Raw genomic sequence first — 61767 nt, 5'->3', positions numbered from 1 at the left:
AGTGCTCACACTACATGCCAGTTAGTATATTCTTATTTTTCCAGTAAATATTCTGTCTCCACACCAGAGTATTTTCTCTGACTCTCAGCTGCTGTCCTGGTGTAAGTGGAAACAATTACATTTAGAATCTATAACCTATGTTTGTGCTGCCTGTGGAAGACGAACCGGAAATTTAGAATATGTGGCTGCTGTTCCAAAAGTTTTCTTTCCTAACTATAGGTGGCGCTCTTCTGTGATTTCTTGCACCTTGGTGTTTATGGACTGCCTTCTGGGTTTTTATTTCTTGGTAATGGGGAGATGGGATTACAAAACACAATTTACACTGCCTATACTGATGCACACATTTTAGGCAACACTTGATCGATTTTGTGCAAATTTTAAAATAAATAAATAATGATTTTTGCCCCTGGACTTGATTTTTGTCCCCAGTCAGAGGGAAACTGCTATAAAAGCACTGGGCTTTCTATTATTGCAGGTGATTATAGATGACATGAGTAGCACTTGCACAAGCAACATCTAGTTGTGGCTAGCACTTTATGTGCTCCCCATTTAACCCCTTTTGGACAAAGGAGTATGGCTGCCTAAGAAGGGTCTAGCTGTACTCTGGTAGAGAAGGGGTGATTGAGTAGAACGATCAAGCAGCATAGATGGAACAATGGGAAACTCTTCCCAGCCAGCGTAGCTAAGTTCCTGGGAGCTCCATAGCCCCTCACATTTATCAAACCAAACTACAAGAGAGACACTCTGATTTAAAGAAAAAAGGCCTTCTGCTTCAGTCATTCAGCACATGCAATTAAAAAAAAAATGTATATCGCCTCCACATTTACAAATTTACTGGAACGAATTTCTAAAGTAAATTAGGAATAATTCAAAGAGATAAAAACATATAATTATTGTCTTTGCAATTATTATTTTTTTGTTTTGTAACAAACCCCTGTAATATGCAGATACAGGATAATGGCTATTATAAATAAAAAAAAACAATGAAATTAATTTAAAAAAAATGCTACACATTAATGGATGAAATCTGCATTATCTAGCAGAATGATATAGGGTCAACAAAGAAGGGATATATGTTACTAATATATATATATATATATATATATATATATATATATATATATATATATATATATATATATATATATATATATATATATATATATATATATCAATATATCATATTCAATTGGCTGATTATGTAATACCAAAAATAACCATTCCTATTCACACGACTCCAAAGTGAATGTATTCATTTAAATGCACCTTTTATTTTTATTGGGACTGAAAAAAGGTCATTGCAACTATATGGAATTTATTTCCGAAATGTTGATAATAAATACTTGTTAGGCTATAGCGGTGATCCGTTCATTTTTCATGTTTATATTACTGCAATAAATAATAATGCAATATCCGAGAAAGAACTTAAAACTTCGCTTAAGTTCCTAAAAGATTGCCATCCCTGAATAAGGATTCCGCTAACCATTCGTGAGATTTGTTTTTCAGAATCTTTAATAACGTACGAAATGTTACGAAACAGCTTCAGTTTTACATACGAATTTTTTTTTATTTTCTATCCATAAATATTGAATATCTGTTAACATGTAGAGCCGGCCTTTTTTTTTACATGCGGATAAATATGAAAAATGATGGACTATATACACATTAGGATGTGGTATTTGTTTAAAAGCAATGGACAGATATATAGAGTTGTTGTTTTAGCTTTTAATAATATCACTTTACATAAACAAAGTGTAACAGTTTGACAAGGATTTCCAGGCTTTGCACTATACGAATTATTGACAGGACTTGAAAAAAAAACAACATTTTACTGCACTAACCAGACTGGACTTTGGGACGTAGATTTTGCACTTTATACATTAAGCACACTTATATCATTAATAGTCTGTTAGGTGGACGCTGAGACTGGAATAATACAAGGTATTTCACATTTTGGTACATATTCACTAGTACATTCTTTCCATCCAAATAAATGTCGTCCTCCCTGTTACCCCTCCCTCTCCCAACACAAATATGCAGTGACCACAATTCCACAGATCCCTTTTCGGTTGTAATATAACTATTTACAAAATCAACAGTACATTTGTTTTTTAACTAATAATTCTGTATTTACAAAAAAAAAAAGGCCATGGCTGCCCGATGAGACATGCAGATTGAGACCTTTAATTAGTGGTTCATCAGAAACCTACACAGTTGGCATTTGGCCTGGTCTTTTCATAATTTTTATTTTTTTTAAAAAAATCCTTGGGTGGTTTTTTTTTTTTTCTCTCTTACCAAGCCTGCAGGAATTTAAAAAAAAAGGTCTCATTCTTCATTTTATTCGGTCCCGGTTCTATTGGCAGCTTTAGGATATTACCTTGGAAGTGTTCATTTATTTGAAGTCTTTTTTGTTTTAAATATGTGTTTAAACGTACCATTCGTTAAAATTTGACGAGAGCGTGCTGTGATTGGACGTGTGATGTACTGCTGAGGAGCTGGGGGATAAGGAACTTGTGCTCTGGTTTTCTGCAGAAGGAGAAACGATTGTTGGGGGCGTTGAAGATTCATAGCCTGAACTTGCTGCTGGGGAAGGCTGAGACCCTTGGGAAGATGCTTCGTGGACCTGTAGACGAAAACAGCAGCATTTAACAAAAAGAAATTGATCTACCAGACCTATAACCAATCGACACAATCAGATCCCCCACAAACCCCAATGTAAGGGCTACTCAGAGATCATGGACACAGCCTATATATAATACACAAAAGCCATGAATATCTTGTAAATTATATCCTTATAAACGGTCGGTTCTGAGGTCATCAGTTATAAATGGTGAGTTCTGATGTCATTTCTGTCACATGACTCACTGAAACGTGTGCATTATAATAAATAATGGATAGCCTTATATGAGGATATTAGAAGTTACCTCGCAGTTCCATGAGCTGAATGGTCATGAAACTCCTCGGTACTTATAATATCCTTATATTTTACAAGAGGGGGTACTTTATTCACTATATATATATATATATCTATAGTGAGGCTGCTTTTAAGCACTCTCAGAAAAATACATGAAAGTCGAGGCGTTGGGGTACAATTATTAAATAGGTTCTCTTATTGAATGCAGTGGGCATAGGAAGTAGTATTATTTTTCAAAATTACAATTTTTTTTTTAATATCTCTTGAGTGCCTGAAGAGTTTGGAGATTATTTATGTATTTATTTTCTCTCTATTTGTTGTGTTTTTCCAACAAATACATATATTGTATCTTTATATACTTCTCTAAGGAGTAAATTAACTATAAATGTAACAAACAAATAACCATACAATAAATAAATAAATAAATATTTTATATCTCCCAGGGCAGTTGCTACTAAAGATAGTCCTAGACAGGGTAGCCTTTATATGTTGGTCTTAGATAGCTAAAGTTTATATGCTTGAGTTTGGGGATTATTTTAATTGAGAAGAGTTATTTTTCCTTTTTTTTTCAATACTCTTTACTCCTTACACAAAAGGGGAAGAGGGGCTGTAATTTGGATTTGATTCAAATGTTTGCACATTGGCGAGATCGAATGTATCAAATCGTTACACCACAAAGGCAATATAAATAGGGAAGCATCAACAGAGAGAGAATATCGCTCCTTGCTTAGCTTTTCCACTTCAAGGCCAGCACAATAAACACAGACCAACAGCATGGGGACATAAGCAGAGTCCTCTCTCTCTCTCCCACCTCCACCCCAAAAACACATTCTCATAGAAGATTAAAAAGGATGGCAATACAATGAGAAGGTCCTGGGCTACCTTGGGTTCTGTTTTCCCCAGTTTTATGAATAGATAGTTACAACAATAACATGAATTTACAATAACAACAGAAAGTGCATGCAAAGCATTCTAATAAAATATACATTTTAAATACCAAATATATAAATATCAAATCTCTAGTCTTATACTATAATGAGATTAGATATTGTCTAATATATAGTCCTGATTTAAAGTTTTGGGTCATTCATGCACAAGGGAGAGCTTTGCCAAACAAAAGCCAGTGATTGATCCTTCCTCTATTTACCTTCATGTGCTTCCTGAGGGAGCTGGGGTGGGTGTACGACTTGTCGCACATTTTACACAGATACGGCTTGTCCGATGTATGAACGTGCATGTGCTTTTTACGATCACTGCTATTGGCAAATCGTCTGTCACAGCCTTCAAACTCGCACTTAAAGGGTTTTTCACCTATTAGAAAGGTAGAATTAAAAATAAATACATTGCAGACATGCACAAGAACACAATTAGCATTATTTAGTATCAAGGTTTCACTTTTAGAGACATTATTATTTGATTTAGATTTATTTTTACAAAAAAAAAACACACAGATGCCTCCTACCAAACTATACTGGTTGTGTAATACCTTTGTATAGTCTAATTTAAATGTAAGCGTATGATATAGTACAGAGTATATATTTTTTGGCTACAAAGCAGTACTGATGGGCTGTGTTTCTTTACAATCCCCAATTATTGCAAGTGAGGGCAAAATCGCCCGGTTGATTGATGTCGTGTGACTTCAAGTCGCTCAATTTTTTTGTGTAATACCTTTGTATAGTTTAAAATGTATCTGTATTTGAATGTAAGCGTTTGATATAGTATAGAGTATATATTTGTGGCTACAAAGCAGTACTGATGGGCTGTGTTTCTTAACAACCCCTAAATGATTGCAAGTGAGGGCAAAATCGCCCGGTTGATTGATGTCGTGTGACTTTGCGTAACTCAATTTTTACAAATATTTGTCAAATCAAAGTGCAAATGGGCTAATTGAATATTTAGCGCAGCCTCTTTACATCTGCTATTGACAGTAACATTATTACAGGACCCGCAACACTTTCAACAAAAGGAAAGAAATGTTTCTGTAAGAAGAGGAAAGCGTTTTAGCCGCACCGTTGGTTTATATAGTCGGATCGAGTGGAATCAAAACAACAGGAATAGGAAGGCGTTACCGTGAAAGAATGGAATAAGAAGGGTTAGAAAGAAGGTTTGTACCTGTGTGAGTTCTTTTGTGGATCTTGAGATTTTCTGATCGCGCAAAGACTTTGCCACATCCAGGGAAGGGGCAAGGGAAAGGCTTTTCGCCTGTGTGCACTCTGATGTGGTTGATCAGTTTGTATTTGGCCTTGAAAGGTTTCCCTTCTCTTGGACATTCTTCCCAGACACAGATGTGGTTGGACTGCTCTGGGCCCCCAACGTGCTCCACAGTAACATGGGTGACCAGCTCGTGCATGGTACTGAAAGTTTTGTTGCACGACTTTTTGGGGTTGGCCAACTGCTCGGGCTCAATCCATTTGCAGATGAGCTCTTGCTTGATGGGCTGCCTCATGTAACGGAAGAAAGCCCCTGCTCCATGGTGGGCAGCCATGTTCATGTTCATAGGGCCGTAGCCGTGCAGTTGGCTGGAGGCATAATGCTCAGACCTGGGGCTAGTCACCTGTCCGTACTGGTCGGGCCTGCCATACATGTCCCCCGAGAAGCCCAGCCTCATCTGTCCGTTCACCACATTGGGAGAAGCGTGGCTGGCTGCTTGCTCGTGGAGTCCAGGGAAAATCAAGTGGCCCGTGGTATCAGCGTGGGGCCCATGGGGTCCGGGGAAGCCCCCCGCGGCGGAGGCGAATAGACTGTGCTGGGCGCTGGCGGCCTCCCCGAAGCCCCGGTTGCGGAAGAGAAAGTCCCGGGTGGAGTTAAAGGCAGCGCTGGAGTAAGAGCTGACATGTCCCGGGTGATGATGGTGCCCCAGAGCGGCCGCAGCGTAGCCCGGAGCCTGCGAAGTGAAAGCGGTCTGACCTGAGGCGAGATCGTGGCTACTCGGGTTGAGTTTGAAAGCTCCCATGCCGTCTGCGAAGGGATTGATGCCCAGGGCCACCTCTCGATCCGTCACATCGCCAGCCGAGTGGTGCCTGGAGGAACCGAAAGTCGTCACTCCGATCGCTGGGTATTGGGCTCCGGCGTCCAGCAGCATGGTGGCAAGTCTTCCAACAATGGGCAGCGAATGAGCGGCCACACGGGCAGCAGGGGGGGTCGTACACTTGTGCACGTGCAGATGGCACAATCGCACCGACTTCAGGACAGTCGCATCTACTGCTGCATGGCGCGCCTCTGAGCTACAACACACCGACCACTGACACTGGGCTGACTAGGAAATGCCAATTTGTTCCACTTCTCACCCGACACCGCTCTTGTTATTATTATTATTGTTGTTGTTGTTTCTTTTCCCTCTCTCCCTGCGAAGCGCAAATCACGCACAATATTGTCTTTTGCGGTTTATGTTCCTGGGGAGAAACTTTCACCTCCTCAGCCGGCCGTTGAGCTGGAGACTGATAGCGGCAATCATTCCTGCAGATAAATGAATTGAAGCGACTGCTCAGTCCCCCCTTGATGAATGGGAGCAGGGGGCGGAGTCACGTGCGGATGGACGCCAGAGCCCATTGGTCGTCGCCCTCTCCCCCAGCAGCCTCACCTCCCCTACTAAGGGCTGGCAAAGCTCCAGGCGCGTTCTGATTGGCTGCCCAGACCCATCCATCCCAGGTATTGGAAAGGCGCTTGACACCGCTTCTGACAAACAATTTTTTTAGGACTTGAAACTTCCCCCCCCCCTCCTGTCGAAATTCTACAGGAAAAAAAATATCCCACCATGGGCAGTTTCTTCAGTTCTTATTGCTGCTTCTTTCTCCCCATACCGCCAGTTATTGGGTTGTGGGAATGTAGGGGGATTGTTGTGATGAAGATGCAGAGCCCAGTGGCCTCTTCCCCAATTCTCTGCCTTTAAACCCCTTCATCCCAGTCAGACATTTGTATGGATAAGACTGTGGCTCTCATTTGTCAGAAATAGTTGTGTACCCATCGCAGCACAGGTGGGTAACAAAGCTCTTCACTTCTTTGCTATTTTTATTTTTGTAATGTCTGTTTATTTGATTGGCTGCTGTCATTGTGTGTCCCCATCCTTTGTGTCCCAACCAGTGGAACCCAATTCTAATGTTACAGTGGAACCTCTGGGTGCCAAAAAATCTGTCACATAAATAGTTTGACACTGATTTTTTTATTTTGTTTATTTTTTTAGTCTTCCTTGTCTCGGTTACAGAATCCCTCCACTGGCCACACCAGGCGGTGCTTTTTGTTGCAGAGCAAAACTTTTGATCAGCAGAGAAACTAGAATTCCTTTTAGATGAGTGAGCAGAAAAAATAACCAACATTTCTTTTGAGTTGCTCAGGAAAATGGCCACATTTGGGTTCAGTGCCAGCATACAGCACTTGTTGGCACCATAAAACCGTCGATTAACCTATGCCCCCCCCAATTCCCACCTCTAATGTGGTCCCTCTAAGACTAGTGGTTAAGTTCTCCATAGACACTGCACATCATTATTTACCTTTGTGTCTTCTGCCAAAGGAGATCTCATCCTGTAGGAAACCTGGGTTTGTGCGTAAAAACGCAGCGTGGTTCGTCTTACTGTATACCTTCTCATTAAAATTGGGCTTATTTATTGCTAGCATTCATTCGCCTACATTTTCCATACCTAAGTTTGGTTGCAGTGAACTTGGAAATACAATGTACATATACAGCCACAGAGCCAGGCCTTTATTCATCAGCTTTAGTAATATAAATGGATCAGAACCATTCACTCGCCTGCACTCCTTGTCATTCATTGGCTCAGTATTTCAGCAATATGAAAAACCCTTTTCTTAAAACAAAGAAAGCTCGATTGATTCTATTGAAGGGCTGTTTTGCATACAGCCCAGTCCAGGTAGGGTCTCATTCATACAGAAATTGAATTTTGCACAAAAGCCTGGGGAGTGGGACCTGCTCTGGATGTCTATGCAGTGCAAATACACATTCCTTCTCAATTCATTTGCACCTACCAAGCTTTATATTGCTTTCTTCCAGCCCACTGTAGCCTTGGCTGCCACATTACCGAGGCATCTGTTTAGCCAACGTTTTAAGCTAGATATTAGGTAAAGTTGCTGTACCTTGTTAAAAATGTTACAGGGCAACCCTTTTGAAGGTAATCAGCTTGGCAATTGAACTAAAATGTTCTGAAAGCTTGCCATGATTATATTAGTTAGCCATTAAAGGTATCACCTATATACCACTTTTGTTATTTTTTATTTCAAAAGGGTTGCCCTGTTACTAGATATTGGGGGAATAATATATTCTAAAAAAAAGGTGGTGCATTGATAGAGAAAATATTGAAAAACAGACAGTGGAGAATACATAGCTGGATGAGTGTGAGCTGCACTGGAAAGATGTAGAATTGTACAACTGTATAAGAATGATCAGTATGAGGCACCCACACCTTATGCCTATTTTCCTGTTGCCCAGATAACGAAAGTAATATGCTGGGGTGTATATTGTATTTTATTTATGTATTTATGTATTTAGTTATTTAGCATCTGGATAAGGAGACAGGCCATGTGGTGTGTCCATTGGAAAAGTTGACAAAGGGATAGCTTAGGGAATGTGACTGTAAAAAAAAAAAAAGGAAAAAAAAAAGTTGTGGGTAGTAGAAGTTATCAAGTGGGATTTGCGGCGCTCTCTGCAGGAATTGAAAGCTGTTCTAGTTCAAAGCCACATGAACCGACGTGACAATATAAGCCATTAAAATATCATCCTGACGGCTCATTTCTGCTTCATCCTACTTTCCCTAACTGCTTTTCAGAAGGGCACCAAAGAAAGAAAATGAGTGATGATCGAGCAAGAGCAGCCCTCGAGTCCTAGGAAGATGTGAAGCTGAGGGTGCAACAGGTAAGGCAGCAATGTATTGGGGGGAGAGGGGGGCTTTGCATACATACCATTACCAGGCAAATACTATATAGATGGTGCTGTTTCTTTCACACGGTTTGTTTGTTCACAAAACCTTTTGTGCTCCCCTTAAGTAGCTATCAGAAAGCAAAAGAAAAGCTTAGGTGGGCTACAAAGGTCCATTTCCATGCCAAAAGGGCTGTGCAACAGGGGAAGATTCACTTTATTTTCCCTCTCTCTTTACATTGCCCCAGGATGGGAAGGGAAGACAGAGGAGGCAATCAATTCATTGGGCTTTATATTTAATTACCAGCTTTATTGTCCTCTCTGATTAATACATTTTCCTCATGTTGACTTAATACAAAACAGCCTTTCTGATGTATTGACATTGTGTTTCCTCGTTGCTGTTACCATTTCAATGGACACAAAAAAAAAAAAATATGATTTCTGGCTTGAGGGGATATATATATAGGTCAGTGTAAGATACACCATTTATACATTCTGGGCGGGCGTTTCATTTACAAGTTTCCAATGTACTAATCAGATCTAATTAAGTATGCTATTTGTTTCAATGCATTTGTTGCTAGGGAAAACTATTTTAAAAAATAAATAAATGCCTGTAATTCGCTTTCCAATGCATTAGAATTATTATTATTATTATTATTATTATTATTATTTTATTTATTTATTTATTTATTTATTTATTTATTTATTTATTTATTTTTAGCCACGTTGCAGTGGATTTGCTCTAGATCGTAATGGGCCAGTTCAATGTCTTATTATTACATCTTTCTCCTACTGGAAATGTAGTTAATCGGTCTGAATGAGTGCTGAAAGATAAATCTCTTGAAGTGGCCGACTTTTGAAATACCATAGAGCCTGACCTCTGACCTTAAGACCAACCACATGTGCTTATACAGAAGCCTTGCATTTCTCCCAAATAATGTGCATGTTCTTTGATTGTGTGTCTGTGTGCTTCTGGTGGTGTATGATTGGGGGATTGCTATGTTTTTCTATTAATTAGATACTATTAAACTCAACCACACCAACAGCTCTGCAAACACAGCAATAAATAATTCAGTCTATTTACACAGGACATGGGATACTTACTTGGCCATTGCAACAACTGCTGTAATTAAATCATTTATATATCCTGAAGTCGCATTTATTAGTATCTTAATATTATATAAATAAATCAACACAAAGAAAACATTTTCCACGGAATTAGACGGCGGTGCGCTTGGGTTCCTTTCCTCCCTAATGCACGTTGTTAACAGAATCTGCATCGATTCACGCTAAATACGTGCTTTGTACTGCATTGATTTAATCATAAATCAAGCGCAAAGTCAGCCATGAACCTCAGAAATGAAATAGCTCTTCAGATCTGCGCAAGAGCAAGTGCCAGGGCCACGGTCTGTTTTGCTAAAAACTTGATTTTACTGTTTATATTGCATAAAAAGAATGCAATTTAAAGATGGACGCTGGGATTATAAGCACATTTATTTCTTTATCTATTTTTTAAGTATTTCCTCTTTATTTATTGTGTTTTTCCAAAAATACATACATTGCACCTTCACATACTTCTTTAAAGAGTAAGATCTAGCATTAACTATAAATCTAAAAAGAAAAAAATATGTATATCTCCCAGGGTAGTTACTACTAAAGATAGTCCTAGACAAAGTAGGCTTTATATGTTGGTCTTAGATCAAAGTCACAGTTTATATGCTTCCTGCATTATTTTTTTCTCTCTCAGTCCTCTTGGCACTGCTTTTTCATATTCTTTCATATTCAAGTTATTGGTTTCTTCTTTTTGTACTTGGTCCTTTTTTCCAAGTATTTTTCTATTTCGTTAGAACTAATACCTTTCAGAGATGGGGGGACAGAGTAAGAAGAATCTGAGAAGAAGCAACCGTGCACTGTAAAGTATCAGCATCCTTCTCCATATTCAGTATTTTCTCATCCAAGGCTTGCCTCACCTGTACTGCCTACAAGCAGGGAGACTTTTAACCTTTTAAGCAGTTATCACACTTATCCATGTGGCCCTGGCTAGTAGTATGAGCACATGTGCCTACCAAATGTTCCATAGTTTAGTTCTGCACCGATTATTTGCTTTACTATGCTTTACAAACGGAAATGTTACTGACAATTATCTCTGTACATTTGCATTGACACAAAGGGTGCTCTTTAGAAGCTACAGAGGATGAAATAATATAATTATTTTTGTGTATAACTGTATATTCCACTTCCTGTAATAAAAAAAATATAATTGATAAGATTTGTACATCTAATCCTAGAATATTCTACATTCACCTCCCTTTTTTACTGCATACATAAACAGTCAAACCACTCCTCTTTGCTTCTTTCTTTCTTTCTTTCTTTCTTTCTTTCTTTCTTTCTTTCTTTCTTTCTTTCTTTCTTTCTTTCTTTCTTTCTTTCTATCTCTTATAAGTATGTAAGTCCATATTGATCACTGGAAGCACAGACCTCAACATATTTCTTTTATGGTCACTTCTGTAGATAAACAGGTTAACAAACAAAATAGCTGTTGGGTATTGTGCTGGGTGTGCAAAAAAAAAAAGAAAAACCAAAAGAATGCTAACAAGGATCCCAAGCTGTACGCCTTCAATAAGTGAAACATGACCAGCACATTTCATAGTCTTCAAAATCATACTTAGAAATCCTTAAGGGAAATCTGCATGCAGAGCCTGGTCATGCTTCAAATGTATGCCATACCATTTAGATTTGGCAAAGTAGCTCAGAATCCAATAAAACGTGCATTATTTAACAGACGTAGGAAAATGGGGCTTATGTCCTAGTTATTTAAACAAAAATGTTTCAATTTTCTAGCTGAGAATGTGAGCCAAGTGAACCCTGACTCATATAGGAGACGCCTGCAGAATGGGCTACTGGACTTGTATGTAATAAGGAAGGACAACAGTGGGGCTGAGTAAAAACACCATGAATAAAGCAAGTAAGTTTAAAATATGTCTCAACCTATTTGCCTAGATCATATGGATTTTTTTTTTTGTCGTTGATTCTACAAACACAAACAAGTGACAGCTCAAGCCACCAGCATCTGCTTAATCCTGCACTCTGGCCATTCATTTGGACGCTCTAGAATTAATATTTGACGACTTTCTCATTGTAACAACCACCCCTGACCCTAGTTGACTGCATTGTCACATTATTCTATGACATATTCATCTTGAATTCATTTACGGACGATTTGACTGGAATGAGGTTTGACACCTATTGGATCCCATTAAAAAAGAAGACTTTGATCTTCCTGATGGGGTTTACATGATATGTATCATCCTTACCAGGGATACCATGCTTTCACAATGTGGTGACTACCAGATCTCCACAAAAAGAGGTTTGAGTAGTTAGTGACTGACGCCTTATTTGACAGAGATACTTTAATCACAGACCCCGGGCGAGGAAAATATCGCTTTACCTAGAGCCTATGGAATTATAAAGGCGCGCTTTTGCGCACGTTCCTTCTGCTGAGGTCTGGATCATCTAGAACAGAAAAAGAGAATATGATTCAGCCAAGAATAATCTTTTCATAATGCTGGGTGCATATATAACTACTTACCTGTCTGTGGTTACCATTAATAAATTCCTGATCGCAATAAAAAGAAAAGGGATGGTCGTTTTTGGCTTCATCCAAGATTATTTTTTTTTCCCAAAGAAGTAATTATTTAATATTCTGGAGATTGTTAAGCACATGCACCCAAAGTGTGTTTTTTTATTGCAGGCAGAACTGCTGTTGTATGTGTGTAGAAAGTCAATGTTCGATTCAGATCTATTTATTGAAAAAGGCTGGCAATAGATTTCACCATAAACTTAATTTTTGGCTGCATCTAATGGATAGTTTTGCTGTCTAATATGTATATGTCTTCAACATGCCCCTATAAAGAATGACTGAATAAATGACAGAGGGAGTTTATTATATTATTATATAAACCTAAACACAAAGAGACACAAACACACATATAGACCTTGGGGCCTTTGCTTTAGCATTAGAAGGCACTTGTAGCTATATAGTTTAATAAGGCAATGTAATAACTTCAACATATACAGTATACACAATAACAAAAATGAAGTGCTTGTGCATTGCGATCAGTAGGAAGGAGATGCCTCCCCTACAGAGCTTACAATCTAAGTGCTCGTGCTGCAGTTTTAGTGAGGATGTTATTAATGTGAGCGTAGAAAGAGGTTTAATGCGCTACACATGTGCGCCTGTACTTTATGTAGTGCTGAAAGTGTTCTGAGCCACCAGATCAATCACAGATGTTTTGCAACTGATTTTACATCAATGTACAAGATTAGAAATATTACTGTTCCAGATATAAGGGAGATGGGGTTGGAAAAGCATAACATTGCCTGTGGATCACTGCTATGATTTATATGTAAGCTCTGTGATCATGTAAACTCAGTAGATTGATACCAGAAAGGTAGGCATGCAAAATAAGACAATGGACAGTCAAATTAAGAGTGATCATTGTATGAATATTAGGGGAAGGGATGGGGAGGGGGGTTCAGTCATCCAGGACGATCAGCTGTTCTGTTGAACTGTTCAACTAGTTCTAACTGCACTTTCTTTGGGGGGTTATAGGAGTTTTACAAGAGCTTCAGAATTTTTTATCCCTGGTCCGAATACTAAATTTCTGAAATTCATTGTGGAGTGTGAAGACTCTGGGCTCTCTGCCCTACCCCTAAAATCCACGCTGCTAGAAAAATAAATAAATAGCCATAATGTACAGTCAGTGTGTATTCTTGGAAAGTACTCACACAATGGGCATTCTCCTAGTACACACTTTCTCTTACATGGGAGGCAGCTGATATATGTATGGTAGCTCCCACAGAAGGATTCTAATGCAGGTGTGTGCTCTTGCTTGCCCTTAGCTAGACTGCAGGGGGACACGGAGCAAGCAGGAGTCACGATCACATCATGACAAGCTGATCAGGTAAGTGCTGCCTCTTCACTTGCTCACATAAATTGCTCATAGGGCACAATAAATGGCTGCACTGCTGGTTCGGGCTTGGTACTGAATCTCTGGAATTAGAATATTCCATGGTTGGGGTGTTGTGATAGGATACAGATTAATACAACAAACCCACATAAAAATATATTTTTTATTCACTTAACAGTAAGCTCTCCTATATATGGCAGCACATTCAACCGAGACATTAAAACTCATAAATTATCATTTCTGGTGTTAAGATCTCAAGGTAATAACTCTAAGCAATAACGTGGTATTAGTGGCCAAGTAGTACTGATAGCATGAGGCAAGGCCAGATTAGGCTGTGGGATATGGATTCGATTAAATGAATGTAAAGCATCATACAAATAAGTCAGTCCTTGTAATGCAGTACAAAAATACCCACAATGCACTTTTTATCCACTTGCTTTTTAATTCATGTGGTTATTGTTCAATTTAGGTTTCAGCAGTAATAATATTTCAAAACCTGGAAGACAACTGAAATGTGCTTAGTAACTTTTTATGTACCCAAATTTGCTTAGTAACTTTTTATTTACCCAAATTTGCTTAGTAACTTTTTATGTACCCAAATTTGCTTAGTAACCTTTTATTCACCCAAATTTGCTTAGTAACTTTTTATTTACCCAAATTTGCTTAGTAACTTTTTATTTACCCAAATTTGCTTAGTAACTTTTTATTTACCCAAATTTGCTTAGTAACTTTTTATTTACCCAAATTTGCTTAGTAACTTTTTATTTACCCAAATTTGCTTAGTAACTTTTTATTTACCCAAATTTGCTTAGTAACTTTTTATTCACCCAATTTGCTTAGTAACTATTTATTTACCCAAATTTGCTTAGTAACTTTTTATTTACCCAAATTTGCTTAGTAACTTTTTATTTACCCAAATTTGCTTAGTAACTTTTTATTTACCCAAATTTGCTTAGTAACTTTTTATTTACCCAAATTTGCTTAGTAACTTTTTATTCACCCAAATTTGCTTAGTAACTATTTATTTACCCAAATTTGCTTAGTAACTTTTTATTTACCCAAATTTGCTTAGTAACTTTTTATTTACCCAAATTTGCTTAGTAACTTTTTATTTACCCAAATTTGCTTAGTAACTTTTTATTTACCCAAATTTGCTTAGTAACTTTTTATTTACCCAAATTTGCTTAGTAACTTTTTATTTACCCAAATTTGCTTAGTAACTTTTTATTTATCCAGATTTGCTTAGTAACTTTTTATTTGTCCAAATTTGCTTAGTAACTTTTTATTTACCCAAATTATTTTGCTTCCTGCAAATGAGTAGAAATCCTAGCAAAAAACAAAAACAAAAAAAACAAAACAGCAATGCTGGGATTTTTAAAATGAATATAGGGTTAATATTTTTGCTCCTCTGTCTAAATTCACTCCCTGTGTTCAGCAAGGTTTGTTGTTTTTGTAAAATCAGGTAACAGTTGAAATGCAACATGTGAGCAAAAAAAAAATAATAATTATAAACTCACCTTTACGTGCGTATTTAGGCATTTGCTTCTATTTCATTTTTATTGCACTTCTATGTAGTTTTGATCGCTCATCTTATTAAATATATCCAGTTTAAAAAAAACAGAATATTTTTTTCCTCTTTATTAATTGTGTTTTTCCAACAAATACATACATTGTACCTTCATATACTTCTCTAAGGATGAAGATTTAGTATTAACTATAAAAAATAGAATATAAGTAGGTTTTTCCCTGTTTTCATTTTCCATCTACATAAAACTCTCAACTTTTTAATTAAAAAGAAAAGACTGGGGCTGGACTTTCTGTTAGAACTATAGAATCTCTCTATTGGTTTGTTAAGGAGAGGAAAAGGATGATCAGATAGTTTGCCTTTCATCATTTAGTTGCACGTCATTGGCACAAAACGTTACCAAACGTTAAACCCACTCACCAAAAAAAATAAATAAATAAAAAGGATAAAAAACGATTTCTATAAAAGTAAAAGAGAGAAATGAAAGAAAAACATAACAGAACCCCAAGTCGTCTCAGAGCTGCTAAATGTTTCACAGTAAACATTAATTTTATGGCGAATTTTCCCTTTAACTATTTTAAGCAGATCCATGTGAAACACCAAACAGAGGGAGACTAGGATGGCCTCCACTGTGCAAAGATATTTCTCTTTTTAAAATGTACATTAACTTGCCCAGAGCACCCAGTGCCTTTGATCATACAATGTGGACAAGTTATTTAAAGGCTACGCAGGTGTCTGGCTCTTGCTCCACTTTGAAGAGGAACATGTGCTCAGACAAATGACAGCCACAGATTTGCTCTTTTCTCGCCCTTATATTTTAGTGCAAATGTTTCAGATTTGGGAGACGATTGCATCCTGAACTCATTCTGTTGGCTTTAGTGTAATGTAAAAATTAGAGCGAGCTGATCTCTTGAGTTAATATCTTCTCACCATAAAATGGTCACGTTTCTGCTCATGATTTAGTGTTACCAGTTTATATTTAGTGATACACTCAGATATCTGTAATGTGGGGAAACCAAGGCAGAACTTGTATTTTGAGCCTGGCCTAGTTGTCCCTCTGCTTGGTGAGAAATAGCAGCAAAGTTGTACTTGGGCATTAAACAGCCAAAAATCTTGTTAGTCACAACATATCAAGAAATATTTTTCTGTCGAATTGCAAGGCACAATGTCGCTTAAGTGTGCAGTGGCAGTTTACTTTGCTATATATATAATCAATTCTGGAAATTATTCTTTTTTCAGAATTCTTTTCTAAAAAAATGGTAATATTCCTATCTGTCTGCCCCTAAAGGTCCATATCATTGCTGTTTTTTTCTATTTTTATAAATGGCTCTTTCTTTGTGTCCAGCTGTTTTCTTATTGCTCACAATCTGTTGTATATACAATCTAAATAGCAATAGTGAGAGTGTGATAGTGCCAAGTGACTCTGTCTCCTGTCTCATTTGCTTGCCTGTCTGTCTTTTCACAGAGTCAGTTTTTGTTTCATTCTTATGTAGCTCTGGGTTTTATGACCTTTTTTAATGTCTCATACATACACTTGTAATAATTAGATTATTCAATAGGACAAATACAGTAAACCAATCTAACTCTCTTACACACACTCCTCATTCACTACACTACTCACTGCAGCACATACACCCACCTCTCATTCACTACACTACTCACTACAGCACATACACCCACCTCCCATTCACTACACTACTCACTACAGCACATACACCCACCTCTCATTCACTACACTACTCACTACAGCACATACACCCACCTCTCATTCACTACACTACTCACTACAGCACATACACCCACCTCCCATTCACTACACTACTCACTGCAGCACATACACCCACCTCCCATTCACTACACTACTCACTACAGCACATACACCCACCTCTCATTCACTACACTACTCACTACAGCACATGCAGCCACCTCTCATTCACTACACTACTCACTGCAACACATACACCCACCTCTCATTCACTACACTACTCACTGCAGCACATACACCCACCTCACATTCACTACACTACTCAATACAGCACATACACCCACCTCTCATTCACTACACTACTCACTACAACACATACACCCACCTCTCATTCACTACACTACTCACTGCAACACATACACCCACCTCTCATTCACTACACTACTCACTACAGCACATACACCCACCTCTCATTCACTACACTACTCACTGCAACACATACACCCACCTCTCATTCACTACACTACTCACTACAGCACATACACCCACCTCTCATTCACTACACTACTCACTGCAACAAATACACCCACCTCTCATTCACTACACTACTCACTACAGCACATACACCCACCTCTCATTCACTACACTACTCACTACAGCACATACACCCACCTCTCATTCACTACACTACTCACTGCAGCACATACACCCACCTCCCATTTACTATACAACTCACTGCACTCAACCCATTATCAATATATTCAAGACAGAGACATCTTGTGCATACTGCTACTGAAAAATGCTACTGAAAAACAAAACAGAATTCTATTCCTTCATTATACATTTTACAAAGGGACTAAGTGTCTAATAAAAGGGCAGCCAAGTTTGGGAGTTTTACTTTGAAAGCAGCTAGTAAGTTGCAGGTAAAACTTAGTCCCTTTGTAAAATGTATAATGAAGCAATAGAATTCTTAATGAATCAGATAAAATTGAGCATAGGACTGGCCAGATATGGGATGACTTTGACGTAGTTAGCCAGCTTAAATATATTGCAATATATGGACAAACAATCCCTGTTTTGTTTAAAGGGTAAGGCATTTTTCAGTAGCAGTATGCACAAAATGTCTCTGTCTTAAATATATTGATAATGGGTTGTATTTGTCTATATGTATTTTGGGGTCACAGCCTCGTTGCACCCCTGCCTAATGGTTTTAAAAACTAGTGGTGAGCACAACTTTCGCTTGTTTGTTATAGTTATACTACTCACTGCAGCACATATACCCACCTCTCATTCACTACACTACTCACTACAGTACATACACTGTGTAAGTGCTGCAGTGAGTAGTGTAGTGAATGAGAGGTTTGTGTATGATACACTCACTACAGCACATACACACACCCCTCATTCTCTACACTACTCACTGCAGCATCACTGTCTCAGGTGGAGGCCCAGGTGCAAACATTACACCCAACCCATGGGGAGAAACACTTACTAACAACCCCCCCATCACACGCATAAATACAACACTGTTTCTCAGACACACATCACCTTTAGACCTGCTAATCTAGGGGAAAAATAAGCAACAAATTATAAAGTGAGTTGTGTATGTAATTGCTACCATCACCTTTTCTACATACCTGCACAGTGAGATGCCTAATTGTAACTCACACAGCTTGACTCAAAGTTTAGGAGAAAAATAAAAGACACGAGAAGAATGCACAATCTATCCTAGAGGTACAAAATGCCACATGGAATGGTACTCAGCACAATGTGCCCAAATAAAGTGCATCTAGGAGCGAGACACACTAAATCCTGGTGTGGGGGGGGGGGGTGCTTAACCCATTTATTAGTAGCTACAGTATGCGAATGAACTGCAAAGATCCGGAAGGTTAGAACCCCTTTTCTGCATATTAAACTCTCCTATTTAGCCACAGAATGGTCAATTCAAAGCAACTTTTCAATTGGTCTTCATTATTTATTTTTTATACTTTTTGAATTATTTGCCTTCTTCTTCTGACTCTTTCCAGCTTTCAAATGGGGGTCACTGACCTCATCTACAAATGTATTGTTATTGTTACTTTTTATTACTCATCTTTCTATACAGGCCTCTCCTATTCATATTGTAATCTCGTATTCAAATCCCTGTATGGTTGCTAGGGTAATTTGGACCCTAGCAACCAGATGGCTGAAATTGCAAACCGAAGAGCTGCTGAATAAAAAGCTAAATAACTCAAAAATCACAAATGATAAAAAAAAAAATTGAAAACCAATTGCAAAATTGTCTCAGAATATCCCTCGACATCATACTAACAGTTAATATAAAGGTGAACAGTTTGTAAAATGAAAGCAACCAATGAATGTCACGTCCATAGTAGTTGGCATAACTGATATGGAATTCTATCCTTGCTCACCCACCTTTTTATTATTCATTATGGGCTAGTCAGCAGCTCACACCTGCCTCACCGGACCAGTAATGTTCCACAGGATAAACATATAATTCTGGCTATGCAGTCACCAAGCAAATCCTTTTAATTGATCTTACGCACATTTCTGTAACATTTCTGAACTTCCACCGATAATAAACGGCCTGTCTGTCGCAGTGTGAAAGAATCACCCTAGAGACAAAAACAATGTGGTCTCACTGTGTAAACCAGCGCTGCCTTTATTCCATTACACACACTTGCATCAACAATTACGCAGTCACACTACACACCTGTATATGTTTGTCTCTCTCTCTGTCTCTCTCATTGTTTGAAAAGTGCCAGTGACATCACCAATAAAATTATAAAATTAACCCTTGTGTGGCTGGCATTCAACCAACATATTTAGTATTAGCATATCATCTTGTATAGATTGATCCCATACCTACTTATAAAATGCACACAGAGTATAATTATAGTGCTAAAATCTCTTATACCTGTGTTAATAAAGTTCCAGAAAATTCTAAAAAATGTTTTTTAAAAACAATCTCAGACATACAATATTACTTATATATTACTTATATTTATACAATGTTTCTTTGTTTTTATATCTATCTATCTATTATCTATCTATTATCTATCTATTTATCTATTATCTATCTATCTATCTATCTATCTATCTATCTATCTATCATCTATATATATATATATATATACATATACAGTGTATATAAATAGTAGAGACAGCACTCACAGGTCTTAGATAAGCAAAAACATTTTTATTGTGGACAATAACTAGTTATTACTGTCCACAATAAAACATTTATTTTGCACATCTGAGACCTGAAACGTTCGATTCTAATAAACCTGCTCTTTTTTCACCTTTGATCTTTGTTTAAAATCCTTGGAGTCCTGACGTTTTTTGCCTTTATATGCTTGTTTTGGTTCAAACACCCAGGTCTTGTTGCTGGCTGATGATGTGCGCTCCATTTGTATTTTATGTATATACTGTCTACACTCTTCATATATATATATATATATATATATATATATATATATATATATATATATATATATATATATATATATATATATATATATATATACATACACTCAGTGGCATTAGTGGCTTTTCCAGTGAGAATTTGTATTCTTTCATTGGAGGGAAAAGTACATGACTCATATGTATGTAACTGCGTCTGGACTGAGATTCAAAATAGGCCCTGGCATTTCAGGTACACGGAGGCCCAAACAGGCCACACAGCAGCCCAATATATAGTAGTGATTGTCTATGGCAACTTACAGCAGCCCCTCTGGCACTTGCCGGAACCCGGAGGTTGCCAGTCCGGGCCTGGTTGGTTTGTACATTGTATTTACAGGCAGTAAATAAGTGATTGTGCCGAAATAGCTGCGTGTGCAAATACAATGATCATAGGTCTCCCTCCCCTTCACATTCCCTGGGTATTTGGCAACCCCTTGCTCATAAACAAAACTCCTCTGGGGGGTACATGTGAGTGGACTTGAGCCAGGAACTAGTGGTTGCTAAATATGTGGGGAATGATTTACATGTCAGCCATCTAATAATATAATAAAGAGCCATATAATAAAGAGATTGGGGTTTAGTTAGAGGAGTTGTTGCTCTACATACAAGCCATGGAGTCATTGTGCCAGTCCTACATATCCTTGTGCCTCCTGAGTAACACATTATTTGTCTTTGGAAACCTTTCTATAAAAGTTGCCAGAAAAAAAAAGTTAGGTGCCATCATTTTTCGTTCCTCTGAATCCGCAAAAAAAAAAAAAAAATAGACTAGTGACCGGGATAGTTTATTATTGCCTGAGTGAAGGGGGGATAATGGTGCCCCCCGAGGTGCGCGCAGGCGCAGTGTCCTGTTATTCTCCCCCTCGCACAATCCTTTCAGGTTTCAGCAGGAGCTGTCAGCCGAGACGCCAATCACGCGGAGGCGACCAATCAGAGGCGCGGGTTATTGTTGCGCTCTCTGGGCAGTAGCCGTGTCTATGAATCTCTATTCAGTCCTTCGATGCTTCCTGCTGCTGCTTCCCAAGCGTTTGGCCATTCCACGTAGACATTAAAGAAAAAGAAAAAAAAAAACTTGAAAAACTTTAAGGGGGGGGGAGAGGGAAAAGTTTTTCTTATATTCTTTTGCCACAGCCAGGTGATTGTAGAATTAGCAGCCATGAGTGTGGAAGCTTTGGGAAACACAGGGATGGAGCCTCCATTTACAAAGAGGAACCCGGCGCTGAGATTAGTAGACTTGGCAGGGGCACATCATCATCATCATCATCATCCTCACCCCCCTCAGAGCGTGACCGGCTACCCGGGGTACGTGGCTCATTCCCACTCATTGGCTCATGGGCACCCTGGGGAGTTCGCTGCTGATTCTCGCCTAGGGACAAGTCCTGCTTTCCGGACAGAACACATAGGGCATCCAGGGGCCCTGAAACTCAGCCCTGCCCATAACCCTCACCACCGCCACCACCATCATCATCATCATCATATGGCAGGCCACGCTGAAGTCGCCTCCAGTCAAACAGGAGCTTTTGGGCCGGCTCAGTCACCAGCTGGATCCTACTCATCTCTCCCCCTTCCATCTCAGGCAGTTTGTGCAGCAGGTAGGGACTGGCTAATAGGCAGAGATCTGACAGTTGCAGTCATGCCAGGTCTCACTGAGCAGCACTCACCATCTCACCATGGAATGTTTCTTTCAACAACAGGTAGTTACCCTGGGCACCATGGGCACCACACGGAATCTGGAAGCCATCCCTACTTCTCTGGATCTCCTGAGCAAGCGTCCCATGCCACCCCAGGTGGCCACCCTCTGAACGGCCAGATAAGACTGGGGCTACCTGGAGATATGTACACCAGGTCTGATCATTTCACTCAGCCAGTCACTAGGACAGATCATTTTGCCTCTCCATCTCTACACAACTACTGTGGCATGAACCTCAACATGAACATCACTCCTCACCACCACCATGGCCCTGGTGCCTTCTTTCGTTACATGAGACAGGCTATCAAGCAAGAGCTCATCTGCAAGTGGATGGAGGAAGATCAGCTCCCCAAAAAACTCTGCTCCAAAACTTTCAGCACCATGCACGAGCTGGTCACCCATGTTACTGTGGAGCACGTTGGGGGATCAGAGCAGTCCCACCACATCTGTTTCTGGGAAGAATGTCCAAGAGAAGGGAAACCTTTCAAGGCCAAATACAAACTGATCAACCACATCAGAGTGCACACAGGCGAAAAGCCTTTCCCTTGCCCCTTCCCTGGATGTGGCAAAGTCTTTGCGCGATCAGAAAATCTCAAGATCCACAAAAGAACTCACACAGGTCAGTATTTTCATCCATCATCACAAGGCTCCTGTTTTCCTTTCCTCCCTTGTACACTTGATTCTATTACATTTTATTACTCACCGACACTATACTTCATTTTACAACATCATACGTTAAATGGCCATAGAAATAAATTGATTCCAATCCCTAGAGATATTTTCATGGCCGCTTCCATCTTGTGATCTGATTGATTTAAAGCTCTGGGGATTAGAAATGAATGAAGGAAGGAAGAAAGGAAGGAAGGAAGGGGGGGAAAAAAAGGATAAATAATTCGTACACGTGGTTGTAAACTTTCGTTCAACCTAATTAATATTTATGAAATGTTACACAAAAAAATTTATGGTCAAAATAAACTATTAACTATGGATTATTCAGTCTATGCGCTTAACATATTTAGTTCTAATTCAGCTTGACACCTTATCCTCCCCTCAGGTTAGGAAATAGGATCCCTGGAAATTATGGCTGCGAAGTAAAAATATAGAAAACAAAATTCCTAAAGCAGAACAACATTTTGTTATATATATATTTATAATATATTTGTTTACATTTTCTTCTTTATATATGTATATATATCTAGTGTATTGAAGCATAGTTCGTAATATCATGTTCAGGCATGATTTTAGAATCAGATTTAAAGGATTTAAAGGAGAAGGCAAATGGTGTATTTTTAATAGCTGCTGCAGATCAATGGAAGCTGTGCTGTTTAATGCAATGTACAGAGCTGAATGTAGTCCATTGAAGTTCGCTGCTGTTGCACACAACACAAGACAGGCATGTGTTTCCCTGTGCCTAATTGCTTTGCCTTACGAGAATCTTATAATAAAGGGCAAATCTGCACTTTTTGTGGGTAGCAGGGAACAGGTGCTGTGCATCTTGTGAGAAAAAAAAAAATCTCTTTGATGACAAGCAATCTCCTAAGTAAACAAACTTTCCCTTGTCTTGTGAACCTTGAAGTGTGGGTGCTGCGCCTCCCTGATGCACCCAGTGCAGCATCTGGGATTCAGGGTGTCTGCTTTCCAGAGAATATTTCCAATTGTTTTACATCGCCGCTGCTAAACATATTCACAATCCTGCAGGGCTCGTTTTTCCTTATTTCTTCCCCAAGTTAAGGGAGGGAAAAAAAAAAAAAGTTTCTTAAAGTGAAATTTAATTTGCTACAAATTATTCATGGAAACGTTTCTTCATTGAAGAGGAGGGCTGATTATACTGTAAAATATTAATGGCGCAAACCTCTCTATTCCACAAACAGACAAGTGTTCCACGTTTTAGAGAAATCAAACCGGTTCCATTAGTGAAAGCTCAATGGCAACACTGTATCGAAATGATTCAAAAGAAAAAAATCTATGCACTTTATATATATATATAAAGTAGGATTTGGTGAGGTTCGTCTTTTTTTTCAGAGAGAAATTACATTTGTTCTGACTTTAAATTAAACGAATCAATCGCTTTACATTCATATTTTATTGCACCGTTTTGGGGATGTTTGTTTAGGGGGTGAGGGATGTATAATGTATTGTGATTTCCACCTGGTTACAGACCCAAAGTATTGAAGAATTCACTGTGTTCCCATAGATTTATACAGCACCACTGTCACTGCCAAGATTTCCCCTTGCGATGGGATATCATTTAATAAAGTGCTTGCTGGGAGTTTTACTACAACAGATGGAGATCAGTTTAGAGTTTAGTCTGTTTAACTGTATATTTTACAGTCTTTGGACTGGAATAATTCTGCACCGCCTGGTAATGAAAGAATAACCCAGCACAAATAGAAACAGACGAAAATACTGAATTTTTGCGACATAGAATGACATTGCAGAACGTTAAGAACTACTGAAAATGAAATAGATTTCCCACTCAGGCTTATTTGTGTACAGGGCCCCAATAAAAGGCTGTGTCTTCTTTCCAATATCCACATGCAATTGTTATAATTCCTTAAACCAGTGTCCTGGGCAAACGAATACTTTTAGGATGGACAATGAATATTAATTTTATTCAGGTGCTGAGATTTGTTTCATATTTAATGTATAAATATATGATATTGTACATATTGTACATGTAATGTTTGTGGTAGGAGAGAATGAGATTTATAGCACTACATTACTGGGTAACACCGAAAACAGTGCAAATAGCTGTCTCTTTTTTTGTATTATTCTTGTAACCTTGAATACTTTTTTTTATTGCAAATGTAGCTTTTTTTTTAGAATGTAGATATACGTGAAATATTCTAGCTGCACGAGGAATAGTTTAAAATGTAGGGTAATTTTTCAGATATTATAAACGAAAAAGAAGTGTTTAAATCATGTACGATGGCATTAGTAGTATTATTATGATGCTTATATTATTGATTATTTGGTTTAAGCCATTATTTTTTTTTAATAGGACGCACACACGCAAACACATAAAGACACACAAACACACACACCTAATAGAGCGACTGTAAACTACATTTTCTTACCCTGGAACATGAATGGAAGGTAATGAATTCTATGCTCTGTTCAGGGTTCTGATTTCTTTGTGTTTTACAGGCGAGAAACCGTTCAAATGTGAGTTTGAAGGCTGCGACAGACGCTTTGCCAACAGCAGCGACAGGAAAAAGCACTCTCACGTCCACACGAGCGACAAACCCTACAACTGCAAAGTGAGAGGCTGCGACAAGTCGTACACGCACCCCAGTTCCTTGAGAAAACATATGAAGGTGCATTGCAAATCCCCACCTCCCAGCTCAGGCTACGAATCCTCCATCCCTTCCCTAGTGTCCCCCTTGTCAGACTCAGGGCAGGACCCTGGTGCCACGTCCACTCAACCTGAGCCTCCGCCATCGTCGCAGGGAGCCAACCTGAGCGAATGGTATGTGTGCCAGGGCTCAGCGGCTAGCGGCATCCCGACTCCTCCCAGCAACACTCCTTCACCTGAGCACAGGAAGCCGCCCTACACCAACTGGGAATCCAGAGCCGCTTACTAAATATCAGACGCTTCACTTCTGACTGACTCAAGGACTTGCTAGAGGGGACTAATGTGAATTGCTAGCCTTAAGGCACACGGGATCCAGTGTAAGATAAATATTTGCTTTGTTTAAAGGGGAACTTTGGGTCTCTCTTTTTTTTAATTATTTTTATTTAATAAAAGCACAAACAGGGTTGTCCCCTCTCCTTGTAAATTGTTCATATTTTTCAACAACAAGCCAAAGTGTTTTGTTAAGGCTGCGTAGGCAAGATCAATTGCCCGAGGCTCACACTGTCCCCTTGCCCTCTGCTAGCCAATGGCTCTGCTCTTTTTTAAAGCTCTTTTTGTTACTGCTTTGTATAAAAATCCACTTTTCTCAGTGACTACTGCCAATCATACTGCATATCCAACTCATCCCAGGGGGGCTGTTTGTTGCCGGGAATGCAATGATCCCGGGCTCAGGATGGCCTGGCAGCTCATGCTAAGAAGTGTGTTCCTTGCAGCAGTATTGTGCGATTGTCGTTGTACAGTTACAGGCAGAGCTTTCAGCTTGTATGTGACATGTTTCCATGTTAAAGATACCATGTGGACGGTGAATTCTTCATGTGTGTAAATAAATGGTTTTTTTTTATTATTGTGGAAATGGCATTGGGAGTTAATTTTTATATATTTATAAATGTGACTGTGTTTCTAATACACAAAAGCCACACGTACCTTGTAAATGATATCCTTATAATACACAAAAGCCATGCATATCTTAAACGGTGAGTTCTGATGTCATCACTTATAAACAGTGAGTAGTGATGTCATTTTTGTCACATGACCCACTAAAACTTGTGTATAACAATAAATAAAGTACCCCTTGTTGTAAAATATGAGGATATTAAAAGTTACCTCAGAATTCCATCACCTGTAAAAAAACACTCTGTCTTCAACCTTCTGCTATTATATGGTCATGAAACTCCTGGGTGACTTCCTTATATTTATATTATATATATTTATATAATACACAAAAGCCATGAATATCTTGTAAATGATATCCTTATAAACGGTGAGTTCTGATGTCATCAGTTATAAACAGTGAGTTCTGATGTCATTTCTGTCACTTGACTCACTGAAACTTGTGTATTATAATAAATAAAGTACCCCCAGATGCAAAATATGAGGATATTAGAAGTAACCTCTGAGTTCCATGACCTGTATAAAAACACTTGGCCTTCAACCTTCTGCTTTTATATGGTCATGTAACTCCTGGGCGACTTCCTTATATTTATATTATGTATATTTATATAGCCTTATATTTTAAAATAGGGGGTATTTTATTCGCTATATATTATCAGAATCATTCACATGGATCTAACATAAAGGGGAATGAGACTGGGGTTGAGCTGGACAAGTGGTCCATATACTTGGACATTGGCAGGGAAATGATAATGGAATGAGGCGCTGGCTATTGGCTGGCAGGCAGGGACTAGCAATCTGTAGGTTCTGGCAAATGCCAGATGGGCTGCCATAAGATGCCATAGAAAGTCCACTGTTTAGTGGGCTGGTGCCTCTCTGTACTCGGAATGCCAGGGCCTATTTTGACTCCCAGTCCAGATCTGTTGGCTGGACTCTCATATGGACTAGCAGGACCCCAACTTCTGTGGGGCGCCACATAAAAGTTGTATTTGCCTACAGACTGAAACTGTTATATAGTAAGGCAAGAAAGTGTCAGGGATTGCAAGCAACTGTGGTATAGTATTTAAAGAAAAGCAAGAGGTGTCAGGGAAATGATAGAATAAGTAGGGAAGTGTCTATAATAATTTAGGAAAGGTGACTGAAGGGACATGGGGAAAATATAGGACAGTGTGTACATTAAGGCAGGTAGAACTGGGAGGCAATCCTTATAGTAGCCAATATGCCATAAGGGGAATGACTGCTGCTGTGGCATATAATGTATAGGAAGACAAGACTGGCTCAGGGAAGGGACTGCAACAGTAGAACAGTGTGTATAGTAGGGAAACTGGTGTGAGAGAAAGGACAGGGAAGGGGTACTGTGTATAATTGACTAAAACTGTCAGCAGAAGGGACTGCAGAAATAGGATGGACAGTGTAGTATGGCAAGATGTTATCAGGGGTCAGGCCTGTAACTGTAACATAGTGACTATAATAAGGCAGAATTCTGCGTGGCATAAACGTATCTAAGGACTGAACACGGTGTCAGTAACCACTTTGAAAATGAAAGTTTAAAGGGGAACTATCGCGAAAATGAAAATGTAATATAAGCTTCAACATACTGAAATAGACTTTCTAGATACAATCAATTAAATATTCTGCATCGTTTCTGAAATTATCAAGTTTATTTTCTCTATTCCTCTCTCAGCATCTGTTTCTCTTCATTCTCTCTTCATGCAGCAGTTGGTTGTCAGATACTCATTGACAGTTTTATCAATTGAATCAAGATCCAATATACAGTATCATATAGGCGACTTCTTTTGCCTAGAAGATGTATTAGAGCTCACTCTATTAAAATCACCAGACATCATGTCTCTCCACATGCAGAATTTGTGCAAAAGGCAGTTATTTTGTTAGATTTTGTTTGTACTGGAATCAGTTATTTGAGTGAGCTCTAATTCATGTGCTAGGAAAGGGAGCCCTCTATAAGATATATTGAAACATTCATCACCCAACTGCTGCATGAAGACTGAGTGAAGATTAACAGGTGCTGAAAGAGGGATATTGAATATCAATTTGATTATTTCCCAAACAATGCAAAATATTTAATTGATTGTAATTAGAAAGTGTCTTACTTCAGTATGAGGAAGCTCATATTACATTTTCATTTTCGTGATAGTTCCCCTTTAATCAAGCTCTAGCTGTCATACAGTTACAAGTCTTAAGCAATGTTGAGAGTTGCAGTTTATCTACATCTAGAAAGCTGCATGATGGATAAAAAAAAAAAAAAAGCTTCACATAGGGCATAAAGCCCCAGCTCCTGGGTCCAGTCCAGTTTGGTTCCAACTGGATCAATGTCATATGAAAGAATATAAAGAAGGAGCCCAGGGAGAGCATCTGCAGGAGCACTTTGCACTTGAGACATCAGATCTGCTTCCCATTGGTGCCTGTGGGTGTGAATTTCCCAAACTGTTGGCTTCTAGGGGCTAATTCTGGGGGCTAATCACCTTTCATTTTTCATTCGCTTGTTACAGATGTCTGCCCTGTTGCACTCAAGGTAATGCAGACAGTCGCAGCTGAAAGGCTGAATCTCCTGCCTTCTACATCAAAGCTCCTTCCCACAAAGAGCCATTCTTCTCTCCGGTGCATCTTCATGGTGAGTTAGGATTTCTATGGCAATGGGCAAGTCAGACTTTAATTCGTGAAAGGCAAAGTCTGGAGCCCATCCAGTCCTTTTCATTAGGGACATAATATTTACGCCCAAATGAGCCTTTCTCCTGTGTGTATACACGTATACATTATATGGTTTGACTCCAGCTAAATCATTTTCATTTCATTTCCAGTAAACAAAACCCACGCGAATGGAGGGGCACTTGTTCCAGATCAGAGGAGAAAAAAACGCAGAAATAACGCCGAGCAGAGAAAGGAGCCGCCTGAATTGAATTGTTTCTGCTTTCTGCGCTGATCAGAGAATTCATTTTGATTTGATTGAAAAGGCGAGGAAATGGGTTTTAAAGGGAGAAGAATGGAAGAAAGGGCCCTCATCAAATTCGGGTTGTTCAAAGAGTCTGGTTTTGGGGTTGAAAGTGTGAGTTTTTATGGTGCATCAACATGCCACGTTAGGATCTCTATGGTAATAAGCGCAGCAATAGCAAGTTGCCTTCAAAGGAGGAGGCACACTCCATTTGGGACACAGTCTATTAAGATACATTTCAGATGACCTTTGCTTTCATGCATCACATCTCCTCCATATAATCAACTCCCAGTCCAAGGGTAGAAGGCAGCTTCTTTTCCACACTTGGGAAACAGTTCATTTCACTGGCACCTACTGTTTCAATAGACCAACAAAAGAAAAACAACCAAACACAAAAAGAAAAAAAGTTTCTGAATGATTTAATAAAGATGAAGTTAGTGAATAATAATAATAATAATAATAATAATAATAATAAAAATATTGATAGTAATACTACTAATACTACTAATACTACAACTAATAATAATACTGATAATTATTATTATTGCTCACTTATTTCGTTATTTAGGATAAAAAGTGAGCAAATATACACTACGAATCCCCCCCCCAACACAACACACACATCTCCCATACCCAGGCAACCAAGCTTAATGCATCACATCTCCTCCATATAATAAACTTCCAGTCCAAGGGTAGAAGGCATCTTCTTTTCCACACTTGGGAAACAGTTCATTTCACTGGCACCTATTGTTTCAATAGACCAGCAAAACAAAAACAACCAAACACAAACAAAAGTTTACGAATTATTTAAAAATATTAAACATCCAACATAATAATAATAATACTATTATTATTATTATTATTATTATTATAATATTAATAATAATAATAATCACCATCATCATCATGCTTATTATTATTATTATTATTATTATTATTATTGCTATTACTATTATTATTATTATATTTATAATAATAATCATCATCATCATCATGCTTATTGTTATTATTATTATTATTATTATTATTATTGTTGCTAATACTACTACTACTACTACTACTACTACTACTACTACTACTACTACTAATAATAATAATAATAATAATAATAATAACATTTGTAATAATATTATTATTCACTTATTGCATTAATGGAATATGAAGGCACATTTTCCAGGTTTTGGGGTCCCACTACTTCACATAACTGATTTGTCGTTCTAGGAGAGTTAATTCGTTCATTTCGTTATTTAGAATAAAAAAAAAAGTGAGCAAATACACATTATGAATCACACACACACACACACCTCTGTCCATCACCAAGACAGCGAAAGAGTTAAGTGCATGTTGGAGTAATTGTCTTGTTGTTTATTTTATCCAAGTACCTCAGTGAATGGAGGAAAAATAAACACAACTAAAAAAAAAAACAGTTCACTCCCTTTAGTGGCAGTTCAGGGGGGTGAATAAAAAAGGATGGGCCGGGATCTATTGAGCAGAGAAATCTTTGAAGTGGGAGTTATTATCTGGGACATTCTTGCGTGTTGTCTTAACAACGTTGATGAAACGTTAAAGGCTCTTTGTCAGCTATTTGTGAAGTCCGGACAGCCATTTAGCTGAAAAGTCACTCTCAGCCTTGACTAAAATAGATCATTTTCATAGACAAATGTTCCCAGAGCACAGAGCTTACTAATTTACAAGATGAATTCATAATTCTAGCCGGTCCCAGGCAACCATAAGCAGCCATCTGTATATGACAAGAAACAGGATAATAACACAACTGCACCCATTGTGACATCCCCTCCAGCCCCGGCTTGTGTATAACTTATAGATGATAAAACAATAACCCTGTATCCCAACAATACAAATGCACACAGAATTCTCATATTGGTAAATTCAAGCAAGAACCTCACAAATAACAGTGTATTTAGGGAATTGCTGAGGGTCAGAACTGTTTAAAGGGGAACTATTCCGTAAATGAAAATTTAATATAAGCTTCATCATACTGAAATAAGACACTTTCTAAATACAATCAATTAAATATTATGTACTGTTTCTGAAATAATCAAGTTTATCTTCACTATTCCTCTCTCAGCATCTGTTTCTCTTCATTCTCTCTTCATGCAGCAGTTGGGTGTCAGATATTTATTGACAGTTAGATCCAATATATCTTATAGGGGGGCTCCTTTTGCCTAGAAGATGTATTAGAGTTCACTCTATTAAAATCACCAGACATCCTGTCTCTCTACATGCAGGATTTGTGCAAAAGGCAGTTATTTTGTTAGATTTTGTTTGTACTGGAATCAGTTATTTGAATGAGCTCTAATTCAGCTTCTAGGAAAGGAAGCTCCCCTATAAGATATATTGAATCTAAAGGTGGCCATACATGGAGAGATCCGCTCGTTTGGCGATGTCGCCAAACGAGCGGATCTCCCTCCAATATGCCCACCTTGGGGTGGGCAATATCTGGCTGATCCGATCGTGGGCCCTAGGGCCCAATGATCGGATCCTAACGATGCCTAACGGGCGGTCAGATCGTGGGAACGCATCAACGAACAGATGCGGCCGCAATCCGACGGGATTTTTAGTCCCTTCCGATCGAGATCTGGCTGACTTTCGGCCAGATCTCGATCGGGGAAGCCCGTCGGGGGGCCCCATACACGGGCCAATAAGCTGCCGACTCGGTCTGTCGGCAGCTTTTGTCGGCCCGTGTATGGTCACCTTAACTGTCAATGAATATCTGACACCCAAATGCTGCATGAAGAGAGAATGAAGAGAAACAGATGCCGAGAGAGGGATAGTGAAGATAAACTTGATTATTTCAGAAACAAAATGTAATTAATTGTATTTAGAAAGTTTCTTATTTCAGTATGCTGAAGCTTATACTTGTTGTTCATTTAGATAGTTCCCCTTTAAATACACCAGCTAGAGAGCTTAAGGCAGCCTGTGCCTGTCCTCCATTCTCTGTATCCTGTGCTCCTTTACATGAGACTTCCTCCAATTAATTGAAACACTAACTGGGCAGGTGTCGGACAGACTGATAAAGATCAGCTTTAATCCCTCCCTGACATTACACCATTACAAGGGAAGGTCCCATGGCCTTCATCTGTCTAAAGACTCACTTTTCACAGTCCACAGAAAGGTTCTAAGGTCACTGGCAAGTTAAGACAAGATTAACAAACTAGATGTAACAAAACAAAGCCTTCCCTATCCCTCTCTCTGCACATTTACCGACTACAATTTGCTGCCAATATGAGAAGAGACTTACTAGAAGGTGGAGGAGAGGGTGGCACATACTTACAGAAATGGATTTGACTCATTTGTCAAATAGAGCTTGAATCAAATAAAAGAGAAAAAAGAATGCTTTAAACACGGATCACTAAGGAATCTGTTCTTATTTGTGCTGCCACCTCTCCATTATGATTTGGTGCATTCCTGGGCAGTTACATAGCATGCAGGGTGGTGGCAAGAATTTGTGAGCAAGTGAAAAGTGAGGTGCTGTGCCACAGTTCAGTAAAATCAGCATTTTACCATTTAGTAAAAATTATGAAATTATGAAATAATAGCTAAATCACTAAGGATTCATGGAAAATGTAAATCAACCCTTCTTTGTTATAATCATTTTCTATTCTCTGGCTCTGACTTCAAATAATGCAACAGGATTTGGGCTTGCAACATTGTTTCAGGTATCAGACAGATACTCAGTAGCAAAGGGCTAAAGGAAAGGCAAATCCACAAAAAGACAATATTCTTGTTTAACTGCTACAATAAATGCTCTTTGACTTCCACGTCTCTCAAGGACCCCTCTGCCATGGGGCCCCTGATTGGACTCCCTTTGTACCCTATCTATCTATCTATCTATCTATCTATCTATCTATCTATCTATCTATCTATCTATCATCTATCTATCTATCTATCTATCTATCTATCTATCGATCTAATCTATATATCATCTATCTATCTATCTATCTATCTATCTATCATCTATCTATCTATCTATCTATCTATCTATCTATCTATCTATCTATCTATCTATCTATCTATCTATCTATCTTTCGATCTAATCTATATATCATCTATCTATCTATCTATCTATCTATCTATCTATCTATCTATCTATCTATCTATCTATCTATTTATCTATCTAATCTGTCTGTCTCTATCTATCTATCTATCTATCTATCTATCTATCTATCTATCTATCTATCTATCTATCTATCTATCTATCGATCTAATCTATATATCATCTATCTATCTATCTATCTATCTATCTATCTATCTATCTATCTATCTATCTATCTATCTATCTATCTATCTAATCTGTCTCTATCTATCTATCTATCTATCTATCTATCTATCTATCTATCTATCTATCTATCTAATCTGTCTCTATCTATCTATCTATCTATCTATCTATCTATCTATCTATCTATCTATCTATCTATCTATCTATCTATCTTTCTATCTACCTACTTACTAATTACCTATTTTCTATCTATCTATCTATCTATCTATCTATCTATCTATCTATCTATCTATCTATCTATCTATCTATCTATCTATCTATCTATCTACCTACTAAGTAAGGCTAACAGCCAACATGAATGGAGCAGAGCAATGGCCACCATAACAGTCGAGTATGATTTAGAGCAGGAATCCCCAACCTTTTATAACCGTGAGCCACATTTAAATGTAAAAGGAGTTGGGGAGAAAGACAGGCAAGGAAACATTTCCTGGGGGTGCCAAATAAGGGCTGTGATTGGATATTTGTTAGCCCCTGTGTTGACTGGCACTCTGCAGGAGCTTCTATTTGGCAGTATATCTGTTTTTTATGCAACCAAAACTTGCCTTTTATGACCCCCCTCATAGAGCAGCCCCTCTGGCATTAGCCAGAATCCATATATACTGCCAGTCTGGGCCTGACCATATTCATAACAAGCATTGATTGACCACAATACGTCTTTTGGGCTGATGTAAGTATTCTGTGTTGCACATTAAGGTGAGAATTATAATTTATTGATAACAGGCCTGGACTGGCAATCTGTGGATCCTGACAAATGCCAGAGAGGCTGCTGTAAGATGCTATAGACCAGGGATCCCCAACCTTCTGAACCCGTGAGCAACATTCAGAAGTAAAAGGAATTGGGGAGCACCACATGCATGAAAAATGTTCTTGGGCTGCCAAATAATCACTGTGATTGGACATTTGGTAGCCCCTATGTGGATTGTCAACCTATATTAAGGCTCTGTCTGGCAGTACATCTGTTTTTTATGCAACCAAAACTTGCCTCCAAGCCTGAAATTCAAAAATAAGCTCCTGCTTTGAGGCCACTGGGAGCAACATTCAAGGAGTTGGAGAGCAACATGTTGCTCACGAGCTACTGGTTGGGGATCACTGCTATAGACACTATAGTCACTATTTATTGATCCAGTAGGGGGGCTGTTTGGCCTCCGTGTACCTGAAATGCCAGGGGCTATTTCGAATTCCAGTCCAAGCCTGATTGGAAATAGCACATGGGTTGGTGGTATTTGTAAGACATTTGAATACATTAATACTGCTATTTGTGATATCCATGCTAATACAGGTATGGAACTCATTATCCAGAATGCTCTGGACCTTGAGTTGTCCCGATAAGGTGTCTTTCCATACGTTAACATTTTGAATGATTTGATTAAAATGTAGTCTATGGGAGACAACCTTTCTGTAATTTGGAGCTTTCTGGATAGCAGGTTTCAGGATAACAGATTGCAGCAACAACTCACAGTGTCCTGGTTAAGGTATTCAGTGAAGAAACATGTCTCTAACTATGGCCAGTTTCAATGGGCATCCGAATAATTTTGACTTGCGACAATTTTTATGAGCGTGACTATTTGGATGCTGCCCAAATTTTTTTGACACAGTGGATTTTTCTCCACAGTTTCGTGAATTTATTAGACGGCAGTGAAACACGGAAATTCACTGTGAATTTGCACCTGATGAATTTATTAGCCCATCACTATTTGTTTGCTGTTAATGTGTATTTATATTATGATAAGCTCACCAAACAAGTGGATCTTTTCCCCTTAAAGGGCATGTAAAGGCAAAATGATAAAATCCCATTTTTACTTTCTTTAATGAAAAAGAAACCTATAGTCAATATACTTCAAATAAAAAATGTGTACCGTTTTTATAAGAAACCTGACTGTATGCAGTGAAATTCCCTTCATTTACTGCTGTGGATAGGAATTGTCAGATGTCCCTAACTGCTGAGCTGGGAAACAATCATACTTATGAACAGCAGGGGGAGCCCCCGCCTTACTTCCCAGCCATGCAGAACGCAAGCAGCTTTGTTTATGACGATCCCTAAGCAGCCCAGACCACACTGAGCATGTGCACAGTCTTAGTCTTGCAAAGATGTTTAACAAAGTGACAAGATGGTGACCCCCTGTAGCCAACTTTGAAAGCATAAATTATTTGTCTGATTAGGCTTGTGGTGCAGTAACTTCATGTTTATGTTTAGTATACAAAATACAGCATTTCTATCCTTATTCTATTTTAGACTTTACATGCCCTTTAAGGTGGGCAATATTGGGCTAATCTGATCATTTGGTTCTTGGAATGATTTTTTTCCAGATATTGGTTGAGTAGCACATTAAAGTTTAACTACACCTTTTGATTTGCAGCACACCACTTACTTCTTGGTGCTGGGTGCGTCCATATCCCAGGCTGCTTCCAAGCCCAACAGAGTAACAGGTTCCAAGTAGGGAAGAAGCACACAGCTCAGCCAGGCAATGCCTTTAACACATTTATTTGAAGAAGTATTCGAAGTACAAGCTTTCAGTGACCAACCCCTTCAGGTTGGTTGAGTAGCCCCATTGGAGGGTTCCTATGCATGGACAGATAAGCTGCCAAATTGGTCTGAAGGACCCACATTGTCAGCTGAACAATGAAGGTCTATAAAATTATATTGCATAAAACAGCTCATGTGTAAAACCCTGCTTCATGTAAATAAATCATTTTCATAATATTATACTTTCTTAGTAGTATGTGCCATTAGGTAATCATAAATAGAAATTCATGGTGCACACAAACAAACTAAACAAACCATACATGTTAGGTCACATGAGCCAATTAACAGACAGAGTTTTGCCTTTTGCTTCCACACTTCTTCCTGTTACAGTTAGTGTTGTAGTATTTCTGGTCAGGTGATCTCTGAGGCAGCACACACAAAAGGGTGGTTCAAGAGATGTAAAAGGGCAATATTTACTTAAATATATCTACCAATTTGGTAAGATTCTTTAATATGCCACTTAATTTGACATAAACTATCTGTTGCTTAAGTATTCATTTTGGGGGTATAGTTTTCCTTTAAATTTGCCTGTGTATGGCCACCTGCATTTTAATTAAGAAGGTAAAAACAAATCTAAAGTTGAAATCAGTTCATCGTGTATTGTCATTCAGAAGATGAGCATAGATAGCAGAAAAGTACAGGAGTTCTGCTGCTTATTTGTGTATGGATGGTCAAGAAGCCAATCCTAGGTCAGAACCTTCTTATCTGTAATATTTTTATTGTTGCATATATGGGCTGTCAGTTAATATTCCTAAAGTTGCATTGGACTTTGTGGTGTACAGCCAAGTTTCCAACCTTAAAGGAAAGGAAAGTGTTCAGCTCTACTGTTTATTTAGTGGCAGAACCAGCAATTATCACAGGGATGTATTTGCCAATTTGTGGCCATGTATTTGCAAACTTCTCCATATTGTTTGTAGGGTAGGCACTCAAAGAGCAATCCTCTAGGTAGTTGTAGTAAAAATTGGTCTTTATTGAAGTACAGGTGTGGATAACAGCCTTACGCGTTTCATGTTCTCACAACACTTAGGTTTTTTTTTTTATCAAGGTCTGAATTTATTTCAATATTGGCTGCTACAAACTCCAATCGGGTTTTTAACGCTTATTTATTATTACATTTTCCCGAAAATTACCTTTGCGGGAAAAGCTCAGATTTTCACGATTTTGTCTTGAATTTTACCTAAAAAATTCCGAATTTTTCGGAGTTTTCACCCAAAAACTCAGAAAACATTGTGAAATCGCCCGAAACCCCCGACGCAACCAAAAATTAATGGGACGGTTCCAATTGACTTTTATGCAACCTCGACAGGATTGTGATGCCGTGTTTTTATATTCTGGCTTTTTAGCCCTCGGGTTTAAAAAAATTCAGAAAAATTCATGATTTTTTTTAAGCCTATGATAAAACAAAAAAAATCACAAATTATTCGGATTTTGGGGGGAATTTTGGGTATTTGGATGCTTAGTAAATAACCCCCGTAATCATAGCCTATGATTAAGGCAGAGATGCAGCAGAACATTTCCCTATATTATCTCATGACTTACAAAGTATAGCATAAAATTTGTTATTCTATGACGAGCAATTGAACAGTTACCACATAGTCCTTGACCTTGTCTATTTGCAGATGGGAAGCTTTTTTGCCGGGTAACTCATTGGTGTACTTTAATATGAACAGAAACGGTTTATTATCATTTCTAAATTAGATTAGTCCTGTCCAATACCAAATTGTGCACCTAATGCCTGCTACAGCTTCTATACTCAAAATCAGCTACTACACTCTTAACACTTAACATAAATGAGCAGTCCAAAAGGGCCAAAATGCCTGGGGCAGACATCTCTCCTTCCATACAGATGCACCTGTCTTTATAACAGAGGCAAGCTCTACTAAAGAAACATTACTGCTCCTCTGAAACAGAAACAGCATAACAGGAGCAATTACATTCATGCATAATAGCAGAACATAGGATATAAATGAGCTGGATATTTAAATGTATTATAGAAGGTGCACGATAATTAATAAAACAGCAAAGGGTCAGAAAGTTCTCTCTTTACGTGTTAATGGTTTTATGGTTTCTTTCTCACCTCTTTCTTTGTCTCAGTCCAAAAAGTAACACTGCAGGGAATGGCGCTGAATATAAACCAGCAACAGGTGTTTTCATTGAAGAGATCATCTACAATTCAGTTCTTCTCGCCTTTGTCGTGTAATGAACGGGGTGTGAATGTTTTGCCTTTGTTCCTGCTGCAAATGTGCTGTATGTGTTTGAGAAGTTGATACCTGTAGTGACACATTTTAATTTGTTGCTTTAGTCACCTCATGCTCCTCTGCTTTCTCATCTTTGTGTACTTTAGCACTTGGACTTGAGGGACGTGTCCACTTTGATTATTTAAACAAAACAAAGTTATAATTGGCAGGGCACTTGTTCTGGACAGTGCTTCATATTGCAATTTGTTTGGACAGGAAACTTTGGTAAGGAAAAACCAAATGTTTCGGCGCACTCCTGGAGTCAAGGGTCGCTGAGTTCAATGTAAATTACATTCCATTAAAAAAACAGTAGAAACAGCCCAGGAGTGCTCCACAACGTTTGGTTTTTCCTTGCATAATTTGCCTCCTTAGCGATAGACTCGGGACGGCAGCACCAAGGTCACACCACAAAGTGGGTAAGCTTTTTTTCGAGGCCTAGTGCACCCGAACCACCTTGTTTAAACTGTGAGCAGTCCAACAAGTAATATAAGTGGGGGAAAATAAGTGTTTATTGGAAAACCCCGTACAGGGAGCTGGAATTTGCTTGTACAGGAAACTTTGGTAAGCCAATAACTACCTGCAAGAGATTCGTTATATTATAAAATATTGTCCGGCATTTGTATATAATACACAAAAGCCATGAATATCTTGTAAATAATATCCTTAAAAACGGTGAGTAGTGATGTCATAGGTGCAGTTATCCAAGTATAATTTTGAGAGATATCTTCATGTTGTTTCCCATAATGCAGCATTTTTTCCAAAATTCTAGCATCATTGTGATCGCAAAGGGGTTATGCACTTGGCACAATTTGGATACACATACTACAATGCCAACAATTTGGCAGAATTAACACACAAATGTGGTTGTGAGGTTGTGATAGTTTTCGGGTTCCCCCGCACCAATAGGAACATGTGTGCAAAATTTTGAATGAAAGGACTGACTGGTGCTAAGTGCAACTTTCATCGCCATCTGAGAACTAGGCTTTTTCACCCTAAAGGTGGCCATAGACGTGCAGATTTACCTGCAATATCGGACGAATGAACAGACGTCCCCATCTCCCGACCTGCCACTAACCTTCAGTTTAAATAAAGTAGTAAAAGAGCAGATCAGACAATGTTCTGCGCTGACAGCAATCGTACGAAAGTTTATGTCTGACAAAAGCTGGTAACAGTCTCCTACTGAAAATCGTATGATCAGCAATACATGCAGAGATATTGGGGCAAATTCACTAAGATTCGAAGTTGCGCCAGGCGCAACTTCGCCGCACTTCGCCAGGCGTAGTTTCGCCAGCGCTCCGCAAATTCACTAAAATCCGAAGTTGCGCACAGGGGTAGCGTAAGGTTGCGAAGTTGCACTAGCGTTGATTCGCTATGTAAAGCGAAGTTACGCTAGCGAAGGCTAATTTGCATACGGCGCGAAATTCAAATTTTAATGGAGGAATACGTATCAGCACTACAAATGCCTAGAAAAGCTTCAAATCAGCAAATAAAATTTTTATTTTGCCCTACACATGTGCCCACTGTCTAGGTAAGTTGCCATGAGTCAGGAAATGTATGGGGGAAGGAGGGGAGCCCCAAAAAAATTTTCGATCTTTTTCAGCCTATCACCCATAATGTAGAAAACACGCAAGCGTTTTTTGGGACTTAGAAAAAATTTTGACTTTTTTTGAAACAATCCCTATCTACTCTTTTGCACTTCGCCAGGTCTGAGGTGGCGAAGGAAGTCTAGTGTAAAAGGTAGCGTTCAGTACACTGCGCAAGTTAGTGAATTTGCGTAGTTACGTCGCTAGCGAAAATTCGCCTGGCGTAAGGGTGCGAAGTAACACTAGCGAAACTACGCCAGCGTTCGTTAGTGAATTTGCGCAGTAACGAAAATGCCAAACGCTAGTGAATTTGCCCCATTATCGGCAGCCGACAGAAATCTTTTAACCTGGCCGATCGTCCAAATGATCTCCATGGGACGAAAAATGTCGGGACTCTCCACACAAGGTCCGTAAATTGGATGAATCCGGGATTTGTACGATTGGATCTTTGCATCTATGGCCAGCTAAACTGGTTCTCAGCCTGTACCAAAACACTGCTCTGGGCCCAGTGTCGGACTGGGATGCCAGGGGCCCACCAGAAAACCTTAGGCTGAGAGCCCACTATTGTATTATACTTCTTCTCCTCACTCAACCTCTTTATTCTTCTAGTCTTTTTTCTCTACTAAACAGAGAAAGGCACATTTCAAGATAGAGCAAATGCTGCTTTCAAATAATGTAATTGCCTTTATGTGGTGGGCAACTGTCAAATATATTGCAAAGTTAATAAACTCAACATATATGTCACATATATGTGCCCGAAAGACATACACACATTGACGTAATGGGTTAGAAGGATAGTGTCTGATAAAGGGCAATGGGCAACTGTAAACGATGAAAGAAATATTTAGTGGATGTTGTTATCCATGTCATTACTGGGACCTGTTATCCAGAACGCGACCTTGAGTTTTCTGGATAAAGAATGTTCCGTAATTTGGATCACTATACTTTATGTCTGCAATAGGATTGCTTTGCCTCTAATAAGGATTAATTATATCTTAGTTAGAATTAAGTACAAGGTACTGTTTTATTATTATAGAGAAAGAGGAAATCACGTGAAGGAAAATGTGAATTATTTGATTATAATCAAATGGGAGATGGCCTCCCCATAATTCAGAGCTTTCTGGATAACACATCCCATACTTTTAGTGGAAGGATCTGAAGAGACAGGTTTAGAAGATTTGCATCTTGAAGAAAATAGGGGTTCATCAATAGGTTACCTTTGAGAACAGGTACAGCATGCCTAGTAGACATATAGCCTAAATGGTCAGAAAATGTTATGTTTTGGGGTAGCCGAGGATGACAGTATAGAGTATAACAGTGCTTTATTAGCAGAGTCATGCAGGCATTACACAACAGTAACTTTCACTTTTCAGCTGTCAGGAAGTATGCACAGTATAAGTCTGAGCACATTGACATCTACAGGCCATTTGTATAAACACCACAGAAAACAATTGTACGGGTTACACAAATGTAGACCCAATGTAAAATCATTTTTGGAACTGCCAGTGATGATATGAGGAGATGTACAAAGAGATAAACTGGCACTCACTGATGTAGGTCCAATAGGACCAATAGATTTTCACATTCTCTGTTATTAATCGAGAAACAAGTACTCACCCACATACAATAACAAAGGTTTGACATTAATGGGTATTACATTTGTAATTATAAGGTTAAGTTATGAGGTGTAACTAATTAACTGTCCATGCAGTCTTGACTATGGGGGGTCACACAGGCTGTACAAGATCAAAAAAGCAGTTTCCTTCACCCATACTTTCATATTTTCATCAAGCCAGTCACAACAGCAGTCTGTTTTAGTTTTAGGTTACAGGTAGTAAGGTAAGGTTAAGCTGGCCAATATAAGCAGTTGCTCTACAATAAACTGTATTAATGCCAAGTCTGACCTTGTGTGACCTTGACTAGCTTTGTTCCTTATTTAAGATGGAATTGTTACATACAGTCTAGTCACCATCCTTATGAAATGCTAACCGGGGGTTTTGTCAGTAAGCCGGCCATAGGCGTGAAGATTTAAGTCTCATATCCGATAAACGATCGCACGTCACACTCTACCGACCTGCAGCTAATTGACTGATCGCCATGGTACGAAAAATGTCGGGACACATGGTCCGAAAATCTTACAATCAATTCGTATGACTTTATCTTTGCGTTTATGGGCAGCTTAAACAGAACCAAAGATGAAGTTTTCCAGGTTTAGCATTTGCAGAAAAAAACACTATTTTAAAATAGCCTTCCAATATAAATGATTTAGGTATATAGAATGCCGTTAGATCCCATGGCTCTTTCAACATTAGATATGCAATTGAAACATAATTCAAAATAGGATTTTAACAATGTAAGTCTTTGAAGCATGGATGTTTATTGAAGATTTCATTCTTGTTACAGTCAGGGAATTTCGTGTCAGAGAGAGTCTTACAGTTTGAATTCTTTTCAGCCTGAATGAAAATGACAGGTCCTTCTGGCTGTTTGGAAAAGTTCCCTGTGCTGCAGTTTTCCAAGCTGCTTTCTTGTTGAGAGCATAAACATCTTGTGTGCAGAGAAATATACACAGGCTCTAACATTATTGCTAATTCAGGCTTTGTGCGCAGACTTGGCAATTTGTGTTTTATTAGCAGCCAATATAGAATCTGTAGGTTTCGATTTGAATCAATCCGCTCTTATCAATAAATAATAATCTCTTTATTATGGACTAGATACTTGTATTTTTTATAAAGATCACAGTAAATCCCACAACACACCATATAAAGGAGAACAAACCAGGCCATAGGAACAAAAACAGTGCAAAACAAATAGTTCTTACCTTTATATAACTTGCAAGGGTAAAGAGGCAACGACTAACCAAAAGGGGAATGTAAATATCAGTGTTAGCATAAAACGTTGTGCACTCCATCCTGCTAATAAAGTTCAATTGGGTGCTAGAGTCAGACCTTTAATCAGCCTCAGGTCAAAGTCAAAGAGATAAAAAATATTTAGCAAACCTCCATATTTCCTATAATAGATGTTAAAGGAACAGTAACACCCAAAAAATGAAAGTGTTTTAAAGACATTGTTCAGTATAAAAATAAAAACTAGGTAAATGAATAGGCTGTGCAAAATAAAAAAAAATTCTTACATAGTTAGTTAGGCAAAAATGTAATGTTTAAAGACTGGAGTGACTGGATGTCTAACATAATAGCCAGAACACTACTTCCTGCTGTGGGTTACCCTGGTGACCAAGCAGTAACCAATCATTGACTTGAGGGGGGAGGCATATGGGCCATAACTGTTGCTTTTGAATCTGAGCTGAATGCTGAGGATCAATTGCAAACTCACTGAACAGTTATGTCCCATGTGGCCCCCCTTCAAGATGTTGACTAACTCAGAGTTAGAGAGCTGCAAAGCAGCAAGTATTGTTCATGCTATTATGTTAGACATCCGCTCACTCCAGGCTTCATAGATTACATTTTTGACTAACTAACTATATTAGAAACCTTTCTTATTTTGCACAGCCTATCTATTTACCCAGTTTTTATTTTTACACTGAACTGTTCCTTTAAAGTAATCAAAATATCATGTACCGTTGCCCTGCACTGGTAAAACTGACGTGTTTGCTTCAGAAACACTACAATAGTTACAATAAAAAAGCTGTTGTGTAGCAATGGCAGAAATTTAAAAAGGCTATATGGCACAGGTTAAATAGTGGATAACAGATAACACCATTATGTTCTACAGAACTTATCTGCTGTGTAACCTGAGCCTTTTCTCCTTTGAATGGCTGCCCAAAGCTACACAGCAGTTTATTCATATAAAACAAGAGAAGTGTTTCTGAAGCAAATACACCAGTTTTACCAGTGCAGGGCAACGCTGCATTGTATTTTTATTACTTTAAAACACTTTATCTTTCTCAGATAATGGACTTGAGTGCTTTAGTGATGGGTGTAAGAAAGCTATACCCAGTGTCGGACTGGGACACCAGGGGCCCACCCAAAGACCTTAGACCAGGGGCCCACTCTCAGTACTAACATTCTTCATCTCCTCAATCAACCTCTATTCTCCTAATTTGTTTTCTTTACATACTATAATCTATTATTCCATCTATTTAGCCTCTTTGTTCTCATAGAATAGGGAATGACCATGAAATAGGCCAAAAGTTTAGCAGTATGAGGGCACATTGACACCTTGGCCCACCGGGAGTTTTCCTGGTATCCCGGTGGGCCAGTCCGACACTGGCTATACCATATTAATTAACCAGAGATGAAATGCACAAGCTTTCAGGGTCACCCTCTTTCAAAGCCTTAACTCTGTTTGCTTTGCTTTTTTTTTTTAAAAAAAAGAAGGAAATCCTACCATTTATTGTTGAGGTTAGGATTTGCTCATTAACTTGCACATTGCCTTCTTCTTATTATTCATCAGACTACATAAATCCTCTCAACCCCAATAAACATAAATTGACTTTGCAGAATTCAAGTTCAAACCCCAATTCCAATATTTGTCCTTCCTTTCTACTATTTAGACATCTACCACTAATGTTCAAAAACTAGGAATAAAAACCTTCAATCCCGTCCCAGAGGCATATATAAATAGTTAGTTAGCACTTATTTACATTACTGACCCAAAACTTTCTTGCACCCTTTAAGGTTTCCATTTCATCTTCAGTGGCTCCCTTTGCGCTTTAACAGCCTTTGGCTATATCAGTTCATGATGATGAGACTCTGTTTATTCAAAAACATTTACTCCAAAGGTACATGCTTCTGAAGTCTCTGAGGCTACTTTAAAGGAGAACTAAGCCCTAAAAAAGAATGTGGCTAATAATGTCATATTTTATATACTGAACTTATTGCACTAGACTAAAGTTTCAGCTTGTCAATAGCAGCAATGATCCAGGACTTCAAACTTGTCACAGGGGGGTCACCATCTTGGAAAGTGTCTGTGACACTCACATGCTCAGGGGCTCTGAGCAGCTGTTGAGAAGTTAAGTTTAGGGGTTGTAGCAAATTATCAAGTTGAAAATGAGGTTGGCCTGTAATATAAGCTGATGCTACAAGGCTGATTTTTAAATTCTGATGCTAATTGCACTGGTTTATGTGCTGCCATGTAGTAATTATCTGTATTAATTACTAATCAGCCTTATATTGTGACATTTCTATTCTATGTGTACTGTATATTGTGAGTGGGTCCCTAAGCTCAGTAAGTGACAGCAGCACAGAGCATGTGCAGTGAATCAGCAGAAAAGAGGATGGGGAGCTACTGGGGCATCTTTGGAGACACAGATCTTTACTGTTAAAGGGCTGGCTGGTACAGAAGACTAAAACATAATGTACAAAATTTCTAGCTACTTCTTTAGTTAAGCTTTAGGTTTTTACTTATTATTTTACTCTTTGGGGAAAAATAGCCAAATATGGGAGAAAACTGCCACCTTATGAATGTATTTTTCTAAACATTTTAACCATGAGAACCTATAAAGTAAGCATCTTTTGGATACAGCAAACCTCTTGAATTAATCAGATCAAAAAATGGAACACCCTACGTCACCATTTTAATTGTGAATGATCTGGTAACAGATTAGTCTTAAACTGATCTTTTATGCGTTATTTCCCTACTTTCTGTAAAGGCTTTACTAGCTCATCCGGCTATGTAATTTTGACATCTTTCTCTAAAGCTTAAGGGTAGGGACACACTGGGCAATTTGGGGAGATTTAGTTGCCTGGCGACTAATCGCCGCGACTTTCCACGACCAATCTTCCCCGAATGCCTCCTCTCGCTCTGCGCCTGGCTAAAATGAAAAATCGCCTGCGCTAATCACACGCGGCGATTCGTTTTCCGAAGTCGCCCGAAGTTTCCTCGTGAGGCAACTTCGGGCGATTTCGGAAAACGAATCGCCGTGTGTGATTAGCGCCGGCGACTTTTCATTTTATCCAGGCGCAGAGTGAGGGGAGGCATTCGGGGAGAAAAGTCGCTGCGATTAGTCGCCAGGCGACTAAATCTCCCCAAATCGCCCAGTGTGTCCCTACCCTTACACTCATAACAGCACCACTTCTAAATGGGCAAAAAAAGTTATTTGTCCCACCAGGAAAAGAAGTGTATCATCAGCCCCTACATATCTATTGAATGAAGCACCTCAAGAAATGGTACCCCATGAATTTTAATCATCAGTTAGCACTACTTTTTTTAATATATATATATTTTTTTTGTTTCACTGTAACTTTCTTTTTGGAAATTCTGGTGTAAGGTTATTGCTTTTGTGGGAAAAATCAGAAACAGCTCAAAATGGAACTCTACAACAATAATTGCAACAGATACACCACCTTCAGGTTGACCTCTACACTGGTTGACTCTAAAGAAAACCAGTGGTTCATAAACCAGTTCATAAACCAGGGGATGAACACAATTCTACTGTTCGGTAGGTTTTAGTTGGCGAAGTAGGAGGTCGAAGTTTTTTTTAAAGAGACAGTACTTTGACTATCGAATGGTCGAATAGTCCAATGATTTTTAATTTGAATCGGTCGATTTGAAGTCGAAGTCGTAGTGGAAGGTCGAAGTAGCCAATTCGATGGTCGAAGTAGCCAAAAAAAAACGTTCCCCTACGTATCTGGTTCTTTTTTTCTCAAATGGACATGACCGTATTTTTAAAAGTTTTATAAAGTGAATTAAATCAAAGAAAGCATAACATTTTGAAATGTTATTGGTTTTCCCTGTAGCATTTCTCAGTTCATTGTGTTTTATTCCTTTATTCACCCAGACAAAAGAAGATTATATAAACACACTAAGCAAGGAAAAGGCATCTACTATTACTAATCCCACACAGTAAAATGTTTTTTCAGCCATTAAACATCAAGGCAAGTGGTATCCGTTAAACATGCTCAGATATATGCTGCATAGCTAATCATTTCCTATTTTAGAATGTCACACTTACCATGTAGTTAAAATTCCACTAGCAATGCAGGTATTTAACTATTCAGTAATAGAAATTATATTTTAGGGTGGGGGGTGTGCATTAAATGCTCACCCAATATTTGCAAAATGCCTTTTCAAATGAATTTGTTTACTATGATAACATTATGTAGGAGAATAGATATCCCTTGGTAAGAGAGCTGTCTTCAGGAGTGACTATCCCTGGCTCTTAATTCCAACCAACACTGATTCTACTGTCATTTCCCTAAACTTTGGGTAGTTATTGGTGATGGACAAATTTATTCGCGAATTTGAGCGATTCGCCGCTGGCGAATAAATTTTGCGAAATGGGCGCCAAAATTCGCCGGCGTCAAAAAAAATGTCGACAGCGTCCAAAAAAACATACGCTGGCACCGTTTCGCCAATTTTTCACTGTTTCACGAATTTCGCGGGAAATTCACAAATTTTTCGGAGAAGCGAAACAGCGCTAATTCGCCCATCACTAGTAGTTATGTTTTGGGTGAATGTTCTTAAGCTTCTGCTTCAACAGAGGCACCACCACTACCCGATATTGCTGTAAAGCTGTTATTGTTGTACATGGGTGAATAAAAATTAACTTTTCAGATTACAGTAGTTTTTCTTAACTGTTACATATTGTTTTGTGGCAGGAAAACATCTTTATTGTGTAGGCAGCATAGTAAACCCTGCATCAGAGGAATCAGATGGTGAGATGGTATCTGTAGCAGTGGGGGCACTGTGACTGTGGGATAGCAGGTATAGTAGGGAGAGATGGTACCTATAGTAACAGTGGGATAATAGTCTCTGGGAAAGGACTGTGACTGTGGGATAGGAGGTATAGTATGGAGAGATAGTGCCTATAGTAACAGTGGGATAATAGTCTCTGGGAAGAGACTGTGGCTGTGAGATAGCAGGTATAGTAGGGAGAGATGGTGCCTATAGTAACAGTGGATACTAGTCTCTGGGAAGGGACTGTGACTGTGAGATAGGAGGTATAGTATGGAGAGATGGTGCCTATAGTAACAGTGGGATAATAGTCTCTGGGAAGAGACTGTGGCTGTGAGATAGCAGGTATAGTAGGGAGAGATGGTGCCTATAGTAACAGTGGGATAATAGTCTCTGGGAAGGGAGTGTGGCTGTGAGATAGCAGGTATAGTAGGGAGAGATGGTGCCTATAGTAATAGTGGGATAATAGTCTATGGGAAGGGAGTGTGACTGTGGGATAGCAGGTATAGTAGGGAGAGATGGTGCCTATAGTAACAGTGGGATAATAGTCTCTGGGAAGAGACTGTGGCTGTGGGATAGCAGGTATAGTAGGGAGACATGGTGCCTATTGTAGCAGTGGGGATAATAGCCTATGGGAATGGACTGTGGTTGTGAGATAGTAGGTATAGTAGGGAGATATGGTGGCTATAGTAGCAGTAGCATAATAGGATCTGGGAAGGGAGTGTGACTGTGAGATAGCAGGTATAGTAGGGAGAGATGGTGCCTATGGTAGTACTGGAGATAATAGTCTTTGGGAAGGGAATGTGGCATAGCAGACATAGTATAACAAAAGACAAGTAGAATAAGAATAGAATAAGAACAACAGCTGAAGGACATTATTTGAACAGTCATTCTTTATTTAAATAATGATTTCAATAAGGCCCATTAAAGGAAAACTATACCCCTAAATTGAACACTTAAGCAACAGATAGTTTACATCATATTAAGTGGCATATTAAAGAATCTTACCAAACTGGTATATATATTTAAGTAAATATTACCCTTTTTACATCTTTTGCCTTGAACCACCATTTTGTGATGGCCTGTGTGCTGTCTCAGAGATCACCTGACCAGAAATACTGCAGCTCTAACTGTAACAGGAAGAAGTGTGGAAGCAAAAGACAGAACTCTGTCTTTTAATTGGCTCATGTGACCTAAAAAGAATGTTTTGTTTGGCATGTTTGTGTGTACAGTGAATCATACGATTCCAGGGGGCGGCTCTTATTTTTTAAAATGGCAGATTTCTATGTATGATTACCCAATGACACATACTAGTAGAAAAGTATATTATTATGAAAATGGTTTATTTACATGATACAGAATTTTACATATGAGCTGTTTTATGCAATATCTTTTTATAGAGACCTACATTGTTTGGGGGATATAGTTTTCCTTTAAGAACTATATACTTTATGGTCATGTTTGCAATTAGTCTTCTGTTTACTAGTTTCCCATTGACATTAAGGGGGTTATTTATTAAAGTCCAAATTCCAAAAACTCATAAATGTTTGTTTACTATAAAATCCGAATTTTTAGTGGAAAACAAACCTCGAGTTTTTCGGGATTTGTTATACCCCAAGGATGAAAAAAGTCTGAACCTGAAAATCCGGCATCGCAGAACTGCTGAGGTTGCATATAGGTCAATGGCAGAAGTCCCGAAGATATCCTGATTTGCACTGGGTTTCGTGCAATAATTCGAAGATTTCATGGTTTTCTGGCAAATATCTGAAAAAGTCTGAGCTTTCGTGCGGAAAATCTGAAAAATTCATACAAATTTTTTATGTATTCATAAATGTATTCATAAATGTGCGGATTTGGTCAGAGTAGTTCTCAGAAAATAATGAGATAAGTTCAGACTTTGATAAATGGGCATCTAAGACTTTAATGCAAAACTTTTTACAATATTTATAGTTTCCATGTAAACTTCTGTCTTCATAGTATGAACAGAATAGAATACAATAAAACTTGTCTTTGGTTAAAGCCAAAAGGCTCAAAGGATAAAGGCATTTGCATGAAGTTGATATAAGTTGTAACTTACAGTATTTAATAACAGTTTTTTAAGGAACTCACACCATGTTCTGCAGTGTTGATGAGAACAGCTCATAGAAAGATGTAAATAAGAACAAACTTGTAAACTCTCATTCTGTGGTTACTCTTTCTTTGTATCTCAAGTGTTACAGATGTAAGAGTTTGCTTCTACTAGGTGTATAACCATAGAGGTATATTGTGTACAACTCTATAATACTGATGGCTAGTAATGGTCGATGGTGCGATAAATTTGCGAAACGCATTGAAGTCAATGTGCGTCAAAATAATTTTGGCACGCGTCAATTTTTATACGCACGACTATTTGGTCCAAATGCATTCAAGTCAATAGGTGTCTGAATAATTTTGATGCGCGACAATTTTTATGCTCACGGCAATTTTAACGGCGAACTGTCACCACAGTTTTGCAAATTAATTTGCTTGCGGCGAAGCGCGGAACTTCACTGCAAATTCGTGTCTGGCGAATTTATTCGCCATCAATACAGGAAATATTCTCCACCATGTTTTTTTCAGCCATCAGAGAAATATCTGAATTGTCCAATTTCCGTTGACTGGGAAATGTTGATTGAGTGCTTTTCACCCTGCCACGTATATTCCATTTCAATGAATGGGATGTATTACTAGTAGTGTCAAGGGCTTTGAACCCCATAATTGGAAAAGGCAAAGATGAATGGTATTGTTTGTGTGTTTAGAGAATATTTTTTGGCAGCTTAGATGGCACAACCATTTAGTAGGAAATAGAATGGCTTGTGAAGCCTTCAGAGATATGCACTAAAGTGGCATTGAAGATAAATGGTCACTTTGAGGTAAAAAAATGGGTTGCTATGTCAAAATAAGTTAAAGGGGTTGTTCACCTTTGAGTTCATTTTTAGTATGATGTAGAGAGGGATATTCTGACACAAGTTGCAATTTGTTTTCATTTTTTATTATTTGTGTTTTTTAATTTATTCCACTTTTTAATTCAACAGCTCTCCAGTTTGCAATTTCAGCAATCTGTTTGAGAGGGTCCAAATTATTAGCAACCATATACAGGTATGGGACCTGTAATCCAGAATGCTCGGGACTTGGGGTTTTCTGGATAATATATTTTTCTGTAATTTGGATCTAATACAAAATCATGTCAATATTAAATAAACTCAATAGGCTGGTTTCGTTTCGAATAAGGATTAATTATATGTTACATATATATATATATATAGCCAGCGCTAATCCTGGGCTTCACACTCATTTTTCTAAGCAATCCTTAACGTCCTTGTGTTGCTCACGATTAGGCACTTTTTGGTCTGCCCCGGACCCCTCATTTAAGGCTGGGAGTCGTTACGGTCCACCTAGTCTCCCCACACACGGGACAAAATGCATAAAGTGTACAAAGATGAGTCTTACCCTGACGTTGCTGTGACCCGGTGCTGCTGCTCTGAGTCCGTCACTAAGAGGAACGTAATCAAGACATCAGCAAATTCAGCAGCGCACTCCGGAACCACTTCAAAGAACTGCACGCTTCCAGATCACCGGTAAAAGCAGACAATCTTTATTTCCACATCTGATTTACAAACATAGCGTCTGAGGTCTGACTGGTTTCGTGGCTACGCACGTCATCAGAGACCTCCTCAAAAACTATACAAAAGGAATAATCAAGGCCAATTAAAATGTTGTTTAAAACTGCCCTTTCTATAACATACTAAAAGTTAAACTAAAGGTGAACCACCCCTTTAACAGGCACCTGTTAGGTAAAAATGTTATCCCCAACCAAAGGTGCGGGCTCATAGAGCCGCATTCTGGTTGGGGATAACAGTAGTCTTTTTTTAAAAAAATGCCCCGCCAGTACTACACTACCCACACTGGGAGGGAGCTCCTGCTGCGAGCAGCCATGACCGGTCACTTGCATGCACTTAACACGCATGTGACGTCATGCACATTATTCTATTAATCCGCACCTTTGGTTGGAGATAACATTTTTACCGAAAAAGTGCCCTTTAAGAGGAGGTGGAGCCTTTTCTATTAACATAAGAGAAGACCCAAACACACACCCCTAAATTATAGGTAATAATGTTACCAACATTATACAATAAAAATATTCCAAAAGGCAATGACCATAAGGCGACTATTAATATGCTCATATTTTACACCGGGGGGTACATACATTTTTCACAATACACAAGACATTTAATTGAGTCATGTGATGAAGGTGACATCACTAAGCACCTCGTTTAACTAATAACACACAATACATGTATGTAGGAAGGTCATAAAGATACAGCACATATAATAAATAACATGTATCAGAAAAGAGTATAGCAGCAGGATGCTAATAAAAACATAAGATAAAATGAGTACATCAGCTCCCTTCTTGTTAGGAGCCAGCATGACTCATAGCATTTTCTAAGCGCTAAATATATTGATGTTCATAAATAAGTAAATGAAAGGCAAATAATTACATAAACAAATGCATCACCGGTAGTTCTTTGTACATTGAGTTATACTGTGTGAAAGAGCCCAGCAGCTTCTGAGTATATAATGTACATACAGCTTATTGACAGAAACCTTATGAAAACATGTGCAGGGCTGATGAAAGAGACAGGGGAGATACTAAGGAGGCTATTTATTAAAGTCCGAATGCCAAAAATTCAAAAAATCGAATCTTTTTGTTATAAAATCCGAATTTTTAGTGGAATTTATTATACCCCGAGGATGGGAAAAGTCTGAATCCGAAAATCTGGCATCTCTACGGAAGAGCAAGTACATCTCAGACCTGCCAAGATTGTATATAGTTAGGGATGCACTGAATCCTCTATTTGGTATTCACCCGAATCCCCGAATACTTGGTGAAAGATTTTGCCAAATACTGAACCAAATCCGAATCCTAATTTGCATATGCATATGCATAGGGGCAGTAAAGGAAAAAGTGGAAAAAATTCTTCTGTTGTGACGAAAAGTCACATGATTTCCCTACTTGCCTCTAATTTACATATGCAAATTAGGATTCGGTTTGCCCAGGCACAAGGATTCAGCGAATCCGAATCCTGCTGAAAAAGGCAGAATTCTGGCCATGTGCTGAAGCAAATCTTGGATTCAGTGCATGTCTAATATAAGTCAATGGGAAAAGTCCCGAAGATAACCTGATCTGAACTGAGCTACATGGTTTTCAGGCAAAATTCATGATTTTTTAAAGTTTTTTTCCTGCACAGGAAATTATCAGAAAAATGTATTGATAAATTAGGGGAAAAAACCCGTGCAGATTTGGCCAGAGTAGTTTTAAGGAAATACTATGATATTTTCGGATTTTGATAAATAACCCCCTTAGTCTGCACCTGCCATTACCCAGTCCTCATTATCCCCAAAACATAAGTAGTTTCAATATATTTTCTTGGTGTTAACTACAGTCAGTAAGGCTAAACAAGAGTTCAGGTTCCACTATGGACAGTGGGTCTCTATCAACACTAGAGTACCCTCTAACATCCAGGATCAAACTGATCAGATGTCTTTATAACATTCCTGACACCAATTAGAAGTAAACCCCTATCAGAAATGTCCTTAGCTCCTCTGTACCTCATGCACAACACAGCAGGTCTCTTTGACCCAATGTTGGACTGGGAGACCGCGGTGAAAACCAGAAAACCTCACACTGTGGGCCCACCAAAAAACCCTAAAACCATGGGCCCACTTTCCAAACTTCCAAACTATTATTCCTCCTCTCCTTACTCAACCTTTTTTATTCTCCTAGTCTTTTATATCGACCTACTATATTCTTCCATTATTAAGCATTATTTTCCCATAAAGAAATAGGGGATGACCATAAAATATGCTAAATGTTTAGAAGCAAGAGGGCCCACTGACACCTGGGCCCACCGGGAGTTTTCCTAGTATCCCGTGGGCCAGTCCGACACTGCTTTTATCCCATCCAACTGAAATCATTTTTCCATTGTTTGCATTGTATGCACAGCTGTAGAGTTGTTGTCAAGGGTTTACATAGAAGTGCAGATCATCTAGGTCAATTCCATCCCAGTAGCCTATCATCTATGTTTTGATGCAATTCTCAACTCATAGGTGTAATTGGTGTGCAGGATTCTTAATAACTACAGGTGTGGGGCCTATTATTCAGAATTATAGGGACCTGAGATTTTCTGTCTAAGGGATCTGTCTGCAATTTGATTCTCTATACTTTTAAGGTCCCCATAGACGCGACGATTCTTCTTGCCGAACGACCGATTTTAGGGAAGCCCGACCAATCCTTCGAAATTATCGTGCGGTTAGTGGTATTCGAACGATCGTACATCTTACGATTTTTCGGCCGACATCTGTCGGGAAATTGATCGGCCAGGTCAAAAAATCTTTGTCGGTCCCAGTGCAATCTCTCTATGTTTGCAGGGCCAAGCAGGCAGCTCCCCTTTGTTTTCCTGGTAAATTGGTCTTTCTATTTGATGGTAGATTCGTACGATCGTACGATCGTTCTGAGAAGATCGTGGTCTCACGATCAGGATCTGATCTTTTAAAAATCTCAACATCTATGGCCATCTTAAGTCATTTTAACACTAATTAGACTTAGAATTGTTTGCCTACAATTAGGATTAAATATATCTTTTAAGATTAAGCACAAAGTACTCTGTTCTATTATTACAAAGAAAAGGGAAATTGTTTTTTAAAAATTAAAATTATTTCAATAAAACGGAGTCTATGGGATATGGTCTTCCCATCATTTCTTAGCATTCTGGATAATTGGTTTCCAGCTATAATATTGTAACTTTTTACTGAAATATTTTCTTGTATTATTAAATAATATGCTATCTGCTTTTTAATGGTATATCTCTGTACAGGCAAAAGGCAAATGTAAGATTATTATCCCAGGGCCTATGCTGCCTGGTCTTTGTCATGTTCAGCTTCTTTTGGCTGGCCATCCATTGATAGTACTCGTATCTTTGTAAGGAGCCTGCGACTAAGAATAAAAGATAGGTTTCAGATCAGGTTAAGGTAAAGAGTTTCTTCAGACCCAGTGTTCCAAGAAAGTTATTTTAACCACAGTTCATCTGAGGCATTTTTTTTAAATTAAGCATATAATAAAATAATTTGTGAATACCTGATCCTATCCCACTCTTCCAATATCTGTTTATCTTTCTATAGTAGTATGACTTAAAGATTAGTGGATAAATCATGTTTTTTGCTCCCATAAAATCCCTCATTCTGCTTTCATTGATCATGGCATAGTTATCTGTGGAGGAATGAAGATGTGTAGGTGCTCTTCATTCTTCCACAGATCAAGAGAATCAGAAGTGCTGGGTTTTCAATGATTGAGGACAGATCTCCTCTTACAAAAAAGAAACAACACTGGGTCATGAAGTTCAACAAGTTCAGAATGCATTTTAAAGGCATACTGTCATGGGAAAACATGTCTTTTTCAAAACACTTCAGTTAAATGTGCTGCTCCAGCAGAATTCTGAACTGAAATCCATTTTTAAAAAGAGCAAACACATTTATTTATATTTAATTTTGAAATCTGACATGGGGCTAGACATATTGTCAGTTTCACAGCTGCCCCCAGTCATGGGACTTGTGCTCTGGTAAACTTCAGTCACTCTTTACTGCTGCACTGTAAGTTGGAGTGATATCACCCCCTCCCAACAGCCCATCAGCAGAACAATGGGAAGGTAACCAGATAACAGCCCCCTGGTAGATATAAGAACAGCACTCAATTGTAAAAATCCAGGTCCCACTGCGACTCCTTCAGTTACATTGAGTAGGAAAAACAATAGCCTGTAAGAAAGCAGTTCCATCCTAAAGTGCTGGCTTTTTCTGAAAGCACATGACCAGGCAAAATGACCTGAGATGGCTGCCTACACACCAATATTACAACTAAAAAACATGCAATTGTTGCGTTATGAATGGAGTTTTACATGGTAGATTGAATTATTTACAGTGTAAACTGTGTAATTTAGAAATAAAAAATACACCATAAAAATCATGACAGAACCCCATTAAGGAGCAATTCTGCTTTGGAGGCCACAATAGATACAAGACAAGTCTTTTCAGAAAGTGATTAAAAGCAGGAACTACAAGGGGGACAAAGTTCTGACTCCAAAAAGTGGTGAAAGGTATAGCAGCAGAAAAACAGAAGTTGTGCTCACCACTAAAAAAGTATAAACTGGCAGGTTGGGGTATAATGAGGGTGCGATTTGTTGTCTTTGCATAAAAGCAATAGTGGACCATAATTAATATATATCTGGAAGTTTACAGCCTAAGGCGATAGCACACAGGGCATATTGAACATTTCACCCAGCAAGCATTCTGTAGCTCAGGAGGTAGGGTGCAAAATCTTAGAAATCGCTCCCCTTTCACTTGAAATGAGATTGTCCTTCAAGTGACGTGACAGTCACAAGCCTATTATGTGAGACATCAACAGAACCATGGTTTTAGAGGAACAGCCAGAGTCCTAGAATGTATAAACATATAATACCAATCTGGCGTATTGATAAACCATTGAGTATAAAACCAGTTTACTCAAAAGCAGCAGTTGGGTGAATTTAATGGCCTAGAAATCCAACAGTCCTCATGTTTCTGTAAGCTACAACCAGTATCATGCAGTACATCTTATACTGTATACCTGTAACTCATAGGTGCCAAACACAGACCATTATAGCTTTACAGGCAATATATAAGGATACACCACTCATAATTGGGTTAAAAAAAAGGCTTTCCAAAATATAATTACAATTAGTTTAGTAAACAAGCCCACCAATTCTGGCTCCATGAAACGATATACATTGTTGCTGATTATGTGGGGAATCATAATTTCCCTTCTTATATGCAGTTTTTTTTTTTGCAGTGAAGAAGATGATTTATCTTGCAGGCTGTTGCTACTGCATAATCATGCATCATCATTACTGCATATTCAGATTTTGATAACAACCAATTTTAATGAAGTTAGATGCACGGCAGTTATTTTAAACTTCATTGTTATTGACTCGTTCTTCATGTTCACACTATCTTGAACAAGAATGATGGGATCTTCCTCACTCAGTAAGTGTTTTTTTCAACCCACTTGATGGAACTAAAATATTCCAGGGTAGGGTTCCATTTTTCTACCTTGCCAGACTCCCAAGTGATTCTGAGAACACCAGGCCTATACCTGGATTCTAGTAACACTGGTAAATGCTGTAGTGGCTGTTGAAAGTGGTTCTAGACTTGTGTTTTATACTGGGCTTGTACCTGAAAAGCCGGGCCTATTATGATTCTCAGTCCAGACATGGACCACATACTTTCTTCCTAGGTCCTTTGCTGGCCTCTTATAATACCATTTTTGGGCTACGGCAGCTAATAAGGAATGATTTCTCCAATCAAGCTGTGAAGCATTGAGACTTATGCTACGGCTGACCTTGCAAGCTGAATAAGTAACATGATGGAAAATGATTTATTCACCTCTTAATATTTTCATGACAAACTCATAGCTATATCTTGTCCTCACAACCAGCATATTTATATATTTTTTTTGCATCACAGTTTTAGGTTTACTTTGACATCTATATTATTAACTGAGGGCTTTTCTTCTTGCTCATCTAGACACAAATCTATGCGCTTGGCCTTTGTGAGTTTTAGATAAAGAGTTAATTTACTAATGCAAAGGCAAGCAGAAATAACAAAATTGGGCCCATTAAATGCTTTTTTAGGAGTGGGAGAGCTGACGTTTTGGAGTGGGTGGAGGGGGACTGGGTAGTAATCGATGTGTGCCAGCCCCCTCCATGCCATTGGTGCAAGGTGAAAAATACATGAATCGGAAATGCAAATCGCCACCTGCCACCTGAGCTGTTACTTCCATGAATCCCATGTTGCGTTGCACTTACACACCTAACAAACCTGCTCAAACAGAATCCCCAACTCTAAAAAGAAACAATTTTCACCCACATCCCCATTTGTAATTCACCAGCAAATAGAACACATGCTACCTAGTGGGTGTCCATAAATATTCTTAAAGGAACACTATAGCTCCGAAATTTGCCTTTTTACATATTTTCCCTTTAGCCCCCATTTTATGATATTCTCTTTGCTGCCTCAGAGATCACCTGGCCAGAAATACTGCAGCTCTAACTATAATAGGAAGAAATGTGGAAGCAAATGACAGAACTTTTAATTGGCCCATGTGACCTAACATGTATGGTTTGTGTGCCTGTACCGTGAATCGTAGGATCCCCTGCTTTCCGGTTTTATGCGTTCAGCCGCAGGGGAGCGCAGGAGTAGACACATTTAGTTTTTTTCAATGGGGCTGTACTTACACAGGCGCATGTAGGCTCCAAACGCAGGAAAATGCAGCATGTTGAGACTCAACCTGCGTTCGGCGCCTACATGCGACTGTGTGAGTACAGCCCCATTGAAAAAAACTAAATGCGTCTACTCCTGCGCTCCCCTGCAGTTGAACGCATAAAACCGGAATGCAGGGGAGCGCAGCTTCAAACGCTCGTCTGTAAGAGCCCTCCTTATACTGATTGATTGATTAATTGATATGATTTTGGCCAAGCCCAAAGCAAAACGAAGGCATTAACTAATATATGAAAAATCTTTGTGATGTAGAAAATAAATGCTATCTTTGCAAGAAAAACCTGCTAATATTCAACTTAAAGATAAAATACTTGGAGAAGCTACAAAAAGAGTTCACAAAATATTTTGTATTCATTGTTTATCATCTTTTTGCTTATATCTCAAATACCATAGATCTCCGTGGAAGACCACAATTACTTGATAAATGTTTTAAAAAAATCCCCATAGCAATAATGCTGTTGATGAGCAATTGTACAGGGCAGAAGCTGTAAAAACTGATCTAACTGAGGGGTGACGTCCATATATGAAGAAGATGCTGTGAATTAGATTGCCCTCATATTTTCAAACCTGGAGGTAAAATGCAAACGAATGACTAAATATCTGCTTCTTGCCTCTTATTCCAGATGTGTTCTATTATATGCATATTTAGTGTTATAACTAAAACTTTCCCACAGACATATCAGAATAGCATGAAAGTGCCCACAGTGGAGACACACAGATGTTACATGCCAAAATTTACTTCCGTACTGTAAAAATCATATTTCATCTATTTCTCTGGGTTATGCAAGAATTATCAGATCATTTTACGTTTAGCTTCCCAAAAGGGACTTTATATGAACAGAATTTTTTTTCCCGGCAAAATTGATACTTAAGGAGGCATGTCCAACATGCGTCTCTAAGTGTCAATTAATCAATATGGTTTTGACTTTGGTTTGAGTGGAATATCACAGGAGGGTTACCAGACGCGCCACATCACTATAAATAAAAAATCTGCTTCTGTACTTATTCACTTTTTCCACCTTGTTTTTCAGGTCTGATTCTCTTGAAGACACGAGTATATTATTCCAAATCACTGGCTCGGGACAGGTTGCTGTATTAAAGTCTTTGCTCAAAGGCAAACAAAATAAGATGGGGTGCTATTTACACCAGGGCCCAAGAGATAGTGCTTGGATGTCAGCAACCTTGCCAAAAATTTTTGGGTTTATATTCCACTTTAGGCCTCATCTATCGATCTCACAGCAATCAAGTCAATTCACTCTTTACTTTAATTGTTAGAACTCACCCTGATTTAACCACTTCTTCGCTGGAAAATTTGTGAGTTTCCTGCGAAACTCGCAAAACGGCGAAAAAGTTGCGAAACGTATTGAAGCCAATGGCCGTCCAAATTCTTTTGGCGTGCATCAATTTTTATACACATGCCTATTTTGTCCAAATACATTAAAGTCAATGGGCATCTGAATAATTTTGACGCGCGCCAATTTTTATGCGCATCACTACCTATCACCCACATAATCAGCTCAATCATCCGAATCTCAGCTTCCCCCCGCCATGCATTGAAATGCATTAAAAAGTCACCTGTATCTTCAAAGGCAGTCAGACCATAGAGTGGTATAGCCTGGGTAGAACAGGGGAATGGATTAGTGGGTCAGCACAAGCACAAACAAGACGCACCCAGATCTTAAGAGATCTACAACTCTGTTTGAATGATGACAGTCATGGGATGTCCAACCCTCACATGTCTCTAGCACGCTCCTCATGAATAAAGCACTGCCAAAGCAGGAATAACTATATTTATGGGAGGTGTGAAAAAAGTGCAAAATGCAATTTTCCATGGTGTCATATTTAAACAAACATTTCTTCCAGTCTTCTACATTTTACAGATGTTTTTCTTTGTACTAATAAAATACTACATTGTATGTAATTGTAACTAGGCTGCATAAATCTGCAAAAAATCCTATTGGAGTTTTGTTAAGCTTTTTAGTAGCCTTAAGGTATGGAGATTATAGAAAGAAGTCCAAGGTTCCAGATAATAGAATTTAGAACAAAAGATCCAATGTAATTTCCTCCTTACTATCAGCAGTGGGGAACTAGGGTTACCTGGGTAGATTTTTTACAATTTCCTAAACACCCTTCAATTTTGTCCCATCCTGTTTATTTTTTTAAAAAAAATAAACCTGCATGTAAAGCAAGTTTTCTTGACCATGTTTCCTAGGAATTCCCTGCAGACAGAGAGGTGGGAAGAGCCTTCATATCATACTGATTGAAATTTATTTTTAGGCAGCCAGTGGTTTAGCCAAACCTGAATAATTTTTGAGGGGCATATGACCGACTTGGTTATGTCTATGCAACAGATCAAATGCTTAGTGTGAATTTTTCTCTTGGTAATGATGAAAGCTTTGAACTTCTTGAAGCCAAGAAGTCATTTTCATCTGAGGAATTTAAAATTGCATAATCACATGGCATGATTTTTACATTTCTCTATCAAATATGAAATATGTCTCTGAATGTAGTCGGGTATATGTTCTGCAGCATGTTTATTAGCAAACGGACATGCATTACTTTAGGTCAATAATAATATTATAACCTGTTGGACCACCAAACCTCATATTCTTCAGATTCATTTGTTTGTCTGTGTGTTATTATTTTTCTTCTTAAAACTGTCTGGATTCATTTGGTATAGATTTAAAGATAACATTAGAGGGACATTTGAAATGGAGAATGCAGAGATACGTTAGACATTGGCCTCAATTTTCATTGACAGAGATCTGGGAAAAGATGTTGACAACCACAATAAAATTGACCAAAAAAAAGCAATAGGCAAAAATAGGAAAAAAAAACGTTATTTACTGCATTATGCATTTTTAATTTAGTTTTACAGCAAATTATTTACACTATATCCAGAAGAGTCGAGTTTTCTTTCCATAATGTAATAATTGTATGAACCAAAACCCTTCAATGGTTGATTATGGGAATTTCTATAGATTTCATAGTGACAGAACATGTGTGGATGGCCTCTAATCTTCATTACGCAGAAAGAGGATGAAAGAAAAACATGGGAGAAGATGCAATAAATATTTCCATCAATTATGGGTATATGAAGTCATTGGCACCAGCTGCTTCCTTAAAAAGTAAATGTCTGGATTGAAAAGAAGTGTTCACTAAATAATAACTTCTTAAGGTCCTTCTGTTGCATCTGTTGCAGCCCTAGAGTTTGGAAACCAATGTCATTGAAATTATTGGAGAGAAAACCCCAAATAAATAATAATAAACAAGAAGATACCCTATACCTTATAAAAAAAACTGTAAAAATTTAATGTAACAACATTTTTAATATTGTTTAAGAGACTCATCGGTGACAGTACAGGTACTGCAGTCTTTTCCAGCAGATTCCTGATATTTTTAGACCTGTATCATTCTAATGAGACCCAAGTTATCCAGCTGAAACTTTCTGGCTGTGACTTTGGCTGAAGGAACTGCATATGTTACAAGCTGCAGCCTTGGTCCCCTTGGTTTCTGGTTTGTTGCAGATGTCGCCATTAACCATCTTATCCATTAGATTAACCCTGGAAAGAAAAAAGAGAAGTTCCTCATTATCACAGCACGATACTTGCCTGGGAAAATCAGATCAATTGCACCTGATATGCTCAACTGTTAGGGAATATTTGTAACGCGCTGTTTCTCATATTACCTACTTTTGCACGGTTCAGGAAACTGTTGCACAAACACATTTGTACTGAGAGTATTGCTGCTAGTCTCACATTCCTTGTAATTGTCTATGTATAA

General features: G+C 38.5%; 2 protein-coding genes across 5 annotated transcripts; one reads left to right on the top strand and one right to left on the bottom strand.

Moving 5' to 3' along the window:
- Positions 1 to 1546: 1546 nt before the first annotated feature.
- zic1.S (Zic family member 1 S homeolog) lies at positions 1547 to 6186 on the bottom strand. The gene is given in 3 exon segments (NM_001090330.1): positions 1547 to 2623; positions 4062 to 4225; positions 5027 to 6186. Coding segments are annotated over 3 exon segments (1332 nt in total). The 5' UTR covers positions 5997 to 6186; the 3' UTR covers positions 1547 to 2425.
- Positions 6187 to 6523: 337 nt separating this feature from the next.
- zic4.S (Zic family member 4 S homeolog) lies at positions 6524 to 29754 on the top strand. 4 transcript variants are annotated; one of them, XR_005961645.1, is made up of 6 exons: positions 6524 to 6888; positions 8689 to 8774; positions 11619 to 11742; positions 13680 to 13741; positions 28883 to 29004; positions 29192 to 29754. XR_005961645.1 is itself a non-coding variant. In XM_041564956.1 (3 exons), the coding sequence occupies exons 1-3, from the start codon at positions 21593 to 21595 to the stop codon at positions 25708 to 25710; spliced, it is 1488 nt and encodes a 495-aa protein (XP_041420890.1). In that variant the 5' UTR covers positions 20537 to 21592; the 3' UTR covers positions 25711 to 26325. The 4 variants fall into 4 exon arrangements, 2 of the variants coding, with proteins under 2 accessions (XP_041420890.1, XP_018121283.1); XR_001935973.2 differs by lacking the exons at positions 28883 to 29004; positions 29192 to 29754 and adding an exon at positions 25274 to 25410; XM_041564956.1 differs by lacking the exons at positions 6524 to 6888; positions 8689 to 8774; positions 11619 to 11742; ... (1 more) ...; positions 28883 to 29004; positions 29192 to 29754 and adding exons at positions 20537 to 22028; positions 22131 to 22745; positions 25274 to 26325.
- Positions 29755 to 61767: the final 32013 nt, after the last annotated feature.

Source organism: Xenopus laevis, chromosome 5S (assembly GCF_017654675.1).
Source record: "Xenopus laevis strain J_2021 chromosome 5S, Xenopus_laevis_v10.1, whole genome shotgun sequence".
NCBI lineage: Eukaryota > Metazoa > Chordata > Amphibia > Anura > Pipidae > Xenopus > Xenopus laevis.
The sequence above is the reverse complement of the archived record's forward strand: the minus strand, read 5'-3'. Positions and strand labels throughout refer to the sequence as shown.

Coding starts and splice junctions, on each gene's coding strand:
- zic4.S (XM_018265794.2), top strand. CDS start 21,593: ATGAGTGTGGAAGCTTTGGGAAACACAGGGATGGAGCCTCCATTTACA. Junction 22,746..25,273: donor CCACAAAAGAACTCACACAG/GTCAGTATTTTC, acceptor TGTGTTTTACAG/GCGAGAAACCGTTCAAATGT.